Raw genomic sequence first — 60,948 nt, forward strand, 5'->3', positions numbered from 1 at the left:
CTACAGTGCGTGTTCCTGGGGGGAACATATAACCTGCCTGCCTCGTGTATGGTATCCAACGTGATAAGTTGTATCTCCACAAGTTGCTTTAAGGAAAAGATTCTCTCATGTTTGGTACCCCAACGTGGTATGTTGTATCTAACCCCACTTGGTTTAAGAAAAAAGATATGCATATCTTTGTTTCCGACAAAGAAGAATATCTAACATGCAATGATCACATTTTTGACTTCCTACATAAGCAACTCAAATGGATGAATGGATGGGCATGAGACAATCTGCACTGAAAAAGAATCTTGAAAGCTGATTCTTGATTAACCAAATTCTACTGTACATGTGACCTGCAGTGTAAACGAATAATAATGTCATGACTCTCAAGTAGTACGAGAATAAAGGTGTCTTGTTATGCTTGCTGTATTTTGATCAGCTACCATCTTCACAGGCTTCTTTTTCACTCGAGCTCACAAATTATTTCTAGCTGAGGAGTTTTCTATGAGCAGAAAGAATGTGGGGGCCAATATAATCACTGCACCAGTCTTTGAGATATTGTGTGTGCTTTTTTTCTGGTTCAATCCTTGATTTCGTCGGTGCAATACCTACAAAAGTTTAGGCTCATTTACTACAAAAGGCGCCATGATAAGCCAATCATGCATTATGGGCAGCAACAAGTGTAACATCTATCTGTATCCCACTAAAAGTTACTATTACACTATAAGGATGAGAGTTAATAACGACAATTTTTCTCGCTGCTATTGCTCTTTTTTTTGTCGCTATTGGCCTATAATGGTGAGAATTTTTATCGATAAATTGTCACTAAAAAATAGCTTTTGTTGACCAATAACGACGACATTTATAGGTCATTGTTAAAAGATGAACCAATACCAACGAAAAATCTCGCTGAAACTAGGAACACTAATAACAACAAGGAAGCCTATAACAACGAGGTTGTTTTACTGGCGAGATACCCTATAACAGCGAGATTCTAACTCATCGTTATAGGCTACCTATAGCTTAGAACATTTATGTTTTGCTGTTATAGCCTATAACGGCGAGTATTAACTCATCGTTGAAGGCTATAACAGGAAGAATTAACTCGTTATAGGCTGGCTATATAACTATGAGAAAGTGATCTTGCCTATAATGGCGAGACAAAAATCTTATTGTTATAAGCTATACAACAACAACAACTACGTCTCCATCCCAAAACAATTGGGGTCGGCGATATGAACCAACAAAGAAAATCATTCTGGGTCTTCCACATGAATCCTTCTCCTCCATTCATTTCTATTCAATGCCATGTCCTCGGTGAGGTTCAAAGCATTCATATCCTTTTCTATCACCCTCACCCATGTCTTCCTAGGCCTACCCCGACCTCTTTTAACTAATATATTTTCCCATTTCTCCATCCTTCTAACTGGAGCATCATTAGGCCTTCGTCGAATATGTCCAAACCACCGTAAACGATTCTCTCTCATCTTATTTTCAATGGGTGCAACGCCTACCTTCACATTTTACAAATTGAAACATACAAATTGAAAACTAAAAATTAGTTTAAAAAATTTTACATTAAAAAACTTGCAACTAAAACATACATTCAACAAAAACTTCAAATATATACTTCAAACATACATCCTCAAACATCCAACTTCAAACATACATCATCAAGCTGAAATTGAATAACATTCAACTTCAAACATACATCCTCAAACATTCAACACACTTCAAACTATTGACATACACTTTAAACATACATTCAACAAAAACTTTAAATACACTTTAAAAAATAAACATACACTTCAAAAATATAAACCCCCTACATCCACTCCAAGCCTACAACAAACACACTTCAACTGCAACAAACATGCTTCAAATACAAACCCCTTACACTTTCTACATCTTCTTCAAGTCTGCAACAAACATATATACTTATAATATTCACATAAGTCAAAGTTTAATTGTAGCATTTGTAGCAAAGAGTTTAAAATTTTGGATCTAGGATGAGAGCTTTTGTATGTGTGCATCCATGAAGCCTTGCTTTTGCTTTCTAAGCTTCCTAGTTGTTTCTCTCTCTCTCTCCATTTACTGCCTAGTTACTTTTTGTTGTTGCTCCATTTTCTCTCTTAATTGTTGGAACTCTATCTATGTCGCCTCCAGCTAAGAAGATAGCTGTGAAATTCAGGCCTAACTAGAGTATGATGGTTTGGATAAAAGGAAAAATGCAGTTATCTTCCTCACATGTTTGTACCTTTTCTCAAGGACCTTGGCAAAGACGTTTCAGTGCTTCATCGAAAAGCCTCCTTGTGAACAAGATGAATTTTTAATCTTAACATATTGCAGCTTCGTTTGTACATCGTTAATATTGGTTATCAATAACTAATGATAATATACAAAATAGAATAAATGAATATGGCACTATAAAGTATGAGTTACTTACAAAGTTGTATTTTGCTTTGCTACAAATAAATGTCGTGTGATCTGAATGGGTGTGCGTCGCTTTATAGAATGCACTTGTTATCGGTTCCTACCTATCTATTTGAGTCTGCAAATAACAAATTAAGAATCTATTAAATTAAACATATTTAACACTATACCACATAAAAAATAAACTTAGAGAATAAGAAACTTACCCTCGTATGATATTGTTGGATATACGAAGATGATCCACTGGTATGTTAGAGCATTTGTTTTGCTCTATTTGCCAAATTTTTCTCTGACGTCCATTGTTAACCAAAGGAACATCAATTAGCAAATAAAAATCAAAAAATTTGAATATTTATTTATAAATATATATATATATATATATCCAATATTTACCATCCAATAGTCTCTGGTGAAAAACTTGTAAATCCATTTTCACACTTCAGAGTTGACTCCCTTGGGAGGATGTCATTATGCTACGTTATGGTTTTGAAACTTTTGGTAATACTTGTGAAAACCTTCTCACACCCTTGAATATGACAGTTGAAGTTGTTTCTCCATGCACCACCTATGTTCAGGTATATCTTTGTCTAAATCAAACTCTTCATGCACCAAATTATCAAAATATAGTTAGTAGCACTCTTTTTATGGATTAATCTGTTTATCAAAATATAGTTAGGTTGTCACAGACATAGAATTTTTTGCAAACCCGCGATGCACCAGACTGCCCAGTATGGCCAGCCTACTGGCTAAAGGTCACACATCAACACTTTTCCATGTGTGGAATGATTTCATTGGTTTTACGCACCACCTCGTGCGTAGCTGCCTAATGAAAGTTACATCTATAAATGCATATTCTATCTAGTACATGTCATTTTGTGCATAGTCATCTCATACCAGCTATCACTTATAAAAAAGGCACAAACTTGCCTTAGCCTTGCATGCCATGAAACATATTGTGTCTCCATATATAAGCTACAACAAAACTTCTCTACTGAAAGAACAAGACCGTGTGCCCCCCAATCTGAAGACCAATTGATGATTGAACACCATAACAAAGAGCACCACCCAGACTCATTCACCGACACCTAGGCATTCACTCGCCTAGCCCTGAGTCACCATACTCGGTTAGAATCACCTATCATGTGTTATGCTATCATCGCACATCATCAATCAAGCCAACGCATACTGTGTGTTCCTACTCTGCACTGCACATGCCCCATTCTGAAGGCTCGGTTTTGGACATTCTCCTTCACTCAAACCATTGTCATCCTTGACAATGTTGGTGTAGGTAAGAACACAGTCTTAACTGATATGCCAGCTTCTCTTTGCACTTATCTTTGGTCTACTTCTTTTCTTCACCCTACTCAACTTGTTCTAGTTTTCATTTGTCATTGTCACAACCTTTAACACACAAAGTCTCATTCCTAAATGTACCTTCATTCACTTAGACAATGGTCTTTCATTCCATCAATATCGAGTATTCTTCACTCGTAGAACCCCAATACAGTCTCATACACAAGCATGTCATCCTCAGCCACATGACAAACTTTTCATCTTCATGCTCATGGTTGGGGTGCACTTAATGTCTCCTTCAGTGTTGCACTCAATGAACAACAAGGTCTCCATGAATCTTTCTGCTCTAATGTGAATTTGTCATGAGTATAGAATTTTTTGCAAACCTTCGACGCACTAGACTGCTCAGTCTAGCCAGTCTAACGGCTAAAGGTCGTGCACCAACATTCTTTTATGTGCTAAATTATTTCATTGACCATGCACACCACCTCGTATGCAACTGTCTGGCGAAAGCTGATCAAGCTCATCTCTAAATTCATATTTTATCTAGTCCATGTTACTTTGTGCATAGTCGTCCCATACCAACTATCACTTTTGAAAAGGGCACAAACTTGCCTTAGCCTTGCATGTCATGGAGCGTATTACAACTCCATATGCACGTAACAACAAAACCTCACCACTGAAGGAACAAGACCTTGCAACCTCCAGTCCGAAGACTAGTTGATGATTGAACACCATACCGAAGAGCACCACCCAGACTTATTCGTCGGTGCCTAGGCATTCACTCACCTAGCACCGAGTCACCATACTCGGTTGGAATCACCTAAGGTGATCCCTGGGAGAATTAGCCCTAACCCACACGTACCCCCGTGCATCCAAACGCTACGCATGAAAAACTTTTGCAAGTCGAGAGGTCCTTAACCAAATCTCCAAAGACAATATCTTCTGATTTGCTGGCATTGCTTAACCAAACAATGCTCCACGTCTGTGCCACCATATAGCAATGCACTAACGATGATATTTTTGTTTGTCATGTATCGTGCTATCACCACATATCACCGATCAAGCCAATGCATACCGCGTATTTCTACACTCAATGCAATTTTCACTCAATAGAGCTTCACACTACGCATGCCCCATTCTGAAGGCTCGATCTAGGACATAGGCAATATACATACATAAATTGTCCCATGCAGCACCATCGTTTATGTCTCAAACTTAATAGTTATTGAAGCCTTTCATTGCTTGATTTTCTTCTAGTAGGGTACACATTTGTTATTTTCACGTTTGTGCTGAGAAGATTTTGCAATTACTAATTTATAGTAAGAAACAAATATTAATAGGAATGACAGTAATAAATTTTTAATTATACTAAAGAAATACTGGATTAATATTTACTTGAGGCCATCGTGGACAACTATTGAGCTACAATGGCATTTGGTGTGTGGGGGTCACCTCTTCCTCCCTTGAAGTGTCACCCACCTATGATCTGAAGTCGATCTCGTCTAGGTGTTCACCTTGGTTGGTGGGTGATGAACCAATTCATGGGGAGGAAGAATACTCATGTCCTCGTCGTGAATGATATATCGATATATGTTAATTTTATGCAAACAATATTATATTAGACTACACTATACAAAATTGAATCATATAAGAATATTCACTATCATACAAGAACAATATTAAATTTGGTATATATTACAAAGAATCAATTCACAAATTATAGATATATCAAATGAATGGTAGCATCAAGATTATAGAGTTAAGATAGTACACAATTATGAAATATAAAAAGTGTCATATACATTTTTTAACTCATTTTCAAGAGAAAAAAGGAACACAAAGGTAGAAAACAGAGTAATAACACATGCACTTACATTACACTTTCTTTGTGACCCTAGATGCTTTGTCAACTTTTCAATAGGTAGATATTCAATTGTACTTATATCAATTTCTGGGTCTAGCCATGAGTCCTCCAACCAATTAAGACTTTCTGGCAACGCAAGGTCTTCCTTCTTCGCTTGTGATGAAAACATGCTACAAAATTTGATGGATAAATTATTATGTTCTCATCACTTGCATGTTAGGTCTTGTGCCACCTCATATTTAATATTTATGCTATTTATAAATAAATAAATATAAAACCAAAATCCTGACAAATATCATTCATATATGTAATAATTAAAAAACTAAATAAAAACCATTCAGCTTGGTTATGTTTATTGTTTAATCACATTTACTATTCCCAAGGTCTGTCATGTTCATCAAATAGCCCTAGATTTGTTGTTTGTTTTAAAATTATAGGGGTTTCATTATATTTGCACACACACACACACACACACACACACACACACACACACACACACACACACACATATATATATATATATATATATATATATATATATATATATATATATATATATATATATATATATATATATTGCGAGGATATCTCAAGCTTTGTCATTATATCTCTTTCAATGGATAGCATAGCTAATCCACTTAATCTTTCTTGTGACATAGTTGTTCTTAGATATGTTAAAAGAAAGGGTAGAAGACCTAATTGCCATCAATGAAAGTGGTCATACATTGTATAAATACATCATGCATATATTTTTTAAGACTAATAATACACAATATTTACACTCAATGTGATGAACTCCTCTAATTTCCTTTTTAAGATTTCTCCTTTTAAGATTTCAACTTGCAATGCATCAAAGAATCTTAGATAACTCACACAATGCTAGAAACAACATTTAATTGTCCAACTTATAAGGTTGAATGATTTAGCTAGTGATCTATCTTTCCAGCTAATCCCATATTTCCCACCTGATATTTGCACCAATACTCAATCCTTAAAAATGTCAAAATATTGGTCTTAGCATCACTCAAGAAGCAAAATAATTGTCATCTTCAAATGTTTATAATAAAGTTTCAAATTTCAAATAAACAAGAAATTGAATGCCAAAAGAGATAGAAAGAATAAACAAATCCAACTAAGAAATGAAAGAAAATAAAAAGATAATAACATTTTATTTTTTATCGCAAGATTAAGTGGACATCTCAACATTCTATTTCTATAGCATCATTAACAATAACATTTTAATTTCTTAAAGCATAGAGACTTTCAAATATGCATGATGCAAAGACAATATCTAACACGACTATTTATCAAATAAGTGAGGAATTTTGAGCCAACACAACTGATTTGACGTTCTAGCCATATGAGCAAACACACTAAGAGGTCAGTTGTTATAAGGTCTGCAGTTAGGGCTTCTCAAGGAACCATGGATTTCATTCCCATCATTCCTTAAACATTTGACTTGGAGCTTAAAGGGCTCAAAAGAAATTTTATTGAAAGAAAAAGAAAAAAACCACAAAGAGTAGAGTTAGGGTTTGCTTGCCTGAGAAAATGGCTTTCTCACAAATGCAGAGAGATTGAGGAGGTGATGACTGACAAGCGACTCACTCGCCAGATCATCAAGGTACTCATCGGAGAGAAACCCACGATAAGGAGATGAGGGAGAGAGAAAGGGCTTCCTTTCAAATGCACAAAGAGAGAGAGTTTAGAAAACCCATAGTGAGAGAGATCGAGGGAGGAGGATTAGAGGTGGTAGCTAGTGGTCCAGTGGTGGTCCGATGAGATCACAGAGAGAGAGAGAGAGAGAAAGAGAGAAATATAAAAGGTCTCATCGGACCCTTTTTAAATATGACTCTATAATGGCGACATAGTTGTCCCCATTATAGAGTATATAACGGCATGATCCAAATATCGTCGTTATTGATCTATAACAGCAAGATTATGTGGTTGTTAAATATTATCATTAAAGTGTTTTAATGGTAATATTTAATGATAGAGAATCTCATTATTATACATATGTCTTTAACGATGATATAACTCTCATCATTATAAAGAAACCCTATAATGGTGAGATTCAGATCTCACCTTTATTAATCTATAACAGCGAGATCTTTTGCCTATTAAATATAGTCATTAAACGACAATATTTAATGGCCAATTAATCTTGTTGTTATAAACATATCTTTAACAGGGCCATTCAGATGTCATCGTTATAGATATGTCTTTAACGACGAGATGTGTGCAGGGGCAAGGCATTCATGGCCCGGTTAAGCTCACCATTATTGATAAAGCAATAACGGCAAGATTCATAGCCATAGTAGAGTAATAACAACACAATATTTATGCCGCCATTGTTATGTATCAATTAGCAGGCACAAAACTCTCATTGTTATTGCTTGATCAACAGAGGCAAGTTTTTTTCTCGTCGTTAAAGAATCATCGTTGTTGACCTTCATCCTTGTAGTGTTACAACCACTTCTCCTAATAATGTGATAAGTCTGTTGGGACTTTGGAAAGTTCAAGAAGCTAATCATATTCCTATCATACGACTGGGACAAGGAAATGAGATGAGCTTCTTGTTGCATAGATTGTGCTTCGCTTATAAGGAGTTCATCCATACTCATACAATAGGCTGAGCAAGGTGAATATGAGCATTTAGGTGTTCAGCTCAGCTCATTCCACATAAGCTCGATATATTTTATTGCACATAATATAGTGTAATTAGACAAAGTATTTTGTTTGCAAATAATAGGTTTGGAGTTCAAATTTTATTTCTTCCACCTTTGAAACAATGTTTTCTATTTTTTTAATGGGTTATTTTTTTAGAATAAATCAAGGGCCTTTGACAAGGCTGCCTTTTGTTACTTCTACTCTTTAATTTCATAGTTAAAAGTATTGCTACCATCTTTAGAAGGGCCACCAATATCAGATTCATCAATCTGGTCCCATTTCACGGAAAAGACTTTACTATTTTGCAATTCACGGATGACCTACTTATATTTGGTGAAACATCGCGCTTAGATGATGAGAGTGACTCTCATTTTGAAAATCTTTGCAATGGTGTCGGGCCTCACCATCAATGAATCAAAATGCTCAGTCACCACCTTCAACTCAGATAGACAAACTTTTTTTGTTGTCACGACTATCTTCAGGTGTTTTAGTGTATCAAATATATGAAAGTATGTTGTCGTAGCACTGATTATCCTAATTAGAGATATGTATTGGTCTCCAAAAATAGTAGCTTTAAGAATTTTATGGCTTTAATCTCTAATAAAATCAAATATTTAAAAGATTGAGTCTCTGATATAGTTATTCTATAAACATAGATAACCAACAAATATGGATAGAAATTTTGAATGATCATAATGTAGAATCGATGTTATTTAGTGGTGATGTTTACTTGGATACTCACAAAGTTAAACAATGTGCAGTTGGAAGTAATATACAAAAAGTAGTTGATGATGAGAATTGTGAGAATCTTGTGGGGAATGTGTATTTATCTCAGGCATCATCTATTAAGCTCAGTGCTTTGGTGAACATCCAATTGTCTCAAACAATGGGCGACATTGATGTTCTTAACATGCACGTAGAGGGCATGCAATTTTTTAAACCAATTAGGGATATAGATGTTAGACATAAAAACAAAGAAGAACATTCATGAACAATTAATGTTGTACATGATCAGCGAATGTAAAACTACATTAGAAAACCAGTGCTATTAATCTTCATCACAATAATTTGGGTAACATCCAACCTTATAGGACATATGACATAACTAGGTATAAGTTGTTGAACTTTATAAATTATGCTTGAGATATGTGTGATGATAATGGTGTTATTTTTATGGTTAATCATAAAATTTGAAAATGCAAAAATATTGCATGCATGAAAGTAAATAAAGTGATAAATATGATCATTTTTTATTTAATTTGTGCACCTAAACAGTCAATTAGTCATAGTAGTGATCATGTTGATAGTAGATAATAAGATGATGTTGATGACTATATCATGTCAGATGAGGATTACTCAGAAATGATATGAGATGATCAAGACACTGATGACATGGGACAAATAATGGCAAATACAAATGATGCACAAATGGCAAGTGGAAAGTCGAATCCTTGGTATGTTGTACAAGCTATATAAGCATTTATTGAAAAGTAAAATGATTTTCTATTTTTATATTATTGAGATATGGTTGAGTAGGTTTTCATTTAATGGATTCTCATATAATGAAAAGCAATTAAAAATAATTAAAGTGGAGGCATCTCAGTCGATTGACGAGATGTGTAATAAAAAACTTAATGATTAGGAATCTTTTTTGTAACTAACAACAAGCTCAAATTATGAAGACATTGTTGTCGACCAAAGGTTTAATAATCTAAAACGGTGTCATGAGTATTTTAAAGATCATGTGATCAGGAATAACTATAAAATAAAATTTGTGAGGGGCTACAGTAATAGACTAAATGTCGTGTGCATGAGAAAGAACTACAGACTATGGGTGATTATTCTGAAATATCCATTTTAGAAAGGTGTGTGGAGTAGTATTTTTTCAAATGAGGAAGTATGAAAGAAAGCATATATGTGGTAGATAATTGGGAAACCTTTTAGTGAAAAAAGTATATGCCATGTGGATTATACATATTATTTAAAAATGCATGTACGATAACCCAAATATGACTCTTGAGATAAAGCATCAATGATATCAATCACGAAGAAGATATGAAGATTAGTTATAAACAAGCATATTGTGGAAGTAAATGCACAAAGAAAAGTTGTATAGTTTATTTGAAGACTTCAAAATGCTTCTTGCCTATTTTAATTATTTGATAATAAAAAACCCATGAATGCTAGGGTTCATTAAGACTTATAAGATATATTAATTTAAGTGCCTATTCTTATCCTTTTATCATGCATTGATGGACTTTTTAAAAGGATACCCTTCAGTTCTTATAGTAGGTGGAACATTCCTAAAAGAAAAGTACATTAACATTCCTTATAGTAGTTGTTATCGTGCATTGCCACTGAGGTTTGTACGAGACCCACGGCCGATCTCAAGGTTAAAGTGTTGATCTTGAGAATATGTGATGCTCTTGTAAAGAGTGGCAGGTGAGTGGGATTACATGTGAACATATGATTACATAATTTTTGTATGAGGGCAAGCTACTGAAGGATTACTGCGACATGTACTTCAAAGTTGTATAGTCTCTAACTATAAATCATACAATTTCATTCCTTTTGATAGTAGATAATGTCCCAAATAATGCTCCATTGATACCTTATTATTGTTCATCCACCAAAGGTGATGCGTTCAGTGGGACGACCTAAGGAGAAGAGACAAAAAATAATACTGAAGGATGTGTCATACAAGTGCAATATATGCAGTGAGATTTGCCACAACAAGTAGAAGCATGCATAACATTATTTTTAAGTAACTCTTATTGTGAAATGAGCATGTTTGTGTGTACTTTTTTTATGTTTGTTTATGTATTTGTTAAGAACTATTGAACCACATTGCTTCTATGTATTTATTTAGAATTTTTTAATGAACTGCTCCAATGTCTTACGTCTTTTATATATATCTTACATCTTTTGCATATTTCACCTAGAGAAAAATGTGACAACAAAAAGAGAATCAAAGCCCCCACCCAAAAGCATGAATTCAATTGTGGTAAGATATATAATGAAACATGTTATTTGTGTATACAATTAGTGGTACTACATGTATGTTTCTATATTCAATTGCAATTAGTCATGAAAATAGGTTGATGACAACCAACCACATGGTTGTGAAGAAGAAAAGTTGCTCGATCATGATTTTTTCATGGATACTTTTTTTTAGCAGTGATGTAAGTGATAGATTTATATGTTTGTTTATTTGTTACATTTGTATGTAGACTTATTTAAATATAACATAAATGTAACACATATGTTGATTATATAGCATTTAAAAATATTCACATAAAGAATTATTAAGAATTACAAATGAAACATGGCAGCAGAAATACAACTACCAAAGACCATTTATCTTACCTTGTATTTCTCGTTGAGTCTAGAAAGTGATAGTCTTCTTATTTTTCTACTGACTAAGAGAAACTAACTGCTTAACATTGTTCACAGCAAATGGTCGAATGTCCTGCTATAAAAGAATGAGTTTATTCTTTCTTAGAAAATCAAAACTTGTTCTATCCTTATGAGATATTCGTTGAACAACATTGCATACTTATATTTATGTCTACACCATATTTGATGTGTGCTTATTCTTTTAACTCAATTTATATTGCAGATCTTAATTTCTCTCGAATTGAGCAATTAATACTGGGTTCATTGAGAGATGAATATGAAAGCAAGGTAGTTCAGGTTGTACAATTCTAAGGAGACGACAACTCATGTAGATGAAAACATGAAATCTCTACTATGAAGAAAATGACTTATTCAATAATATCTTTATTTTTCTCTCATATTAGGTAGGATTAATGTTAGGTTCTAGGATTATTTTTTTGTAGAGTGATTTGGCTATGATGCTTACTCTGATTGAATGACTTGTCTCATAGATGGTGTTCATCGACATGATAATGAGTAATTACTTTACACTTATTTCTAAACTCAGTATGTACATGTACAAGATGTTGACTTTGTATATGATTATTATAGATTTGGTGGTGGTATATTTGTCCTACTGTATATGCAGTACTTGGACAGAAACATAAAACCCAAATTTATGTAGGTATGTATTTATATATTGTGTTTTGTTATGTTTTGTTGATGTAAGCTAATTAGTTATTTGCTAATATTTTTTTCTCAAACTGATGCAACATACTGTAAAAAGTATATGGTCAACTACTATGATAAATTAAAGAAAAATAAGATGCAAAAAGAGAAAGCTCAATAAAAGCCAGACGATGAGGAAAAGAAGCAAAAAAGACCATAGCATAAAACAAAGGCAAGGAAAGCGACATAAAAAATTCATAGGCCAAAAAAGGCAAATCATGACAAACAAAAGAAAGCAGATGAGGAGGCACCAGAGGACCTTAATGAGAAAGTTGTGGTGAAGGAAATATGAAAATTAATCAATCGGTGTTGATATATACTAGATGTTTTGTAAATTTGACATTGATTACTAATGATTTTTATTGTAGATTATCTTCTTTATGTAAAATTTAGTGTATAGTTAGCATGTGGATGATAGTAATAGAATTATGCAAATGGTTATCTTAATAAGAGTAGGTTCTGACAATCGCGGTGATGTTTGCATATAGCATTATGTGAAACAGAGGACATTCACAAATATAGGTCATAATTTGCAGTTGATAAATGAAATCTACAAATACATGCCCGAGTTTACAAATATATAATGTGAATATTCTGGCCTTCACAACTTCATGATGAGGACAAGATCTGCATGTTTGTGTAACATATTTACGAACATGAGGACCTTTACACGTTAATTACATGCAGATCTCCTTTAAGTATATTGTAACTTAAAGGAGAAAAATGACATTCATAAATACATGTTGAAGTTCCTAAATATGCGATATGAATGTCCTGACCTTCACAACTCTCAAATATAGGCATCCATATATTTGTGTTTACTTTCATAAATATGGCTTCAGGTTCGTAAATATGTATTATTTGTATGCAAACCTCATTTCTTTCTAAAAATGACCTTCACAAATATGTGATACAAACTTCATAAACATATGTTGTAAACATACTTAGCTTGGCGAATATCATTTAATTGATATGGTTAAATCCTTAGGTACAAATGTCTTGAGACTCTCCTACTCTGATGTGTAAATGATATCCAATTATAAAAGTTAACTCCTCAGTCATGAAGGTCTTCAAGTTCACACACTTTAATATATGAATATTGTTTAAATGTTAAGGTTAACAACTTAGTTGCAAATGTCCCAAGGTTCACACATTAGAGTGTATGAACTTCATCCAATTGATAAGGTTAACTCTTCAATTGTGAATGTCATGAGGTTTACACACTCTGATGTGTGATTGTCATCTAATTATTAAGGTCTAAATCATATCTCCTCAATCACACACACATAAAATATTTTAAAGATTTAATTGAAAGAATCAAACTAGTTATCTTATAAACATACTTCACATATACATATAATTTATTAATGAATGTATGTCTATATTCAAATTAGTTATTTTAAAAATATATTTTACACATATATGAATAATTAATCAATGAATTACAATATTCAAACTAGTTATCTTACAAGCATGTTTTACGCACACACATATATAACATTTTAAATATTGAATTACAAGAATCAATTTAGTTGTCTTACAAACATGTTTTACATATACACATATATGATAATTTAATGAATGTATATCTATATTCAAATAAGTTATCCTAAAAATATACTCTACATATATATAATAATTTAATCAATAAAATATAATATTTAAACTAGTTATCTTACAAACATACTTCACACACACATAGATAATATTTTAAAGATTGATTGAATGTAATATTGAAATTGATAGCAAGTATCTTATAAATACATTGCACACAACTACAAATTAAGAATGTATATATCTACAAGCATTAGACCGTGTTTGTCATTGTGGCCTATTTCTCGAAAAATGCACTTGCTCCTCCAAGGGTTGATCTTCCACCTCATCAGACTCTTGAGGATCATCTTCTGTACTTTTCACCCCAGTCTCCTTTTGTTAAGGATCTTCCTCTACAAAAGCACCCTCACTCTCTTTCTCCTTTAATTGAAGACCAAAAATATCATTCTCTACCATCTATCTTCTCCACAATCTCCTTCACCTCAGCCTTGGCATTGCCTCCTTGTTGAGATACTTTCTCTGCCCTTCCCACCCTCACAGTGTTTATACTCTCCCTATTCATCTGACCAATGCCATTGTAGGTGGTCACGTCTCCTACTTTCTCTAGTAGGGCTTTGAGGTTAGCAACAACCTTAGACTCAGTCAATGGCTCTTTCAACTTTTTCACTATTGATTGCATACATGAATCTTCCTCCTTAGATGCTTCTGGGATAAGAGACATGATTTTGGTCACAAACTTGTCAACTTTTTTCTTTTGCTTCACCAGTTATTCTTATTGCCATTAAAGGTGTTAACTTCTTATCTGAGTAGAGATTTCTAAACTTTCTTTTATTGATGCTACATTTCTTATAAAATATGTCAGACACTCATACTTTTGGCCATGAAGCAAGTTTCCTCTTTATCCATGTGTCAAGCCTCCTTTATACTTCATAGTAGAACTCATCAACTAGTGAGTAATCTCTTTGTCCCTATGTTTATTTTATTCCATCAGTAGGTGTTTGTGTAGGTGTTGTTGCCTCCATATCAGTCTCTTTAATTGTTATTTCATAATAAATAAACAAAGAATTTCTTACAAAAATAAAATGGATAGACTAGTGATCTATATAAAATTCATGTCCGTAGCAACTAACAATATTCTATATCTTTCTGCTTGATACAAGTTATAACTGGTAAACTGGTGATATTGTTATATGTAAAGAAAAAACCTTGAGGATTCATTATTAAGAAAGAATTACTATTATTGAAATAAAAGGAACAAAAGTAGGCATCAACTCTTTATATTAAAATATTGAAATCATGCAAAATGAACAAAACCTGAACCATTCACAACAAAGCAAGAGTAGTTATTCAGTTTTCACATAAAAGTTATACTTTGTAATAGAATATATGGCCATAGTGATGAAATTGGAAGCATAAAAAAGAGCATGAGGTAGAATCTAGTTTAGATTTTCCCATAAAGTGTTCTATGAAAAAGTATAAGCTCATAAGCATGAAGATGCTTAGAATCCATCAATCAATTCTTATAAAGAACTATATTCAATAAATTTAATTATCAAGGAAAAACAATACATTAAATACATATTTTATGTAGTGTAAAGCTCATGACCACATTAGATAAACAACCATATGAAAAATAAAGGCATGCCAAATTAAGGAAACAAAGCAAGAAACACATGAAGATTAATTAAATGAACAAAAAAATATAATAGGCTATTGAACATGCAAAGATAACTTGGGAACCATGCAATTATTTAATAAAATAACCGATTTATGCTAATGTTTCAAAAAATAACTGATTCATGCCAAAAAAAATTGAAAAATAACTTATTCAACTATGAAAGATGTGCTTACAAAAATATCTTGCCACTCATGATGTCCTGAATGCTCAAAAATCACCAATGAAGTGCTACCATACAACAAAGAACAAGCAATGCACTAGAAAAATTTATCGAAAGAAATACATTGGGGTCCATGGGTTAGGAACCACAAAAACTCTACTTTATGAAGTAGCCCTAATATGTGAACCATACCTTTTGAAGAAATGAAGCATCATATTTAATGCTCGTACAAAGATTTGCAAGAGGAGGCATTTCATAGTATAAAGCCATAAGAAAAATGTGTGACTCTCATGTCGAATGTGTGAATATTCAGCACGTTCATAAATGAAGATGTTCGCGAATCATCCAGCAAATGTTAGGAGGATGTCAACAAATATGTAATGGCAACTGCATGAGAAGGTCAGGCATTCACATCCTACTTATATTTAGTTATATGTGGTTAGCACATTTTGGAGACATTCACACAAATTATTTGCGAAGGTCATAATATATTTGCAAACATATGTTCAAAGTATTTAGTTAAAGGAGGTTCATACATTTTTGGGACATTTGTACAAAGTATTTGTGAATGTTGTTTTGTATTTGCAGATTTACTAGTTAAAGGAGGTTCACACATTTTAGGTAACATTCACAAATATTATTTGCGACAATAGTACCATATATGAGGATGTAAGTCAAGAGTATATTTGTGAGGTTCACATATTTGGGGGCATTTGCACAAATTATTTGTGAAGGTTGTAGTATATTTGCATATGTATGTTTGGAGTATTTAGTTAAAGGAGGTTCACACATTTTGGAGAAATTTGTATAAAGTATTTGTAAAGGCCATATTGTATTTGCGGACTTACTAGTTAAAGGAGGTTCATACATTTTTTGTGACATTTGCTAATATTATTTGCAAAGGTAGTACTGTATTTGCAGACATAAGTCAGGAGTGTTTAGTTAAAGGAGGTTTGCACATTTTGAGTGGCATTCACAAATATTATTTACAAAGGTCATACCGTATATGTGGACTTACATCGAGAGTGTTTGGTTAAATGAGGTTCACACATTTTGGGAGACATTCGTAAAAATAATTCATGAATGTCGTGCCATATTTATGGATGTACATCATAAAGCAAGTTTGCACATTTTAAGTGACATAACATGATTTGCAACAGTCATAGCATATTTGCAAAAGGGAAAAAAATCCTTAAAAAGTCAAGAATTAAAGATTTTTGATATGTTGAGGATTTTATCAAATTGGTAGGCATTTTTAGAAGCACATCATTTTGCATGGACAATACAGTTATTTTTCGAATAATATTTGGGTGGTCATTTCATTTTATGTCCATGCTAGATGTATAGGTTTAAGTCTATTCAGGGACCCAAGACATACCCAAACCTAGGGATGCAAATGGGTTAGGTCTAAGATTGGGGTATTTGCAACTTTTAGTTGTTCTAGATCAGATTTGAATCTTCATATATTTAACTATTCTTGATCCAAACCATTTGCATCCCTACCCAACCCATTGACAAACCTACAAAATTAAGGGAAAGCAAGAAGGTTAGATATTTGTTAGATCATGCTCCAATGCCATCTGATATGAGCATATGTGACATTGAACTTGCTAAGCATGCAGATAAATTCTGTTGAGTTTTGTGTGAAGGTTAAATGAGCTAGATTGGACCTGATTTTTTTATCCACAACTGATCATGCATGCTTGAGCAATTTCAAATCCAAATCCAGAAGACTTGATCTGGATCCAACCTAGGTACAGATTTATTCAACTCAAATCCCACAAATTGGTATAGATCCAGTCTGGACCCAAGATGAGCCTCTTAGCCATTTGCATCCCCACTTAGATCTATAAAACAAGGAAATTCATAGCTCGAGTGAAGTTACATTTCTAGTTCTATGGAAATGCATGGCATGTGATCAAAAAAGTTGGATGCAATTTTTGGGGGGATCTTTGTTGTATTGCATTTGGATCTATTTCCAAATACATGGCTACCTCTGGTACTATGAATCTAATCTAGACCCTGTATGGTGGCTTCAATACACACTTCAGGATCTATGTTACAATGACACGCTACATATGGTCCCTATCTGGGGAGCACAAATTTGTCATGCTCAGACACATTGACACAACCTTGACTCAATACGCTGACACAATATGCGACATATCATATAACAGATTGGATTCAAAGTTTTTAAACATAAAAAATCAAACATTAGAGAGAGGGTGGTAGCTGCTAACCACTTTTCTACCTAACCACCTAGCTAACGAAGCTTTCAAAGGATCTTTCCCATGTTTTACTTAAATCTGACATTTATGTTTGGCATGCTCAATTTACTAGAAAATAATACTTGGATCATGTTTTTTCTATACAAATGTGATTTTTTAGGCCTTGAATATTTAAAAAAAAATCTTAGACAATCAATTTTTTAAACCATATAGAAACCTACATGTATATCATAATTGGATGATCCAAAAGCCTATTCCTATAAAATCAAGCATGTAGAATGTATCTATATTGTCAGATTTAAGGAAAACATGAAAAAAGCCTTCGAAAACCAAATTAGCTAAGCGGTTAGCTTGAAAAGTGGTTAGTAGCATGATTCCAAGAATTGGTTTCCACAACATCGACTATTGTCTTGGTTAATGGGAAACTTAGATACTTTTTCCATCTATATCAAGGGATACGTCAAGGTTTCCCTTTATCCACACTTGTATTTGATATAGTTGTCGGGGATTTGTTGGCCATATTTAGTGGTTTTGTTATTGTGGGTTGTGCATAGCAAAACTGATGAGACAATTGGATGTTCTCCAAAAGATTGAGTTTGATTGATGGTGCCTAGGATAGATTCACATTTCACATAAAATTCTTATCATTTTATTCAACTACTTTTTGTACAGCACTTTCAACTGCTTGTTTAACTTCACAAGCAACTTCTTGTTCAGCTTTATCAGCAACAAAGTAAATGCTGCAACTAAATAACATTGAATACACTTCATCATCGTTGAAGACATCTGTCTATATTTGTTGACCATCTAATTTTAGAAAACAATTATATCAAAAGTCATTAACTCTTTTGCATATCCAGTTTTATAAGACATTAAAGCTATAAATTTCTTATAACTACAATTTTTGGAGACCACTATAAATTTTTTAAGTAGAATGATCAGTGCTACGATAGTGCACTTTCACCTTTTCAGAGGCCATAATTAACTGCTCACACCAACCACATAATATATCATTCTTCTAATGAAAATAACATGTGACAAAGACTATCCATATACACTTTATACATTCAATTAACATAACTACCTACAACAACCACTCTGAAAAACCAACTACCCACAATAACCTCCTAACTCATGTTCAATGTTTGTGCACAGTCAACCCCAACCCTATTACACCAACACAAAACACCAAATATTAACTAAAAGACAAGCAAATAACATAAATCATTTATAATACAATATATATAACCCTAAACAGTAAATTTAATAGCAAATATTAAATAAAATACAAAAAATATTCATAGTAATAACCAAACACAAATATGCATGGGACTATTAAATGCTCACACACACACACATATATATATATATATATATATATATATATATATATATATATATATATATATATATATATTGTTTGTATAGAACTTACATTTTGACCTAACCGGAGAAGTCAATAAGAAGGATATTGCAACCTTGTCGTAATGCAACAAAAAAATTTTACTAGAATCACATGGTATCTCTCGAAAAAGGGTTCTAAAAGAAAAATGTTGAGGGTTCTAAAGGAAAAAGGGTTAGGGTTCTTTTCAAAAATAAATGAAAAATAAAATAAAATGATTATATATATGATTCAACAAGCATTTGAATATATAAAAATTCGCATGCCGGAAATTGCGCAGATAGCCAAATGTTTGTTGATCTCCTTGAGGATCAGTTACTGAAAGAATATTCACATGGTATCAAATGAATGTCGTATTATATATGTGAATTTAGTGCAGTATTTGCAAAGTTACATAGGTTTTAATTACAGGAGGTTCGCAAATTTAGTTATGTAAACTTCGTGAGGTCCTAAAAAACTTGTGAATCTATATTTTAGTGAGAGTTTATGATGCTAGGAGAACATATTCACTCGTGCAAAGGGTAAAAAGGTTCCAAAGAAGTTAAGCATTTGGGAATTAGGACATGGGGGTGGATTTCAAAAATTATGGGGCATTTTAAATAACATGTCATTTTTTCATACAAAATTTCCATTTTTTCATAGATCATATTCGTATGGTAATTAAGATTAAAACAAAATAAATAAATAAATAAATAAATCAAAACGATCCTAGGACCAACATTGAGTTTTAAGCTGATTGCAATCAAATCAATTTCACTCATCCCCTATGTCATCTCTGTCTTCTTCGTAACCCTCATTGGGATTTCATTGATGCAAATTGTTTTGATCAAATCAAACTTCATAGATGTGACAGGTGCCATGCGACAATGCAACCTAAAATGCGTCTATAATATCTGATATCTGACCAAAGGAAATCTTTCTAAGTCGGATGGAAGAATGTGAATATATACCTATGAATCTTATTTGGCAAAGCAATACGATTGGTTGAAAAGTCAGAGAGAGAGAGCATGAACTCAAAATGATGCTGGTAAAAATTGTACGATCATGTGATAAGCTTGGTATCCAACGTTGTAACTTGTATTTAACCTCTCTCTCTCTCTCTCTCTCTCTCTCTCTCTCTCTCTCTCTCTCTCTCTCTCTCTCATGTTTGGTATCCAACGTGGTAAGTTGTATCCTCACAAGTTGATTTAAGGAAAAGATTCTCTCTCTCATGTTTGGTACCCCAACGTAGTAAGTTGCATCTCCACAAGTTGATTTAAGGAAAAGATTCTCTCTCATGTTTGGTACCCCAACGTGGTATGTTGTATCTAACACCACTTGGTTTAAGCAAAAAGATGTGCATATCTTTGTTTCTGACAAAGAAGAATACCTTGTTAGAGATGATCACGTAAGGGATGATAGAGATGATCACGTAAGGAACTCAATTAACGTGAGTAATCAAGCAAATGCCAAGGACTCTAATCCAGCAAATGGTCATCACGTAAGGGACTCAATTAACGTGAGTGCTACCACCGGCCAGGACTCTAATCAAGCAAATGAATATTCAGCAAAGGAGACCTCTTTCAATAGAAGAAACCCTGCCAGTCAAGGAGTCCTCAGGAGATCAATTATGAGAGAGTCCAACTGTTTGAATGTAATTTGTAGCCATCATCAAGGAGGAGTCCCTATCTCAAAATGTGTATTCAAGAGAGGGACTCTCAAAACCGTGTAGCTCCTATTCTTGTGTGAAAGAAATAGAGAGAGTCTCATTCGTGGATGTCAATCATCCTGACTGTTTATGCTTGTGCTCTTTGTGGTTTGGCAAGCCTGGTGTTCTTTCGTACCTAACATGCAATGAACGCATATTGACTTCCCACATAAGCAACTCAAATGAATGCAAATGGATGAATGGATGGGCATGCTGCACTGAAAAAGAATCGTTAAAGCTGATTCTTGATTAATCAAATTCTACTATACATGTGACCTGTAGTTTAAACGATCGAATAATAATGTCACGTTTAACTTATGAAGACTCTCAAAAAGTAGGAGAATAAAGGTGCTTGCAGTATTTTGGTCAGCTACCATCTTCACAGGCTTCCTTTTCACTCACAGAAAGCAGTGTGGGCTCACAAATTATTTCTAGCTAAGGAGTTTACTATGAACATAAAAAATGTGTGGCCATAATCACTGCACCAGTCTTTGAGACATTGTGTGTGCTTCTTTTCCGGTTCTATCCTTGATTTGGTCAGTGCAATACCTACAAAAGTTTAGGCTCATTTACCACAAAAGGCGGCATGATAAGCCAATCATGCATTATGGGCAGTAACAAGTGTACCATGTATCCTTAGGCTTAGATATGCGTCTAATCCCACTAAAAGTTACTATTACAACCACATCTTCTAATCATGTGATAAAGTTTGTTGGTATTTTGGCAAGTTGAAGAAGCTAATCATATTCCTATCCTATCAGTGGGGCTGGGAAATAAGATGAGGGGTTGGCAAGGTTAATATGAGCATTTAGGTGTTCAGCTCGGCTCACCCCACACAAGCTCGATATATTTTATTTTGCATAATATGGTGTAATTAGTCAGAGTATTTAGTTTGCAAATAATAGGTTTAGAGTTCAAATTTTATTTCTTCGAGCTTTGAAACAATGTTCTCTGTTTTTTTTAATGGGTTAGCTTGAGCTTGGCACAATAGGTTTAGAGTTCAAATCCTATTAATTTCAGCTTTGAAACTTCTTTTTAGTAAAGGCGCCAGCTGGCTAGTTTAGCTCAGGCTCATCATAAGCTTAAGCTCCGCTCCGTTCACCACGAAAGTAAACTGAATTTCAATACCTAATGTTAGGTTCGTTTGGCCATTACCAACCCTATACATGAGAGATTGAGAGAGAGAGAGAGAGAGAGGGAGAGGATCATATCTAAGAAACTGTCTTTTCCAAACTAGCAAGGGATTGCTAAGTGTGGTGTTATGATTGGACTGAAGTTAGGTACTAACATAAAGGAATGTTAGTACCTATCACACCAAGCCTCTCTTCCGGATGACATCTTCTTCAAATTAACTATCTCAGCAAGATCGATCTTCCCTCCATTTGCCTTTCTTCCTTTAGGAGATAACGGACGTTGTTTGAGGTTAAAGAAACGTTTTTTCTTTCCCTCAACAAAAGAACATAACATAAAGGAATGGAATCTCCTGCACTCCCAAGGAAAAATAAGAAGAAAAGGGTGCACAAGGTTTAGTGGGGCCGGCACTATCTGTTCTAATATCCAACATTTTTTCCGAAATATGGATTTTTCTTTGTTATTCACGAGCATCACAAAGTTTTGATTCCACTTTTAAACCTTTTTTGCTTTTTCTTCTGCTGTGCTTTCATTCAAAGGTGAAGGGATATTCTTGAGAGCCAAACCATGATCTCTAGGTAAAGGAAAGAAGAAAGATGACAAGTTTCAAGAGTTGTCACAAATCTGTTAAGTGTCCATTATTAAGAGATTGTCATTGAATCCCGTGTGGGACCCAGTCATCCAGATTCATTTAGGCCAGGCCATTGCCATGTATAGCGTGTTGTCCTTTTTAAATTAATTGGTTTGGTGGTATGCTCTATTGCTAGACAAGTATGGGATGGCATTGGACCGAGGGAAAACGGTCTCATTTTTAATTTTCAAAAAATTTATATATAGTCCAATCTGGGCCGGACGAAGACCTGTGTGGATGGATGAGACCCGGTCCCACCTAGATCCAATACATGTTGACTGTCTTATTCATTAATGGTAGGGGGAGAAATAATTGAGAATGCAACAAAGTTTCAAAAAAGTGGAAGATATGCAAAATCCAGGCAGAGAATCAATAGGCCCCTCTTGATGAAACCAAAAAACCAAAGTTGAAAACGACTCAGAAGCGCACCAATGTTGAGTTGTCAAGGCACTTCTTGATGGATGTGGAATAAGGTACAATCAAACAGTAAGCAAGTGTAAAAAACGTGTCCCAACAGCATAATAAGAAGTGACAATTTTAGCTCACTATAATGAGAACCATGGTCTTTGTAAACTTTGAACCAGTGTTGTCAGTATCGGCAGATACGATACTGAGCTTAAAATTATTATTTTAACATTATTTTAATGGCTTTAACACGTGTCATGTTCTGATTGACATGTAATATTTTTTAGTTATTTTTTAATCGATTAAGAATGATTCACTTAAGAATCGGTATCGGCCCATTCACCTGAATCGTTGGCCAAACGATACAGGTCCGATTCTGATGCCGACAACATTGCTTAGAACCTGTATTTGCAGTACCATTAGTAGTAAAAACGTGACTTGACACATGAGGTTGCTTTTGAAATCATGCATGGAAATCTCCATATTTTGTAACTGAAAGAGGACAGAAGATGAGTACTGGGTACTCGGGTTCATAGTGACAAACGTTTTTTTCAAAATCTCGTTTGTCAAAAACTCGAGAAATTGAAATTTTTTCATAAATCTCGTGTTTTTTTTTCCGGCAAAATCTCGGCAATAAAAATTTTAATTAAAAAATATAAAAAATATTTTTCATAAGAAACTATTAATACAAAGTATTTAAAAATAAAACATAAATATCATATTTAAATCGTGGTATTTGTGTTTTTTTTCATAAATCTTGTGATATTTTGAAAATCTCGCCAGAAATTGCCATTTTAAATTTTCAGTCTATTTCTAGCGATATTATCTCGAGATTTTCATAAATCCCGCGATATTTTTTACAGAGCTCGGGTCATATGAAACACAGAAAATAGCTCATGCGTGCAGCAAATTTTTTTTATGTAAAACAGAAAAAAAAAATAGCTACGAGAGAAGCGATTTTCTGTGTAAAACACAAAATACAAAAAAATCATTACATGAGCAACTATTTTCTATGGTGCGTGTGACCCAAGTACTTTACAAAGTACTCGGGCCTGATCACTGAATCTGCTCTAGTCAAACGGGTGGATTGGTGGCATCCAGTGATTGAACCGAGCACTTTGGAGGTTACTTGGTCTGGTCAACGGATCTCCTCTTACGAAAGAGAATCCAAAATACGCTTCTCTTTTTCTAACCCACTATGGAGACCCATAATAATCAAATAGTTTCGGTCTTGGAAATTAGGGATGGCAGTGGACCGGGGGACAACGGGCCCCGCCCCGCCCCGTGGGGGACAAGGCCTTCACCCCCACGCTGTCTCAAAAATTTTTCCTCCATCCCGACCTTCATCCCCGCATGGGTTTTGATTTTAACCTTAATCTCCTTTTCATGTTCTTCATCCCTGGTCCAAACAGGGCGAGGTGGGGTGGGGTCAATGTTTTCCCTATCCTTCCACTACTGTCGCCTTTCGCCGTTAGAGGAAGAAATGAAAGGAGATGAGAAAAATGGAAATAGAGATTGGTAAAAGGGTTTTATAGAATATATATATATATATATATAAGATTTTATAATATGTATAAAAGTATAATAGTAATTTTCTTAATGAAGATCCAGAACGGGGTGAGGGCAAGAGTAAATCCATCCTCCTCAAATAAACTATATATATATATATACATAGAGTGAGACGTGACACATTGTTTCTGACATGAGATGCTACATGCTACATACGCAGGTCTTTGCCTACAGAGGCCTATGGTTTCAAGAGAAAGTCAGATAAACATAATTGACATTATGAACAACCAAAAACACGGATGAAAGAAATCCTTCCTAGTCCGGATTCTGCCGTTTATTTTCAAAATATGCAGTTGTGTGCTCAGTGTACCCTTATAATTATGTTCAAGAGAATCAAACACGATTTTTCAACTTTATTATAAATTTAATATCTTGTCAATTCTGACCTCTATCTTTTTGAAATTGTTTTTAAGACAAGACAACTCACTCAGTTTTCTTTTTTTTTCTAAAAAAAAAGAAAAAAGAAAGAAAGAAGAGATATATTAATAACTAATAACAGAAATACATTGAGGTGTGACGAGAAATCACAAGCTCCAAAACGATTGTACAACAGACAGAAGGAAAAAGAAAGAGAGTAACAATCAAAAGAATACCGCACGACTCTCCCCGACACAATCCGTGGGGAGATGAGGCCATTTGAGCTTGATCCTTGCGCCCATTTTCCAACGCAAATGGTAACAGATTCATTCAACGTAAACAGCTTTTACAGAAAAAATGTGTTGGTTCCTCTCTAGCCCCATCGCATGCCAAGCAAACAACACCCAAGCGCGCCACAAGAATGTCCAGCGGCTCTCCTTTTGACTGATATGAGGTGCAATGACACCTCTCTAGGGAAAAAAATGCAGCCCCAATCCGTAAAGATGTCATTCCAAGCATGAGGCAACAGAGTGCGAAAATAACTGCAATTTCAGAACAAGTGAGTTGTAGACTCTTTCGCCCTCAAGCAAAGTGGGCAGCGACTAGCGAGAAGGAAACCTCTCCTCCTGAGTTTAGCATCTGTATTAACCGCATCATGAAGTACCAGCTATTCCATGAGGGAAGCTGGTGGTGGCAAACGAGCACCCTACAAGGCAGGCTTCGGGAGCCAATTAGTAGACGGAGATCCAAGAAAAGCATACATAGACGAGGTGGAAAATAACCCATCATTAGAAAAAGGCCAAGAGATCGAATGCTCTTGGTTTGCAAGAGATCGTCCCCTTAGAGAATCCATGAGTTCGCTCCATTATTAAAAAGCCAAATCTAAGGGATCTCTACGTAGCACAATATCTCACGAGTCCGTGCTGGAGGACCAAAATGCACTTACTTTTCCATTTTTTACTTTAGCAAGATCATAAACAAGAGGGTACATGTCTCTAAGCTAATTGAGGTTCTAATGCCAAGGTTCTTGCCAAAATAATGTGTAACTGTCACAACCAACATTGGCCCTAACCGCTTCATCATTAAAGTATAGCTGCCACAACCAATATTCTTCGTGCCCCTAATCCACCTATTATTTACTGTCCAATTCCAAGACCAATCCACCAACGCATACTTTTCTACGAAAATGAAGCTAATGGTGTCCTGCCTTCTACTAATTTTTCAGTCATTTTTGCCAAGAAAGATTGGTTAAATCTTTTCAAGTTGTGAATCCCTAACCCCCCGACAATCAAGAGGTTGAGATATAGTTACCCAACAAACCCCTGCCTTAGCTTTCCCTTCCAGTGACTCATGCCAAATGAACTTTTGAAAGAAAGAGTTAAGCATTTTCGCCATCTTTTCAGGAATCTTGAAAACTTGAAGAAAATGAATTGCCGAACAAAAAAATGTTGAACCAGATTAAACCAATTCTACCGACTCTAGAAAGGAAGCGAGAGGCACAAGAAATATGATTCTCTTAATGGTCATGCTATTTCCATCGTAGCCATTTATTAGAATTGCATGGTTACCTAACTCGGATCTTGGGATCCTTAGTCGCTTGGTGATTAGATATGGGCAAATGTTCATACCACCTCCTCCATCAACTAGGAAGCTAAAGACGGGTGACTTTCTAAAGCAAGGGGTCCATCAACTAGGAAGCTAAAGACGGGTGACTTTCTAAAGCAAGGGGTGTGCCACGAGTTTACAACATCGGGAAGACAACCATAATACGGTAGGCTGAGCCAGTGCGATTAGGTCTCCGATCCTGAAGGTGGTTTCCCGTCATTCATGGAAAAAAGGTAATTATATCTCAATAAGTTTCAAAACATTCAACTTGCACGCCGTCTCATAAATGGTGTTTTAGTTGAACCTATAAGGAAGGCTGGCTGGCCTCTTTGAGATTTGAGGCCACCGCCTAAGGCCTCCTATTTTGGAGGGGGCTCAAATTTCAAAGTGGGGTTGTCGTCTCAAGTATATATGTCGTGTTGGTGATGTGACCTCAACTGAGACATCAGCAAATGCACCTCCTGCATCCGTTCCATGTGGGCCTGATGCCTTGATAACACCAGACTCTACAAACTCATTTACCCAATGTAGTGCTAGCCGATGAGTTGGGCAGGATTAGAATTATCTAGCAGGAGGTTCATGTGGAGAAAGCTATAAAGTATTCATAGCATTATTGAACTGATCTCAGTCGTCTAAATTGGTTTGTCCTTGTTAATTAAGACTCCACATGAGCTTGAGTGCTAGCAAGCTATCATATAAGCCTTGATGGCAAGGAACTTACCTTTTGAGTTAATTTTTTGTCAAAAATTGAGGCAAGTCTTAACTAGCTTAAGTGGATGGACTCTATATATAATGAGCTCATTTAGCTAAGTTAGCTTTCCTCTCATCCATGTTTTACGAGTTTGTCTCATTTTTTTTATTGTGTTAAATATGTTGTTCTAGACCGAATCATGAAATTGTAAAGAATGTGGCTGTGAAAGTTTACTCTGTAAAATAATTTTTAAGCTCTTTAGTGCTTTAGTGAAGAAGATAAAAATTGATTACAAAGTGGCCTGCTTCCTATGAGGTTATTGAAGCTAGCAGAATACTTTGGTGGCATTGTCAACTGGGTCATAAGCTGGGTGTTGTGGTATGTGAAGTGCCGAAACCCCCCATGGCCGGTACACTAGGAGAGGATTGTAATGTGGCATCAAATGTTTATTTTCATAAGTTATGTCAAGTTTCTCCTATTTGTTGGTCTGCAGATATTTTTAGCATCTAGTGTAGGTGTTTGTTTTTCAAGTGCAAATGATGTTATTGTTATTTAATTGCTGTCATATTATTTTGCAAAGAACCATTTACAGAAGGCATGTGCAATGTTTACTGTGAATGGTAGGAGTTAGCTTCTATGTTGAGTATATATATATATATATATATATATATATATATATATATATATATATATATATATATATATATGTGTGTGTGTGTGTGTGAACCCAATTAGTAAATATGAAAGATATTAAGAATTTAAGAAAAAAAGGTGCAACCCTTTTAATAAATAATAGAAATTTTATGTATAATGAAAAAAAATTAGGGCCTCATTTCCAAAAACTCTTCAAAAAAATCATTTCCAAAGCTATTGCAGTAAAAACTCTTTAAAAGCTAGTCATTGTTGTAGCATGTGATGTGCACTCCTATTTTGGTACTGCCGTTTCATTAGACAATAGTAAGATAATTGAAAATATAGGATAAGCACTAAATTTAGTAAATAACCCCCACCACTGGTGATAGTTTTTCTTTTGGCTTTAGCCTATGGCAAAGGATATGCACAAATCCGGATATCGAACTCTTGACCTCCTTAAACTTGAAATCCTTAAGCTGACCCACCTATCCAGGTACACAGAGCCGTTGTGGGCAACATCCTTGTCAAAAGAATTCTTCAACATATTATTCATACGAGCATTGTGGTTTGAATTGTTTCTTGAAGTGATCAAAACTGTCATATGAAGATCGTGGTTTGATTTTGTTTCTAGAAGAGATCAAATATATCATATTTTCAGTAAAAGGTTTTTTTTTTTCTTAATGCCAAGGTTCCCAGCCAAAACGGCAATCTCCGGGTGGGGTCACCAACACCCAAGCCCTTACCAAGCCCACCAGTGAAAAGCAACCATACACCTGGTGGCAGTCGAACCTGGGACGAACGGGTCAACACCTTCTCCCCGGGCCCGCTACCACTAGGGCCTGGGCGGATGTCACTAAAAGGCTTCCATGACACCAAATTCCCATTCCAAACTTTCGTTTAGTATTGCTACTCTCATCAACTTGCAAGGGGTGGCATAGTTCATCACCTAACAAACTAAACAACAATTTTTCACAACGGATAAAATAAATTAAGATAGAATGTTCACCGCAAGGACTCAAAAGAACATAGATGGGCTTTAAAGCATAAATCAGAAAGCTACATCCTTACTGAATACAAGAGGTGGGAAATAGTGAACTCAATCTACTGTTGAAAAGCTCTGTAAAGAGCAAGAGGTTGATGTCTTTTCCAGAATTAGGACACCAAATGTACAAAAACCGTGTGATTATCTTAGTTGCATATATATATATATATATATATATATATATATATATATATATATATATATATATATATATATATATATATATATATATATATATATATATATATATATATATATATATATATATATATAAGAGAACTGAACATATATTAGGCTCTCTTTTCTTGTTCTGCCATGTTAGGCCCCATAGTTTGAATTGTTTTATAATAGATCTGAACCATTAGATGTGTTTAGCATGCTAGATTTAGTGGGAATCGATCCTTGAATTATGTTTTTTCAACGAAATAATGCATTCTTATGAGCCAGAAAAATGTCTTGATTTTATAGCCATTGATCTTGGATCACCGAAAAAATCTTTATACAAGTCAGATTCCGGTGATCCAAAAGCGGGTTCCCACTAAATAAAACCCATAGATCACATTTATGGTGTTAGATGTGAGAAAAAATACTGAAAACTACCGTTTTTTATGAGGCAGAACGAACCCAACTCTCTCTCTCTCTCTCTCTCTCTCTCTCTCTCTCTCTCTCTCTCTCTCTCTCTCCAGCGTGAGCCCATTTTATCTGTCTGATGTTCTTTTCTCTTGTGCTCTCTTTATTTGTTTTGGCTCTCTCTCTCTCTCTCTATATATATATATATATATATAAGAGAGATCATCGTGGGTCAAAATCATTGCTTGACCTGCGTGCCTTGTGAGCGCTTCTTGTGTCATTTCATTTATTGTCATGCATTTCCATGTTACTTGTGACGCAACTGCGATGCCAAAGTTAGGTCTTTTCGTACCAACTTTCAATCTGGCCACATGTAACAAACTTTTGGCGTGTCACCAGAGAGAGGATCAAAAGAAATGTGATTGCACACTTTAACTGTGCTACTGCACCTGATCACCTACAATCTCTAGGATACAGCCTATCAGCTGTAAGGCCCAACATCAGATGGTGATCAGCAATCACATTGCACCTGATCTCAATTCGTTTCGACTCGCCCACCTACTTGAGTTGACTGAGCCACCAATAATTAAAGTCCACTTGGTGTGATAAATCATCATCGGCCAACTCGTCCACATCATGACCCAACTTGCCTGATTCTGCAAAATTGAACTTTTTTTCTTTACCGATTTATTTGTTTAATTTTATTCTATTTGTTTAGAATTACGGGAGAGGTTTCGCCAGAAACATCTAATCAAATTAGGTTCTTATAATATTTTTGCAGATTCGGTAGGTTTGGTCCTAAGTTTTATAAGCACTGTAACTGACAAAATTGAGACTAATTGAAAACAAAATGGGATTAGTATTTTCAATGTTGAACACGTAAGAGAATATCAAAACTTGAAACATCATGGTCAAGCGCTAATTTAACTCAATACACAGCATTTTGATGACTTTTTGGAGATTCAATGGATTTTCCTTAACTTTTCTTTTATTTCACAAGAGATCTATGGGATGTTAAGAGAGAGAGAGAGAGAGTTTGTTATGAAGCCCAAATGGTGCCACTAAGAAGTAATCATGGGGCATTTCCAAATATATTAATCAAAAGAATCAACACAATACACCTAGTCTATTGGAATTTAAGCAATTCTATCCTTTTTGTTACAAACATATAATTTATAAGGGGAAAAGAAATAGATTGAATGTGTTGTGTGCGCCATTCCTGGAACAGAAAGGAATTACATATAACATATCTAGGAGAAAATCACAAGCCATTTCGGGCAGATCCGAGATGAATGAAGAAATAGTGTTTAAGAGCTAGGAATAAACCGTGCATAAATTTAAGTGACCCATTCGTGAATCCAAGTTATATGTACAAGTGAAAAGGATAACTAAAGCTTGTATTCAGCTTCTTTATCTTTTTCTTAAAAAAAAATTTATGTTTCACCAAAAATGGCCTGAAATTTTTTCTTATGTCATTAATAATTGTATAGTAAAAAACTGATCAGTTTCCACTAAGAATGCCCAAAACGAAATATTTCGTATGTGATTATGAGTTGCTTGCAGTATTGATGCATTCTGTTGTGGTTGGTGGGTTTCACAGTTTTACTGATACAAAATGCACATGAACAGAAGATACATGAACATCAGTCATTGGTTCTATGGATTTATATTTCTGCACACACATGCATGTACCAACATGAAAAGCAACTGCATAAAATGCCTGGGAGGCGGCTTTCGCATGCATGCATGTTTATATATAATCTCTCTCTCTCTCTCTCTCTCTCTCTCTCTCTCTCTCTCTCTCTCTCTCTCTCTCTCTCTCTCTCTCTCTCTCTCTCCATTTGTGTGTATATATCTCTTGTTATGAAGTTGTTTGTTGGAAGAAGCTTTTTCATCACAATGAAGCTACCATCAAGAGAAGGGTTTTGCTTTCTTGAAAATTCTTTGTCCCGGACTAAGGATGGCAAGAGGGTCATATGCCATCTTCCTATTTACAAACTCTTCCCATCTTTGCCCAAAGTGGGCCTTCCACTCTGATTGTTTGTTGTAGTAAGGAAGGTACTGCTTCATTCCAATGCCTGACTTCTTGCAAAACCTTAGCACCCTTCTGTTAAGTGAAATAACATTCTTCACACTGTTAGGCCCATCAGACGATGCAGAAGCAGATGATAGAAAAGCTACGAGGTAGAAGATATCTTCTTCCTCTGGGGTAACTGCTGATGTTCTATTGTCCCACCTGCACACAAGGCCAAACATACATAGTTTAATTAGTGAGCTCTGCACATTAGCAAAATTCTATTGACTCTATCAAAGCTCAAGTTGACCAAGGCTCAAATCATGCCCATATTTTGGTTGTGTCCATTGTTGACTAGGCCTAGTACTTGGTTTAGCCGTATGTCACACGGATACTCTATTTTAGCCAGTGTCGAGTCCCTTTATATAATAGCCATATTGAAATCTTTGTAAAAATGGTGGTATCCTTGTATCAGCAGTGTCGCGTCCCTTTTTAGTTAGGTCTTGTTAGGCCCCTTCAAAATTCATAGTTTTAAGTATTTTTTCTCATGTCTAATACGGTAGATATGATCTATAGGTTTTGTTTAGTGGGAACATGCTTTTGGATCGCCGGAATCTGACCTGTATACTACGGTGATCCAAAATCAATGGCTATGAAGGTACCAGTTTTTTCTGTTCATAAAATCATATTTTTTGTCAAAAAACATGATTCAAAAGTCGATTTCCACTAAATCTATCATGCTAAACACATCTACTGGTTCAGATCTATATGGCAGAACAAGAAATGGGGCCTAATATGTTCAGTATTATATATATATATATATATATATATATATATATATATATATATATATATATATATATATATATATATATATATATATATATATATATATATATATATTCTTTTTATACTGTCAAAGTGGAAAAGATAATATGCTGACTACATAAGACTTTGAATTGCCTGGATCAATGATTCACCTAAGTGCCGACTCAGTTTTCAGAATCACCCACAGTTGATTTCAACATCAACTGAGACTTGTGGTTGACCACTGTTATTGGAGCAAGCTGTATGGTAGGCCCATATGATAATCTTGCCCAACATTGCCCCAACTAGTGCAAGTCGGCACATCAAGTTGCTCTTTTCTTGCCTCTTTTGACTGCCCCCATTAACTTTTATTTTTGCCATCTCAGCGTGAGGACCTACAAAGGATACCACATCCTTGTAGGTCTTTGCTTTGACAATGCGATTGCCCTTCTAAACCTATGGAAAGTATGGTACCATCAGTCTAAACCTTCTAAAGTTACACTTTTCTTTAGTGGTATTGTTTGTTTACCATTTGAAAACTATGTTCATGTATCTCTGACCATTGATTGTCATTACTACTTGTCCACGATCTTTGGTCGTTTTTCACATGCGCGCTTAAAGAATCCCACTTTAAGGAAGTGATTTGACATCTTCACCGTCCATTGATTTGTGTTCGGCCCCGAACACAGAACCACGCCTCCTCATAGGCACACATTTGAGTCAATTTAGCCTTTGAGGTTATGAGCTCACTTAGCTCATCCTGCAGTATAGGCCAAGGAGTTTGTGTCACACACTGACGATTCAACTGTCAGAAAATGGGAAAATGGATCCTATCCTAGACGTCCTACTGAATGTATCTGGACTGATAGGATATCCAGATGCATTCTGTTCGACGACTAGGATCGACAGATGGCAGCATCATATGTCATAGGATATGTGTGCACCATGACATTTGCATCTAAGAGAGATCTTGGTATCAAATCTTAATTTTCTAATAAAAACAGAGAAGATTTGACTTGGGTCAGCCAACTTTTGACCAGTAGAGTCTGTTGTCGGCTCTTAGTTACTTTAACTGACTTAGCAAGTGTAGTTGATTTTGATACTAATAGCTCGGTGATGACCCCACAGATCTGGGCCAGTCACTAGCCCAAGTCAAGTTAGTCAACGAGCCTAAGTTGGTGCGGGGCCATCATCTCTAAAGCTTTTTGTGCCAATTGGTTATCTGTCTTTTGTCTCAATTTGCTTTAAATAAATCAGTTTGTTTGTTAAAGTTATGATCATAGATACCATATTAGAAATTCCTGTATTTTCAGAGTTTTTATTAGTTATTAGAGACAGAAGATTGTGTTTTTTTCAAGATATCCAAACGTGTAATTTTATAGTTCCCCTTCAAAAAAAGAAACAGAATTGGGATTCTTACCTGGTTTTGTTGAGTGGATAGATAAGGATGGGCCCATTGCTGCTGTCGGTGAGGATGTTACCAAAGACCTCCCTTGCAAATTGGTGGATTTTGGACTTGGGAATGAACAAATTGAGCCAAGGATGGGGAACTTCCCACAGGCCTTGGGATTGAAGCTTGAGCTCCGAGGCATGGACCCGGTCAAGGAAGTCAATGTATGGCACCTCTGAGATGAACACTGTTGATGGAATGAAGCTCAACTTAGCCAATAACCTGTCCACTTCCTGCAACACCCAAAAAAACAAAGAATGTTACAAATTTTATTGTAGCTCTCTCTCTCTCTCTCTCTCTCTCTCTCTCTCTCTCTCTCTCTCTCTCTCTCTCTCTCTCTCTCTCGTACCCCTGTTGATGGTCACCAATCATTAGGTAAAGGAACAAGAAAAAAGATACCCATCGGCAGTAACTTATTTATAGTTATTAACACGAAGTTGGTTACCCTTCTTGATGCCTCATGACAATGATACTCGCCAATGGTACTGCTACAGATGCAAGCACATGCACTATCCAATATGCATCTATGTCGCAAGGACACAATAAAAAAGACATAGGACAAGCCATTCTTGTGTAATTTTCCATTAAAAACAGTATATGAGAGGACATGGCACATGAATAAATTAGAGTGTCTCTGTAACATGGGTGTGCAGGTACGCATGCACACTCATGTCAACACAGAGACTGGAAGATCAAAAGTACCCTGCTCTTTCATTGGAAAGAGGGAAAAACATAAACCCCTTGATTATTAAAACCAAGTAATATTTAACTATTTATATAATGTAGATATACTCTAACTTTGTTAGGAAACAACTCTACCATCTTAAGGCAGGATCCACACTAATTCTTTTGTTATTCAGTTCAACTATCCCCCTAGAAATGCAGCAAATATGCATTTCGTTTTCAAAAACAAACATCATCAATTGTGATGCGGTTATGTAGTGGCCTTATCTTCCTTTGTGGGGCTTCAAGTTCTTGGAATTCACCAAAACATCCAATCATCTTATGCCAAAACTCATTTTATGGATTCCATCTTGCCACGTAATAATGTGACATTATTATGGAATACGGAAAATGTGGGATATTTCTTTTCACAACTGGTAGCTTTTTTGCTAGTGTGTCAAACTACTGGTTGAAGTGTGCAAGATAAATGCAACATCTCCCACATATTCCTAGTATAGTCAATTTCATAGAAGCATGCATTCAAGCCATACATTTGGGCTGCACCTTTATGCTTTTGAAAACCAATTTTTTTCTTTTGACTTCTCTAAGATATTCCTAGTAGTAGAAACCATGAAAATCCAGATATCATACTGTGGGGATAAAAGATAAGTTTTTTGCTTAAAAGTTTCTTTCCATATACAAAGATATCCGTGTTATTCAAGAAGGGCTAGGTAAAGCACTACTAGTGGGAAATTTTTTATTGGATTTTCTTTTCTTGGTTTGAATTCATGTGCAAATGAGGCTTGTTCGTAAGGCATGTATTTTACCTGGTTTACGGAGTCGGCATCTTTGTGGTTGAAATTCTTGGTCATCTCCAAGCAAAAGAGAGTCTTCCCATGGCTATCAAAGAGGCTGGCTTGAGCTGGGTCTTTGGGATTGAATGAAGATCTCCAGTTGCTCAGTAAGCTTATCCTGTTGATGATCACAAAGCCTTCAATGTAATCAAATGTCTTTTCTTCAGATATCAACATCTCTTGGTCCCTTGTAAATGCAGCAAAATCAGTGTAGAGAACCCTAATCCATTTCACCTGTCACCAAAAGGAAAATTAATTAAGCAACACCCATGTCATTTTTTGTAGCCAAAAAGAAACACTGATGTTATTGGCATGTACATTCAAGTTAAATATATGTCTACGTCCCCATGTCCCATTTTTTAACAAATATATAATAAAAACCCAACAACAAAAAAAAACCTTGTCTTCAAAATAATTTAATGATTAGGACACAAGGATTTTCCAAATAATATCTCCTCTTTTTTTGGGGAAATGCAAGGATGTTGGGGCCCACTTGAAAGAGCACCCTATGACATTGATCAAATTACGAATACTCAAAAATGAAAAATATGATAAGGAGAAGAAAAAAATGACCTCCTCATGTAAGGAAAAAGAAGTTTCTCATTGTTTTAAGATAAGAGGACACTGTGATGCATCTTTCCAAGTTCTGAGAACTATCTTGATCTTCAAACGATATTAAGGAATGGCAGTCTTACCATCTGAGGAGCAGGCTCTAGAATGATTCGAGCTCTAGTGACGATTCCAAACTGGCCCAACCCTCCCAAAACACTGTGAAATAGATCTGCATTCTCCTTCTCTGAGCATATTAATACCTCCCCTCTTCCTGTTGACACAGATCGTCAGATTTTATACAATTTATGTCATCATCAGTGCTACATAAGTTGTCCACAGGCTACCATTTCATTTAACAACAGACGTACTCTCTCACACTCTTTTTATGTATAATCGGGGTCGCCCGCCCGCCGCTGATCTTGCACCATCAGCGGTAGAAATGTGTCTGATGATATGCCCATCATTCTCTCTTTCTATATATAGATATATATGGTGCTTATGTACCACAATATATCATATGATGGTACATACTTTGGTTTGCATAGATGTAGACACCAAATTTTAAATTTAACCGTACAGATATGTTTAGCACGATTTATGTAGTATAAAAAAAAATTATCATGTTTAATGCATCATAAAATTTTAATTTTTAAACAGTGAAAATCAGCGGACGATTCATGAAAATAAAGGTGATTTAAAAATAGCATAAAACATCATATTTTAGTCAACTTTAACACGTAAAAATAATAAATAGCATATGCTAAACATGATTTAGCTTTAGCTTTTGGAGCATACATGTACATCTATTTAAATCAAGTGTACCACCATAAGCGTTACCACCACACAAGGGTCATATATATATATATATGAACGCATCTAAAAGTGTAATTAAAGTATCCTTTGTATCTCTTGTCATCTCAAGAGGCCCCTGTCAAGATTTGTCTGAGATCCTTGAACGAGAAGGAAATTTCTAAGATCTGCACCGTCCATTTGAGGGGGTAACCGACCTATACGATTCGTGTGAGGCCCCCACAAATCACATGTGGGATCGGCAAATCCCCGTGGGATCTACACATGCAAATAGATTTAAGCATACCATGCAATAGGGCTAAAAAATACTATTCGTCTTGCCCATTCCTTAGGGCCAACAAACATGAATTTTTTTTTTTTTTTGAGATCAAGAAACTCTTTTTGTGTATCAATTAAAATATAACAAATCCCGTTCTCAGAAAATTTTCAGTAAGGAAAATTCATGATGTCTTGAAAAAACTGTTTTTATTTAAAAAAAAAAAATCTTGAGAAAATAACGATATATGTAAAACATAATAGTATAAAAATAAATAGATTTAGTACAAAGAAAAATAATTGACACTAAGAATATTGAAAGTTTTGTTTCTATCATGTTAAAAACGTGATATTCTCAAAGTAAGCAATATTTTGAGGAGACTTTTTCTAAAAAGAAATTAATATTTTGAGGATACTGTTTTTTTTTTTTATCACCATATCAGCTTTTGAAAATTACAAGATGCATGATCCACTACCGCCATCACACGTGCGAGTACTAGGGCCTGTGCAACACGTGTCCTCTGCCTCGCCTGCGCGCGAGGAAGGATACATGTCAATCTTTGCGTGGCCTAGAATACTTTGAAAGGTACTCGGTCTGATCACTAGATCATGCCCACTGGAATAAAGCACAGTAATGTTGTAGAGGATCCTGTATCGGGGCACATGCATCCTAGCTAACAAACTATAATAATAAATTGACAAAACTGCCCTTCTACTGCCAACATTTTGAAAAGATCTAATTTTCTTTGTCCAAAAAAAAAAAAAAAGATTGAGTTGTCTAAAAGGCAATGGATCACAAAGACCCTTAAATTCATAAAATAACAAAAATACTCTTTTCAGTTAGCTATGAGAATTTTTGAAAGACAAAAATGATCTTGGTGATTGCACCAGTGGCTTACAGAGAATCTGACCTGTAACAACCTCCAACTGATGGACATTGTTGATCTGTGGGCCATGGCGGAAGGCTTGGCCGCTAATCCCAGCATTAGAGAGGGTCCCACCCACTGTGAGGTAGAGATAATCTGTCCAAGACCTCGGCGCTAATCCGTGCTTAAGCGTCTCATTAAGCACGTTGATCCATAGCTCTCCCCCGGGAGCTTCCACGAATGGCGAGCCGCCTTCCCGGAGAATCCGAATTCCCGGCGACTTCAGCGACTCCATGTTCACGATGACTCCTCCAGAGGCCTGAGCCTGGCCCTGCAGCGAGTGAGCATGGCCTCTGGCAGCAATGGTGAGGTCGGAAGAGCGGCCGAGCTCGAACACGAGCTTCACCGTCTTCGCGACGTCGTCGACAGATCTCGGGTACAGGATCGCTGATGGCACCGACGTGTGGATGTTGCCGAAGTCGGTCCCGGCGATCCGAACATCGTCGAATTCGAAGCAACCGTCGAGGTCTAACGCCTTGAGTCGGGACTGGTCGGAGCTGGCTGCAAGAAAAGGCAGGGGAAGGCTTGTTTCATGGTGGGTGTGGTCTGCGAAGCAAGAAGAAAGCGAGACAATCAAGTGAATGGTGAGATGGAGAAGAAGAAAGGAGAAGAGGGGGGTGAACATTTTCAGGAGAGGGACAAAGATGATGCAGGGGAAGGAGAGAGTGGTGCTGGGGAAAGAGAGGGAGGAGTGCCATATTTAAAGGAGAGAGAGAGAGAGAGAGTACAAATAGTGTGGCGTGCTGAGACGCGTCACTATGTTGGTAGACTGGAGAACTGAGTGGGAGAATTTTAGATTAACAAGAACCTTACAAAATCACACGTTTGAGAACAAGCTGTGGGCTATGTGAACTCTGATGTTTGAATGGTCAAATCTTAGACTTTGGGACTTTTTGATAAATATGATAGAATCAGTAATGTTCTCATATAATTGTGCAAAATTTCTCAACACCCTTCACGTTTACACTTTTTTTGTAAGGGCTACCTGTCATTTTACTGCAATAGTCTAGGGAGCTGGAGCCAAGCAGAGTTGGTCCCTAGACTAGTCCTGGCCCCCTGTACACAGCCAAGCCAGGCTCAAACCTGATGTTATTTTCCTCCTTTTCCAGTTTTATAGTTTGGGGACAGTTGCAGCCTAATGTGGGGCGTGCACACTCCACGGAGGATGGATCAGGTGATATGCCAAATCACCATTCATTGTTGTTATGGCATCCTCACCATCCATGGCGGTCATCTTTATCATTTATGGCTAAGAGTCAGGCCCACATTAATGGCACTTGTGACATCATGCGGTCCTATTGGTTGCCCTTCATTGCCATGATCGATGGTTATGATGCCGAAACACCAATGAGCAGTAATTTGGTATATCACCTGCTCTGTTCTCATTTCAAGGGTGTGTCCAACTTTTGGGGGTCCTTACAAGGTAGAAAGTTTGGGTAAAATGTTTTAGGTTGATGGACTAGCTGGACTGATTAAGGACAACATTTCTAGTAGGCGCCTTTTATACCTTCTAAAAAGCTGTGCCTATGCTGGATATTGGGTTTAGATTTGGTTTATGCCCAATAAAAGAAGGGCATACCAATACAGCCTGCTGTGCCTATTGGGTCCACCTATCTGCAGGTTGGAAACGAGACCTGACCCATTGAAAAAATCCTACCGGCAGCCGTTTGGACTTACTTGGACTGGAACAGTCCTTCGCCTTGGTTTAGGCAAACCATAATGCAAATTGGAACCAGATTCTTTTTCTTTTTGAAGCAGACCCCACCACTTATGATTCAACGTACCACTGGGGTTTGAACCTGCAACGTCACACCACAAGGAGACGTGCACCGACAGCTCCTACCAACCATGCGGAGCCTCCGTTGGTTCAAGTTGGAACCAGATTCTTGTCAGCACCGTTTATAAAAGAATCTGTAAAATGTTGTATAGATTTTGTGAATTACTTGGTCCATGTTGATGCTCTCCATATCCTGGTGTCTGACTACATAAAGTATGGCAGGAAATCAACAAGGCAAATTGGAGGCCAAATCCTGAGAGTATTTCATCTAGGTTCAACCCAGGCCTAGTTATATAAATCCTTTTGCATCCTAAGCAGGCCCATCTACCTCTTTAGGCAACTCTTAAGTTTATGGACTTTATGGAGACCCATATGCATCTTGAAACTTACTTGTAAACCAAAGATGACGAAGAGAAAATTTGGAGGGAGATCTTCCAAGAGAAGGAAAGGAAAGCAACTCCTTTTGCTCATGATTTTGGATATTTTTGAACTGTGTTTAGTCATAAACATATGGGGCGACCCCAATGGGATAAAGACTAAATTTTGTGCCTTTGATTGGTTTGATCATGATACTATCAAGGTTATGCGTGTCTTGAGTGCATAAAAGTATCCTTTAGAGATATAAGAAGAATAAGTGAGCAGTTCTTTTCCCCTCTAAGTGCATTCATGTCTCAACCAGTTTAAATATCTTCACTTGGCTACAATTCCTTGTGTTCCCTGCAATCTCCAGATTTTAAATAATTCTTGTGCTTCCAATAATTTTTTGAATCACACGGAACGATTCTTCAGAGTAACCAGCATTAGTTTATTAGTAAGTCTAATAATAGTTCTAGCTATCTTTGAAAACAACAGCTCAAGGAGAAATATTGAAATCCTGAGATAATGGGAACTACCTCTTAAGCTTATAGATATGATTAGTTAATTGTGCCCAGAAGAAACAATGGGAAGCACAGATCACTTTAAAACAGATTATTTGCATACGTTGGTCATCAACATCGCACATGGCATGGACATGCGTGCATTCCATGTGTTATTTCTGTATTTTAAGTGCAACTTGTGAGCTAAAGTTCATTCTGATTCAGTTTCTATAACAACATTTATCAGTTACAGTCACTTGTGTGGAAGAATTTTTCATTCTTATTTCAGTTTCTGTAACAACACTTAGCAGTTACCAGCCAATTTTTTGTCTGAGAATTGTTCCTTTTAACATCTTGTACGCATCAATGGCCCATGGTGCTCATCAACTTTATCACACACACACACACACACACACACACACACACACACACACACACATATATATATATATATATATATATATATATATATATATATATGAGATTAGCTTTTCATGTGCTATTTCTGTATTCTAGGAATAATTGCTCTGCTCAAGGTCATTCCTGATTTGGCTTCTATAACACCATTGGCAGTTAACAATCACTTTTCTGTGACAGAATTGTTCCTCTTTAACATCTTTTACACATCAGTGGTCCATTGAATATTGCAGTCAAAGTGTGACTGCGTACAGAAACTAAAAATTATGGAACACTCTTGCTGCAAAGATAAACAAATTAAGTCATGTACGTCATAGGAAATCTAGATTTTGTGGAAATTGTCACACCACTTTTCTTGATCATGGTTTTTGAAAAACCAAACAGTCAAATAATCAGTTTCTTAAGGCATATAGGCATATTTTATTTTCTGTTTTCAAAAATAATATCCTTTCTCTGCTTCCTTTATTTTTCTTGTATACTTTAACAGTTCTAGGATGTCAGAATTTCAACTCATTGAGTTTCACGCTTATTTTTTCATGAGGCAATTGCATTTCAAGGACACCATGGATAATAATAAATTCCTCTCTATATTATTCTCTGATTCATTAGTTCTTACTTTATTTCCAAAAAAATAAAATAATATAATGGTACATTATTTCCAGCATCTGTTCAAAGAATGTGTAGGCCTTGTCACTCCTTACCTCGTTAAACATCATTGAGTGATTGATTAATATTTTAAAGAACAGTAGCAGATTTTTGTTGATTCTTTACCCTAAAAGTTAAAGTAGGCAGCAGCCCAAGCTCCCAAAATCCTCCAAGGTGTGCCCCCCACCACTGTCTGCAGACACCAGAGGTGTAGGGGCCAAAATTGGCGGTCCCCCACATTTTTGAAGCGTCTGAACTCTACCACTTTTGTCAACAACACTATAATTTTATTGGCCCCTAAGCTCTAGGAGTCATGAGCCTAAAGAAGAGGTAAGTTGACGATTGGTCAGAGTATTGATCAGAGAGCACTGAGATTTCAATGCTACATTGATTGGTTTCATGCCAGAAGGGTTCTTTTGTCATTTTGAGTAACTCCTCAATCAAAATGGAACTTGTGTGGAGTGTTTATCTGTGCGCTGTCTGGAAAAGGTTTTGCTCAAAGTGAACTTATTTCTTCATATCAATTGGGGTATGGAATGGAACCATGCAAGAGTCTTCCCACATTTGCATTTGACATGATTTACTACCATTTAAAGAATAAAATTTCTTTTTTCTTCGAAAGAAAATTTAGTACATAGAGTTGATTGGGCCAGTTAGTTAGTCGTCCATACACAGCTTTCATCTCAGCAAATATCCTATTGTGTAGCTTTCTAATGACCTTACAAGTACATTTAACAGGTAAGTTGCTCTCAAATGACTCAAACTTGTAAAGGTGAATTGAATTGGTTCAGATTTTAGCATATCCTAGTCAGGCTGGGCTTGCTTTACCAAATCTAGGCCTACCAACATACGGTATCATTCTGAACATTCATATTAAGGCCAAGCCAAACCTCTCTCACACAAAAGAAAATTTTCAAACCAAATCAAACACATTCCAGCTAAGTACCCATGGAAAAGGTTGTGATGGATCATGCTAGAATGGAAAGACATGTAGCTATCAACAAAAAATGATCACAACAGTTGGACAGGTCACGACTTGATCACGCCCCGATCTGTTCACCACTATGAAGATTCACCATGGCTTTCTTGACTGCCCATGTGATTATCCATGTTATTTGCAGTGCCATAGCATGGCCTGCTCCTCAGCAAGGGGTGTGCAGCACAAGAGCTTAGGCCCCCAATCTATGAATTACCATCTTGCTAGTGTTCCCTTTGTTTCATTGCAATCACATTTGGTTCCGTTGTCCCTTTCTACAAGCAAGAATAAACAAGAGTTCTTTTAGCTCTTTTCATTAGAAAATTAGATACCTTAGGTTGGTGTGTTCAAGGACCAAACAGGTCTGCAAAGGAGGCCAGCAATTCGAGTACTTAATTGTGAGGGACTAATGCTTTCTTGGATGGTTTCAAAAAGGGATTCAATTAAATTAATTAGCAAGGAGCTGCCAAACAATTGGTATCAATATGTGGCGGTTGCATGGTCTAATGTTTGCTAACACAACTAAACCATACATGCAACTATTATAATTAAAATTGTCAAATGTTGACTCATTGTAATAAGTTTTAAATAAGCATCAATCCAAGTATGGAATATGTTTGCTGCTATCGTTTGTATGTACAATCTAGTTGGGATCTCATGATGCAAGTCATTTTGACTCAATCTTACATCATAGATGTGTTCGACATGGTCAATTTGTTAGGAATTGACCTTTGAATAGTGTTTTTTGACCAAAAAATGAATTTTTGTGAGTCGAGAAACTTTGAAAAGTTGAACGTGGTCGCTGTAGAGGCTGTAGTAGTAGTAGCCTATGCTCGTCCTGTCCAATAAAGAAGAGCAAATTAGTCAAATTCCAATACTCTGTCAAGTTCTGGATGCACAAAAATGGTTAGATCTAGGTCAAGTCTATTTTGTGCAGTAAGTATATCCTACCTTACCCAATGCCACAAAGTTATGAGATCCAATTTACTGGTCTAACAAGGTCAGATACAAGACAGCCCTACAAGCCAATGCAAGGCAATGTTATGAAGAGCAGCCTTGAGCTGGGCTCTGTTCATACAAGCAGCACTTTGTAGGACACTAATATGCAGTTAACACGAGGAAACTCTCACCGCATTTTCATTGGAAGGAGCTGCCGTTCTAACTTTTTTTTATTTGAATACTAAATTTCCAAGTCCAAATTAATGAAATTCCTAAGTGGTGTGGAACTTTTAAGTTAGATAAAATGTCCAACTTTTTCCCTTTCCCCCACGTATCTAACTCGTGGGGGGTAGTTTCTTACCACTTGAAAGATTTAAAAAAAGATTGTAAAGGAGAAGGGTACAAGTTATCTTCAAGTATAAGACTATATGTGAATTGTGATGTCCATGGGAACTATGTTTTCAATGCCTTGTCACTATCTTGAGAGTACAAAGTCTTGAAATAGACTCCATGACTGTCAATGGTTTTCGAGGGCTACGGTTTTCTCCTTCCTCAAATCATTCAAGCAATGGTTAATTTTGTGGGGCTCAGGCTTTGGTGCCCTGCTTTATGTTTGCAGATATCAGCCTGAATGCTGGTGAGCTATATGTAATCATGTGATGCCAATAATTGACAAGGACCCTAAGGATCAAGTAACTATTAGCTATGTGCAATTGGGGAGGGACCAACGGGGCTCCGCTTGTGTGGTAGGAGCAGTTAGTGCACGTCCCCGTGTGTTGGGACGTTGCAAGTTCGAACCCCAAATGGTATGGGTGCATAACTGGTAGGGGTCTGCCTAACGCCAGCTTAATTGGGGAGGGAGTTGCTTAATAGAGACGCTTTCAGTAGCGTGCAAGTATAGGGTTCATGACATTGCCTATTTGACATGCCTCTTAAAGGATGGCACATGTCAACCATGTGGAGAAGCGTCCTGTACCAGTGTCTACAGGGGCAGGGACAGGGACACAAGTCCTTATCACTATACTTTGAAGAGCGTCGTCACACAGGGTGGTAGTTTTCAGCTGGCAACCTTGAGGGCTCCATTGTTTCATTCCCTTGATAGGGAAGGGATAGGGAGCCCGGATTTCTAGAAAATCCTGCCAGCTCGGCCTTCTCATGAGAAAGCTTGTTAGGGGGATCAGGTATGGAAGGGTTCTTACATGAAAAGCGATAGGTGGTGAGAAAATTGGCGTCCACTTGTGCCAGCATGACACTTTCCCGTCATGATCATTTGAAATTTTTTTGTTTTTATGAAAGTTGCATGAAACAAACAGGCCTTAAGTGTAATAAAACTTGCGCTTTCCTTTGGATAGCAACATATAGTAATTGATAGGTCCAAGCCCTGAAGTACTTTGTTCTCCACCAAGTTAAATAGAGAAGAGTGTCATTATGACAAGATTCATTAAATTGTGAAACATTAATTACCCTACTTAATCCCATATGCTTCCAATGCGTAACACATCCAATGGTATTTAACATCCATCAAACTGTCAAAGAAAGTCTAAGTACTACCTCACCCTGAACTATAGGTTTGACTATACCCCAAATCTTTTTTATCACACAAAAAAGAAACCACCTGTGCCCCTAAAGCACCCTTGACTAAGATCAATGTGCAAACCTAGACCAACTACATGATGAAACAAAAAGCCACTTGATCGAGGTATACATGGGGTCCACTCTCACATATCTCATGGCTTGCAAGTGAGATGTGCAGTGAGTAATGAATATAACTGATGATCGATTATCGGGGTTGAATATAACTAATGATCAATTTTATACAATATGACGGTAACTGCTCTCTCTCTCTCTCTCTCTCTCTCTCTCTCTCTCTCTCTCTCTCTCTCTCTCTCTCTCTCTCTCTCTCTCTCATATGATGCAATATGCTAGTTAAAGCTAGTTTTCACTGAGATGGTTGATGGACCATCAAGCTCAAATATGCAGAATATGGTATGAGATATTGAGGAAGGGATATTGCCGGGTTGGCGACATGCTAGCTGGGCATTAAAAGGCTTATTTTTTCTTTGGAAATATTGGTTCGGCCATTTTAGGATAAAAGGTGACATAGTGATATGACAAGAAACAAAGACTGATGCATGATGTGGGTAGTGTTCAACGAATATCAAGTGACAAGCAAAATCAATTGTTTTAAGTTGACAGAAATTAGCTGAAATTTGAGGAACTAAGTAGAATTGCAGATCCCACATGATCCGAATGTGACGCTTCAATGATGTAATGAAACCTACTTCCTACTTAACGAGAACTCCAGCATACAATCATCTTTAGTTTTTTGTTTTTTTTGGCAATCAAATATTTTTTGTTAAAATTAACCATATGAAGACTGGAACCAATATTAGTACAAGGAATGAAACCTGCGTTAGAAAAGCACGCATTCTTAAATTTTGAAAGTTTAATATAATATTATGAGATATTGATGCCGGGATTCAAAGCAGGATCTGAAGTGCTATACTAAAAAACTGCGAACTACAAATGCAAGTTTATGGTAAATTAAGCTCTACTAATTAAAATCAAAATAATTTTGCAAAAGCTTAATAATATTCAGTCTTACCTTTGAACTGAGTCTCCACATCGATCATTTGAACGAAAATAGAACACTAGTTCTACCATGAATCCAATATAGGCTCAATACCTAAAAGTAATTTAAAAAGTAAGAAATAAAAAATCAGATAACAAAAATGAATTAAAAAGATCCTATAGATCCTGGTTCGCGTTTTCTTCTCATCTGCATCAAATAGCAAATCTTCATTGGAAGGAACATTTGCATGCATTGTGTGCACGCGTACTGATTTCCAACATGCGGCAAACATCCATAGATATTTTGATGATTTGAGGTAGCTATCAAGTATGGATAGGAACCTATAGTTAAGCCACTTCTTTGAGGCTAGTTAGTGCTTATTTTAGAAAGACTACTTACAGAAACTTAACTAATTCACTTTTGTTTATAGTCCCAGGGTTCTTTTCCTCTTTGTCAATCCAAAGAAAGGAGAATTTTTCTTTTTCTTTTCACTTTTTCATAGTCTTCTTTCAGCAATTACCTAAATATGAAAGGTTTACATTTGCATCGATTCTAATTTTGAAAATGGTACTGAAAATATCTCAAATGTTTAAGGCAAGGAAAACAAATATATATTCTGCAGATTGGGATCCACATGCTACACTTTGTTCCGTGGCCAATTCATCCACTAGTCTATGTTCTTATATATTTTTTATTTTATTACCTCAAATATGTAGACTATAATAACTGTCAAATTCCCTTTTATTACATATTGCCACTAAGAACCTACCTTAATAAATAATATGGAACAAGTGCATGGTCACACCAGGACGTACATGCTCTATCAAACTTCTTATGCCAGAGAGTTCATTCGTACCAGCAACTTGTAAGCTTTCTGGCACTTAAATCCAATAATCAGTGTACACCATCATCACTTTTAGCATGAAATCTCTGTAGAATGCATCCTTCAACATACGTATATTCACTTTCAGCCTCAACAAATTCATACTTTTCCACAGCTTCGACATGACTAAAGAGGAACCAACTATAAAAGCTCTAGACCCCTTTGGGATCATTGGTAATATTTGTCTAAAGTCACCACTGAACACAACCAGGTACCTTCCCACCTAAGCTTGAGTTAATAGAAGTCAAATCTCTAATTGTATGATCGACTGTGGTACTCAAGGGACTTTGGTTGTAGCACAAGTCCAAGCATCATTGGTGTGGTGGACTCAGTGAGTTTGGTGGACTAGCCTACTTACCTTGGTGAACCCAATGATTTGCGGACCCTCAGCCCTGCCCAAGCAGTGTTCAGACCTTAGACATTCCAAGTAAGTCATTCCAACTCATCCCCTAAGCCTAGACCAACCCTAGACCTCACCCCAAACCCTTAAACCCAGCACTTAGTTCAGGATTTTGTCGTTGTTAAGTGTTGAATCTTTCATGACTTGCCTTATTCATATCTCCCTAACCAGACTTGATTTAAGCATGAAAATTTGACCCTATCAACCCACATGTCCTTAACTAACTCACCAAAAATCTGATTTTTTCTACCATCCCATTGAGGAAAAGTAAATCTTACACTCAGACCTATTTTTGCTAAATCTCAGTTCAGTTCAAGATACAAACCTAATTCCTTGTTTTCGTACTTTTATCTCTCCAACCCTAATGAGTCAAACCTTTCCTAGCCTGCCCTTAGAGTCTCTCTAAAATTTTGTAATTTTCTAACCAGTAATTTGAGAGACATAATTTTTCTCCCAGGGTCTGTCAAAACCAGTCTGCAAACCTACACCCAGAAAATCCTAAAACTTGAACCGTTGGAATCTCCCAGAATACCGAACCTAAATTCCAAAATTTTAACCAAGTTAGTCCAACGTGTCTAGAACCTACTTCTAAATTTTAAGCATTTTATCTACTGTAATTTGGGAGATTCAATTTTTTTTTTCAAACTCTTTTAGAATCCAACAAAACCGGACCATGACCTACCCTGTGGGCTGATGCACATATCAACTTGGTATCAGAGCGAACAATCCTTCGTTCCTCAAATTTTTAGAATAATGAAGGGCTCCTCAGTGCGTATTATCAAGATGGATTCGGTGTGGTGTAACTTAAGTGAGACCATGACTGCGATGGTGCACAAGTTGAAAGAGTTGAAACATAAATGGAAAGAGTATAAGGTACAAATGAATCGTGATTAGACCATTTACTATGTCGATATTCCATCATTTTTCACTGAACCATGTGAGCAATGTGCATATCTTGATCAAGTTTGGTTAAGTCAAATCTTGCTCAATTTTTTTAAGAACTGAGCAAAGACAATGTATTGATTGGTGACATGAGATGTGCAATGTATCATTCAACAACCAGCAACATATGTGTCACCTGATTGAGGGAGCTCCTAAAGTCACCTGGAAGCTCTCTTGTGGCAGACCTCTTCTGTGTAGACCAAGTACACTGGTCACACATGGCATAAAAGGCTAGAAGGACTGTTGTTCAGTCTAAGTAAAATGCTTCCAGCTTTTAGGTGGTGCAACTAGTACCACAGACCTGGCTGCCGAGAGGTGCAGCACACATCAGACGAGTGCTTTCCTAATTTGGGAGTCTCAAGAATTAAGGACATTGAAGGAAAGGGCATTGTTGGCCCCGCAATTCCAAAACAAGTGATTTCTCTGCCGCAATATGGTATACTAGGTCGCTATGATACACACGAAACTCCAGAGGAGGCAAGCGCGACAACCCCCTTATTGTAGCTCGCAGTACAATTGAGAACCTCACTCTTCTTCTTCAGCTTGCACATTTGGTTATAGTAACCCTAGGCACAGATCCAATTAAAATGGGGTCTGAGTTGTGGTCATTTAATCGCAATAGTCATCATCTGGTTGCAGCCAACCTGGGTTTTTCTCTCACACATACTGAATTATGGGTGGTGGCAACTGCACTTCCTATGCGAACTGTGCAAACATCTACTATGAATGGGGACTGCAAAATAGACGTGACTCCCTTGGGTTCATATTTGAATAGTGAGGATTTAAGGGTGGCAAGCTACATTGGATTCAGAAGGTAGTGGATCGGTTACTGAACCCTTGTTTCTATCTTTTTCTCTTTCTCTATTTTTTATAGTATAGGAATTTACCAGTTAAAATTGAGTTTGTCCCAAGCCTTGAAAGCACCTCACTAGCATACCTAAATTGTTTCCCTTAGCCTAGCCAAGAAAGAACCCACCTAGACTCAAGTAGATCAAACATAAATTCTGGCGAACCCCAAAACCTGTTAGACTTTAGAAACAATAATGCATCTAGGTCTGAATTTGGACCTTAGATTCTTTAGAGTGTCCTTAACCTAACCTCAAAATTTCAAGATTTATTGAGTTCTCAGTTATGAGAACTCCATTTTACAATCCAACTAATCAATACCCGAACCTAGCTAGTTCTTGCGTAGTCCTCTGAACTTCAAAAAAATGTAACTCCCTTCTCCCATGGCTTCTTACCCTCAAATTTTGATAGAACCTCCTTATAATGTCTAATACCAATTTCCAAAATTTCATATTTTTTTGTTACACATATTGGGAGAACTGGTTTTTTTTCTCTCAAGCCCTACAAGACCCAAACCCAATATGTCCTTCACCCGACCTGAAATTTCACATAACTTCAAAAAATATGAGCTCCCTAATCTCATGGCCTTTGATATTAAAATGTTAACTAAACCTTTTCTAGGGTGTCTAAAACCATTTCCTAGAATTTCAGTTTTTTCTTGTGCAGGGTTTGAGATAAATGATTTTCTTTCAGACCCTGCCTTTGACCCTACCTAAACCTGAACCTACTTAACTGATTCCCTTAAGCCTTTGTCCCATACCTGAGTCAATTTGTATCCAAGCAATTGAGTTTTTGAAAATGGGGCATTGAGGTAAAAAAACATGTTGGGAATGCATGCCAATAAAATCCTTGCTAGCTCAATGGGTGATTCGAAGAGACTCTAACATGAAAATTCATGTTGAACAATTTTTTTGCGCCCTTTAAACGCTTGGCTTCTTCCGCAAACAAAAATTATCAATTCAGCAAAGGCAACTTGATTTTGGTTTTGAGAAGGAAGCACTATAAGTCATGATGGCACTTGTGGCTCGTTATGATTTGGAGCTGCATCATATGAATGTTAAGACTACATTCCTTAATAGTGACATTGATGAAACAATATATATAGTCCAATCAGAATATTTTGTCTCAGGTGATGTCAAGAAAATAGTTTGCAAATTAAAAAAAATCATCTATGGACTTAAGCAGGCTTCTCGTTAGTATTATCATAAATTTTATCAAGTCGTCTTCTTATTTGGTTTTGAGATAAATGTGGCTAATGAATGTATATACCATAAGTTCAGTGGAAGTAAATATATTTTCCTGATTTTATATATTGATGACATATTACTGGACAGTAATGATATAAGCATACTGCACAAAACCAAGAGATTTCTGATAAAGAAATTTAAAATGAAAGATCTTGGTGACACCGCTTTTGTATTAGGGATCCAGATACATCGAGACCATTCTTGAGGTATTCTTAGATTATCGCAAAAGTGCTATATCGAAAAGATTCTAGATAGATATAGCATGTAGGATTGTAAACCAGGTGATAATCTTATTGATGAGGGAGACAAGTTTAGTATCGCTTAATGCCCTAAACACCAGTCTAAAATTAAGGATATGAAACAAATTTCTTATGCATCTGCTATGGGGAGCCTTATGTATACTCAAGTATGTACGCGTTCGGATTTAGCATGCATCTTTGAGATGTTAGGCATATATCTTAGTAACTCAGGTATGAATCATTAGAAAGCAGCCAGACGGGTTATGTGGTATTTGCACAGAATAAAAGATTATATGCTCACATACAGGAAGTCAGATCAGTTGAAGATCATTCACTACAAGAAAATTGTTAATTAGCGACGGAAATTAGCGACGGATTTTTCCCGTCGCTACTTAGCGACAGATTAGCTAGAGATAGAATCTGTCGCTAATTTGCGACGGATTAGCGAGGAAACGACTTTTATCGCTAATCTGTCGCTACTTAGCGACGGATTAGCGACTGCATGTTTTTGTCGCTACTTTTGATTACAAGAACACCATTTTAGCGACGGATTTAGAGAGGGAACTCTGTCGTCGCTACTCCGTCGCTAATTAGCGACGGAGTAGCGACAGAATATATTCCGTCGCTTTTTTGGTATTTGGGTTTCGCGACGGCTTCGCGACGGAATTTTTCCGTCGCTAAGCCGTCGCTAAATGTCGCGTAAATCCCTAATCCCATCCCTCTTTCTCTTTTCCCTGTTTCGCTGTACTGCACCCTCCCGCCGCCCGTCGGCCCTCGCCACCGTCCGGCCACCGCCGCTCGCCAGCCGCCGCTCCCCGTCCACCGCTCGCCAGCTACCGCTCCCCGTCAACCTCCCGCCACCGTCCGGCGAAGCGCAGGTTCTTCTTCTTCTTCTTCTTCTTCTTCTTCTTCTTCTTCTTCTTCTTCTTCTTCTTCTTCTTCTTCTTCTTCTTCTTCTTCTTCTTCTTCTTCTTCTTCTTCTTCTAAACGCAGGGGGTACGCCCCTTCCCTGCCGGAAACGGAGGGAGTTTAACCCCCTGCCGTGCTTTCCGACAGGGGGGGTCGACCCCCTGCGTTTCCGGCAAGGGGGGTCGACCCCCTGTCGGAAAGGCATGGGGGGTCGACCCCCTGCCGGAAACGCATGGGGGGTCGACCCCCTGCCGGAAACGCATGGGGGGTCGACCCCCCTGCCGTAAAGGCACGGCAGGGGGTCAACCCCCCATGCCGGAACTGCCTTTCCGGCAGGGGGTTTAACCCCCTTCCCTGTTTTGAAAAGAATTTTTGTCGGCTGGGCCGGCTATGGCCCTGTCATAGGCTCGCCTAGCACCCAGCCGACTGGGTGCTGGGCCTGGCGCACCTGCCAGCATGCTGGCAGTCAGCCGAGTGCTACTCGGCTGGCTGCCAGCCAGCCAACAGCCACCAACGTGAATAAAAAGATTTTTTTTTTTGAAATAAAGGGATCATACCCAGCCGATCACTCGGCTGGGCCAACAACGAGGGTTCACGGCTTGACTTCGGCTGGTCTGTCAGCCGACACCCATACCACATCGATCGTGCCATGGATTTCTTTTTGAAAAAAAAAATGAAAAACAAGGAAAAATATCAATATAACATAGTGGATTCGTAGATCCACTGATTCGCCATGGATTTCCATCAAAACATGCATGGAAATCCTACCTCTACCCGATTTCTCAAACGTTTCACATAAGAAAATGCCCGTACCTTGAGAGAAATACCCGATTTTTTTAGTTAGTGTTTCATCTTGTTTCATGATTAGTTAGTTTGTTACTTAATTTGTTTTGTTTTTGTGCAGATTTTTCAACGGAACCAACTCGTGCTCGGCCACCTGTGGTAAGTAAATGACAAAAACAATGCAAATCGGGTAAATACCCGTGGTGAGTAAGTGATGCAAACGTATCACATGTTATTTAATTTATTGAATGCAGCACTTTATTGTTCACACACTCACTTAGTTGTTGATATCTAGGACTGCTTTGTTGGAGTTCGGAGATCATGCTGAGCATGATTTTAATGTAGAAATATGGAAGTGTTCTTATTTTTGGAGTACGGAGTCCATGCTAAGCATGGTAGTAGTTAGTGAGATATTGAAGTGTGTTTGCTGCAGGTACATGTTTGCCATTTATTTGATATGAATGATTATGATGTATTGCAATGTTTGATGTAATTGTATCCATGCTTGCATGTAGTTACTTTCAATTTGATTTTGACTTCCATGTGAAATTTTATAATAAAAGCATGCTTCAAATGATTGTATCATGTCATTAATAGTTTGCACATGAAAATATTAAGTTATCAATGCATGCATCAAAATTCTTGTTATTGTTTGACATAGTATATTGCATGATAAATTTGATATTTTCTTCATCGTCGCATTCTGATTGTTTTTTTCTTAATTCGTTAGGATACTATTCGTAACATCATACGACAGAATGACTGCAAACCGTGAATGGATGTACCGTAGGATAGTGGACAATGAGTTATCGCATGAATATATGGATGGTGTCGATAGTTTTATTGAATTTGCAACGGCGAGTGTCAGTACGGTAGATCCCACAGGTCGGATTAGGTGTCCCTGCAAGATTTGTAAGAATAATCGATTTGTAGAACCTCATGGCGTTAGACATCACCTATACAGGAAGGGTTTTGTGAGTGATTATCAGAACTGGGCGTTTCATGGAGAAGAATTTAGAAACGATTTTGATGCACGGGTGAATGTGGTGCACGATAATACTTGATGTGAGTTGTATTGCAATACTTGGTGTGAATGATTAAAAATTTTATTTCAATGTATTGTAATACTTGATACGAATGATTCGAATGCATTGTAATTTATCTGAATGTATTATAATTTATGCAATTAACGAATGATTTGAATTAGTGCAATACTTGATGTCAATGATTTGAATTATTTGAATGCATTGCAATGCTTGATGTGAATGACTTGAATGCATTGTAATACTTGATGTGAATTATTTGAATGTATTGTATGACATATGTTATTTGTTAGAATATGGTTCGTGGAGGTTATAGTGGTCGCTCATCCAGTAGTAGCCAGGCTCAACCTTCATCTTCACGGGCTCCTGTGATAGGTATATCATATAACTAATTAGATGCTTGATTAGTTCAAATGCACATTCTGAGAACTTGGTGTGTATTTTTTTACAGATGATGTTGCGCCTGTATACGACCCACCTACACCAGTTGATCGCACAAGTCAACAGCCAACACAGGAAACAGGGTCTTCACAGGCTGGCACAAGAAGACTCATTCGAATAGTGTATATCGATAATCGACCGTAAGTATTTTGTTTTCAATTATTGCATATCTTTTAAATATTTTATATTGATATTTACTGTGTAACAATTCATGTGCAGCACGAGGTTTGAGCCACAAGAAGTAGTACGGGAGATTAGGAATTCACTTCTTCAACATCTACCAGGACCAGTTGCTCAATGGAAAGAGTACCCAAAGGAGGTATTAGACAGATTGTGGTCCTCATTCATGGTATACAGTTGTTCCTCATAGTTAATGTGTTTCATATTTAATTTATTTAAGCAATGTCTACTAACTTTCTGAAAATATTTGTAGGCTTCGAATCGCTTTGCAACTACGGTGGAAGAAAATGATGCAAGGAAGGTGTGGCAGAAGGTGGCTGCCAATCGATTTGCAGACATGCTGCACACTATGAAGACTGCAGCAAAAAAAGCATCTGGCGTAGTAGATGATCCATTACTGTGGAAGGGCCATGGTCCTATTACTATCAGGAGAGATTACTGGGATGAAATGTGCGATATGTGGGCGGGAGATGCATTTAAAAATCGCTCTGCGAAGGCTTCACAAAATCGATCGAAGATGCCCGAAGCCCATCTACACACAGGTGGATCTAAGACATTTGGGAGCCACCTAAAGAAAATGGTAACTCATCAATATATAATATTAATTTTATAAGTATAGTTGCAAATTTGTGTACTAAATCTTTTGTCATTTAACTTCGCAGGAAGCAGAAAAAGGAGGCAGTGTACCATATAAGGATGTGTTTGTAGAAACACATAAACGGAAGACCACGGGAGTCTTCGTATCAGAGAAGGCGAGAACGACAACGGTATGTATTAATTCTATTAATAATCATTGCAATATATATGCAAGTCATCATAATGTTATCATTAATTATTAATGAATACTTTAAACATTATTTTGTAGGAGGCATATGAGCAACAAATGGTAGAGCGATATGGTGAAGACGCTACTCAGCATCCATCATTTGATCCTACAGCATGGGTGACTGCAGCAGGTGAACCCAAAAAAGGTCGCGTGTTCGGGTTTGGGAGTAATATGAACACTTCACCAGTTATTGGTTCTTCCAGTTACGGCTCACCAACTTCTTGCGCCGACATAAGCTCCAAGCAGCCGACTATTCTTTCCGGTGATGATGTACGCGAGATCATTAATGAATCACTGAATAACTACTTCCAATACACCGTCGCCCCCTTTCTCCGAAATGAGATCAAGGCCGCTGTTCAGGATAGGGGATCTTCGATTCCAGGTCCCTCTCAGGTATAATCACATATATAGTTTTTTTGACTATCTTAAAGCACATCTGAGCATGGTAGAATCACATATAGAGTTTTTCTAGATGCCTTAGAACACATATGAACATGCTATAATCACATATTCAATTTTTTTACTGCCTTAGCACACATATGAGCATGATAGAATCACATATATATATATTTAACTTTTTGTCTGTCTTAGAGCACATATGAGCATGATAGAATCACATATAAAGTTTTTTTGATTGCATTAGAACACATAAGCATGCTATAATCACATATTCAGTTTTTTTACTGCCTAAGAACACATATGAGCATATTATAATCACATATTCTGTTTTTTGACTGCCTTAGCACACATATGAACATGCTATAATAACATATAGAGTTTTTTAACTGCCTTAGAACACATATGAACATGTTATATATCATTTATGATAGAATCACATATAAAATTTTTGGCTTTGCCTGCCTTAGAGCACATATGAGCATGCTATATTCACATATTCAATTTTTTTACTGCCTTAGCACACATACGAGCATGATCGAATCACATATATAGTTTTTTGCTTGCCTTAAAGCACATCTGAGCATGGTAGAATCACATATAGAGTTTTTTTATATGCCTTAGAACACATATGAACATGCTATAATCACATATTCAATTTTTTGACTGCCTTAGCACACATATGAGCATGATAGAATCACATATAGAGTTTTTTTATTGCCTTAGATCACACATGAGCACATGATAGAATCACATATAGTGTGTAATTTATTTCATTATATTTTGTTTATCAATACTGACTGTTCTTTTCTTGTGTAGGCTGCTAGCGATAATCAGGGTAGTGGAGCTGAAGGGACAGATAAAGACAATGAACAAGAAGACGCACAAAATCTTGGCGATGATTAGAGGACTGTGTTGAAGAAGTTCTATTTTTTTTATTTTTCCTAATTGTAATTGTTGAATTGTAAATAATTAAACTTCTTAGTTTTAAGGTGGAACGATTAATTATTATAGATACTTGTTATATGAATTTTTTTGTGTGGTTTGTTTTTTATTTACAGGAAATATAAATTGTACAGGAAATATAAATTGTACAGTTCTCCGTAATTAATTTTTAAATAAATTTTTTTTGATTTTTTTTCGTTTTTGCGACGGATTAGCGACGGATGATTCCGTCGCTATTCATATTAATCTAGCGACGGCTTAGCGACGGAATTAAATCCGTCGCCACGCCGTGGTCGCCGTTTAGTACCGGCGGATTGGCGACGGAATATAGCGCTCGTTATTCCGTCGCAATTAGCGACGGACTTGGCGACGGAATTATTTCGTCGCCAGTTAGCGTCGAAATATTCGCGACGTAAGCATACTGTCGCCGCGTTGTCGCTAATCCGTCGCTAACATGGTTAGCGACGGATTAGCGACGGATTAGCGACGAAAGGTGGTCGTCGCTAATCTACTGCTCTGTTGTAGTGATTAAGTATTCTGATTCTGACTTTGTAGGATGTCAAGACAGTCATAGATCCGCGTCAGGTTATGTTTTTCTGTTGGCCAGGGGAGCTATTTCTTGAAAGAGTGTCAAGCAGACACTCATTGCTTCTTCTACTATAGCAGCAGAGTTCATAGCCTGTTATGAGGCATCCAATCATAGAATATGATTACATAATTTTGTCACAGGGCTGCGGATTTTAGATAATATTGAGAGATCGTTAAAGTTATTTTATGACAATAATTCGATTGTGCTATATTCTAATAACAATAGGAGCTCATCAAAGTCAAAGCATATTGAAATTAAGTTCTTTGTTGTTAAATAAAGATTGCAGAATGGTCAAATATCTATAGAACATATTGGCACAAACTCCATAATTGTGGATTTGTTTACTAAAGGTTTGTCACCTAAGGTCTTTCACAAGCATACTACTTGAATGGGTGTTTTATCATTTTATAATATGCAGGTTTAGTGGGAGTTTGTATTTAAACATTTTATAATAAAATAAAGTTCATTTTACCACTTCAGTATAAAGTTTTAATTTCGGTTTCATTTTGTACTCATATGTTATGATCTTATTAAAGTTTAAGGAAGGACCAGTTGGAAATAGGCGTGTTTGATCACATTACATGTAATTTTCATGCTTCACATTCGTACTTGATCCATGTCCTTTTATTATGTCAATATATGTGATCATTGATGGGTCATGTTACATTATTTGTAATGAAGACCACTTTGGTTATATGTTGACATGATCAATGAACCAGATTGGTAGAGATATCAAATGATAAGACAGTGTTTTTGAGCTTATAAGGTTATAATGTGTGATTATAAGGTTACGCTCAAGTGAGAGATTGTTGAGAAAATTGTGCGAGCCTATATATGATATGTCACACGTTATAAGTTGTCTTAGGTTTAGGCCCTCTTTATGTGATCTAATTTGGTTGGGTCATCTGGTATCTCATATAGTATGGTATTGTTATGTGAAGAGACTTATTATACCCTTTTGTGTTAATTTTTAATTCTATGATGGGCTGAATTTAAAATAGACTTTTAATTAGGTGGTTACAATTAGGTTATGGTCCACAAACTTTATATAGTGACCCTCTCTTCAGGCTTCCCATCAACAACAAAAGAAATCAGTCTCTCTCTTATAAGGTTTAGAGAAACGCAAGGGTCATGTATACAGGTTCTGAAAGATCATACCCGTCAAAGATTTGTTGAAGTACCAATAGATTTAAGTACGCTTCTGCATTAAGATTCGGTTTATGTTTTGCTTTCAATGATTTAGCGCGGACAAGATTATCGATCCTTTCAGTTTTTTGGTGGATTTAAAATCCAACAAACAGTCCCTTTTTCATTTTGAAATAATTTCAGATCTGGTGTTTGTTTCTTCCTTTTTCTTGTTCAATCAATTGCTTGTGTTCTTTTGGTTTTTGAAGTTCGTGAACCTTTTTTTAGGTTTTCAGCATTATCTAAACTCTAAACCTTGGATTTCGTTCTCCATTTTATGTGTTATCTCTCTTTTCTTGTTCTGAGGTTGAAACTAAGTTGCATTTTTTTTTGCAATGTGAGATTTTTTCAGATCCTTGCCGTTGGATCCTTGCAGGTCATCTAGAAGCTGGCTGTGGTCGCTGGGTAGTGACAGGGAATGCCCTTCCAAGGAGAGGAAGGGATGGTAGATCACAAGCCATGTGTTTCGCTGGTGGCGCCGTTCAGGGCCTCCTCCGACTCAGATCGGGTGAGCCGGTCGAACCCTGCCACCTGGTTGATCCTCCAACCAGCCGAGGGAACATGGAAGACTTGGGGGCGGCTGGAGGCTTGGCCGAAGAGCAGGAGAAGAGACTCTCTGGGCTACCGGTTCAAGCTCATCACCGACGCAGTGGGCGGCGGGATGGGAAGCGGCGTCCTCCTCGCAGAGTCGATGTTGAGCATGTCGAGGGGCGGGAGGTTTGCCATCGACATGAGCAGCAACGGGCGCTTGACCCCCTGCCAGCTCGAGCTCCCCAGCCTGCAACACGTGCAGCAGCGGAGACTTCAGCAAGCGCCTTCCACGGGTTCATGATGGGTTCGAGCATCGAGGGCAAGGGCAAGTACCGCAAACCCATCGTCCAGATTTTGGAGGCTTTAAATCCATCTGAATTAGAATCATTTTTTTTTTCTTGAAAGGCAAGCTGAGGTTAGGCAGACCCCTACCAGTTATACAACTATACCATTGGGTTTTGAACATGCAAATTCCCAACACAGGGTGACGTGCACTAGCTACTCCTACCAGACAAGGGGAGCTCCCGTTGGTAGAATTGGAATCATTTATTTCTAAGTAAATGAAAGTAGGTGCAAGAGATTAGAGGTCTTATGCTATACAACAGTTTCTAGGTTTACTATTTTCAGTTTTTTATAGATATTTCAATTTCTAAGTATTTCTAGTTTTTCTTTCAAGATCTATTTTCGTGCAGCCTTGCATGCATTTTCACCATGATTTTACTTATATATTTACATATAACCATCCGATGTATAGCAAACGTTTCCAGCATAGTCAGACTCGAAGCCCTTATGTGATGGTTCATCACACAGAACATATTAATCCGTGTCACGGCTTAGTTCATGATCCAAGTGCACGTGTGCATTTGCACTCACGGGTGGGTTTTTCATTCTTGCATGGAAGCAGCAGACAACCCTTCGGACCCATCCATTTCAGATCCAGAAGTCACTGGTAGGGACGAAAATGGGTCTGATCCAAAACAGCTAAGTACATGGAGAGTTGGATCAAGATCGGATCTAGAACAGCCAAAAATTGCAAAAACCTCCATCTTGGATTCGGCCCATTTGCATCCCTAGTTACTGGCTTGCCATTAATTTGCCAATCTTATGATGTTCATAAGGTAAGACCTTTTTCTTCCACGAAAGACTGGAAACCGCCCTCAGAATCAGAGACCTAGTCGTACTTGTGATAGTTATCTTGACGGTGTAAACCCATGGCGCACCCCTTTCCCCAAGGGAGACGCAAAGCTTCGGTCGAGTAAGGGCTTATCCCTTGTCCTCATTAATGCATGGGCAAGGGGCTAACGCTCAATGGAAACCATGCATGACCTAGTGGCCAAGGCCGCCTCCTCTGTGCCAAACCCCTTGGGGCTCTACAAGCTATACTTAGCTAATTATAAATCACATGGTGCCTCAGCACAAGTAACAACTTTGCCTTCAGCCAACCGTTGTTTCTTAAAGACATTTAATAGGAAGGGGTATATATATATATATAAGTCGGTTTTAAACCATGTGCTAAATAGGTTTTTCAGGCTTTTTTCATTTTAGTTTAAAATTCTGACCGTACAAATGTGATATATGTACTTGATTTTATAGGGATCAGTTATTGAAGCATTTGATTTAAACACATGGGTGGGTTTTTATAAAGTTTAAAAAATCAACGGTCCAAAATTTCAAATTTCATGAACTTTTTTTGTTGATCAGACTCTATAGATATGATCTATAAGCATTATTTACTAGAAAACAAGTTTTGGAATATGTGATTACGTTTTTTAAGACCTTTAAAAATCAATGGCCCACAATTATCAAAATTTTAGGACTTAAAAAAACCTATTTTTATGTCAAAAAACATGATCCAAAGCATGATTCCTATCAAATAAACTATGTTGATTACATCCATAAGGTTTTATTGAGAATATACAACCTACAGCTATGATTTCTAGTAGGTGGGAGTTGGTACGCCCGAGTATTACTCAGGATTTTGAAGGATTTTTTATTTTTTCTAAAATCTGACCATACAAATGCGATCTACATAGATAGAGAAAGAGAGAGAAAGTAGGTGGTAGCCTGCCTACCACTTTTCTAGCCTACCGCCAACTTACTAAGATTTAGAAGGTTTTTTTCTGTATTTTGTAAAATCTGACCAAACAAATTTGATCTGCATGCTTGATTTTATAGGAATCAACTCTTGGATCGTCCAATTCTGACACACGATTAGGTTTTTATAAGATTTAAAAGTCAATGGTCTATAATTTTTAAAAATATTCAAATGCTTAAACAATATGTTTTTATCAAAAAAACATTATCCAAGTATCATTTCTTACCAAATCAACCATGTTGAATACCTCATAAGGATACAA

General features: G+C 36.7%; 2 protein-coding genes across 2 annotated transcripts; one reads left to right on the forward strand and one right to left on the reverse strand.

Annotated features, from left to right (window-relative positions):
• Nucleotides 1–31,598: 31,598 nt before the first annotated feature.
• On the reverse strand, nt 31,599–39,257 carry LOC149819994 (cytokinin dehydrogenase 4-like). The gene is made up of 6 exons (XM_089981719.1): nt 39,215–39,257; nt 38,009–38,569; nt 36,176–36,303; nt 35,454–35,714; nt 33,934–34,196; nt 31,599–31,928 (listed from the first exon to the last, which is right to left on the reverse strand). The coding sequence occupies exons 1-6, from the start codon at nt 39,255–39,257 to the stop codon at nt 31,604–31,606; spliced, it is 1,581 nt and encodes a 526-aa protein (XP_089837845.1). The 3' UTR covers nt 31,599–31,603.
• Nucleotides 39,258–54,990: 15,733 nt separating this feature from the next.
• Nucleotides 54,991–56,364, forward strand: LOC149819995 (uncharacterized). Its single transcript, XM_089983703.1, has 2 exons — nt 54,991–55,338; nt 56,161–56,364. Exons 1-2 carry the CDS (start codon nt 55,003–55,005, stop codon nt 56,245–56,247), a joined length of 423 nt encoding a protein of 140 aa, XP_089839829.1. The 5' UTR covers nt 54,991–55,002; the 3' UTR covers nt 56,248–56,364.
• The last annotated feature ends 4,584 nt before the right edge of the window (nt 56,365–60,948 follow it).

This window comes from Nuphar pumila, chromosome 12, assembly GCF_984573655.1.
Source record: "Nuphar pumila chromosome 12, dmNupPumi1.hap1.1, whole genome shotgun sequence".
Lineage (NCBI taxonomy): Eukaryota > Viridiplantae > Streptophyta > Magnoliopsida > Nymphaeales > Nymphaeaceae > Nuphar > Nuphar pumila.

Bases quoted from the DNA above. Each gene is read 5' to 3' on its own strand.
- LOC149819994 (XM_089981719.1), bottom strand. From the start codon at position 39,257: ATGACCGCCATGGATGGTGAGGATGCCATAACAACAATGAATG. The intron at 38,570-39,214 runs GTGATTTGGCAT...CTTGCTTCGCAG, and splicing joins TGCCATAACAACAATGAATG to ACCACACCCACCATGAAACA. The intron at 34,197-35,453 runs GTAAAATACATG...TGGGTGTTGCAG, and splicing joins ATGCCGACTCCGTAAACCAG to GAAGTGGACAGGTTATTGGC.
- LOC149819995 (XM_089983703.1), top strand. From the start codon at position 55,003: ATGGTAGAGCGATATGGTGAAGACGCTACTCAGCATCCATCATTTGAT. The intron at 55,339-56,160 runs GTATAATCACAT...TTTCTTGTGTAG, and splicing joins CGATTCCAGGTCCCTCTCAG to GCTGCTAGCGATAATCAGGG.